The sequence below is a fragment of the Coregonus lavaretus genome (assembly GCF_964263955.1).
Source record: "Coregonus lavaretus genome assembly, chromosome: 6".
Lineage (NCBI taxonomy): Eukaryota > Metazoa > Chordata > Actinopteri > Salmoniformes > Salmonidae > Coregonus > Coregonus lavaretus.
Window position 1 is genome coordinate 49,136,806 of NC_139993.1, and position 72,089 is coordinate 49,208,894.

General features: G+C 43.6%; 1 protein-coding gene across 1 annotated transcript; it reads left to right on the forward strand.

Moving 5' to 3' along the window:
* The first annotated feature begins 21,213 nt into the window (after positions 1 to 21,213).
* On the forward strand, positions 21,214 to 39,202 carry LOC311131359 (volume-regulated anion channel subunit LRRC8C-like). Its single transcript, XM_084164319.1, has 7 exons — positions 21,214 to 21,338; positions 25,513 to 25,658; positions 29,613 to 30,002; positions 32,283 to 32,890; positions 33,139 to 33,460; positions 33,544 to 33,906; positions 34,165 to 39,202. The coding sequence occupies exons 2-7, from the start codon at positions 25,521 to 25,523 to the stop codon at positions 34,729 to 34,731; spliced, it is 2,388 nt and encodes a 795-aa protein (XP_084020445.1). The 5' UTR covers positions 21,214 to 21,338; positions 25,513 to 25,520; the 3' UTR covers positions 34,732 to 39,202.
* The last annotated feature ends 32,887 nt before the right edge of the window (positions 39,203 to 72,089 follow it).

A 72,089-nucleotide genomic window follows, 5' to 3' on the forward strand; every position in this document is an offset into this window, starting at 1 on the left:
GTCAGGAGTCGTTCCTAGAGGAGGGGGTCCTGTCAGCTTCCTGCCTCCTGTTTGTCTCCGGGCCTCTAGAGGTCATCTGTGTTCCCCTCTGCCTTAGTTCTTCCTCGTGTGTCCTTATTAGCTTGATCCAGGTCACCTGTGCCTTGTTTCCCCTGTTCCTCACTTGGTTTTTGAGTCCTGGCTATGTGTCTCCTGCTTTGTCCCACCGTGTCTTTCCAAGTAAGCTTTTCTAAGTTATCTTTAGTTTGTTTTTCTCCCCTCGTGGAGTTATTTTGTTTTGCCTCCTGTTTTGTTACTCTACCTATGTTAATATACCTCTTTCTGAGAAGAACTTTTGTTGGACTATTTTTGAAGTGCAAAGAACCTTTTTGTTACATTAAATCTACTTACCTGGAGTATTGCCTTGGGTGTTTCATTTGGGTCCAACTATACCTCCTCTGTGGCTAAGGGGTAGAACCCCCAGCTCCCCACATCTGAGACCGGAGTTCTAGCCCAGCTTGTGACAAATGTTGTGCACAAATTTGTTTACATCCCTGTTAGTGAGCATTTCTCAGTTGCCAAGATAATCCATCCACCTGACAGGTGTGGCATATCAAGAAGCTGATTAAACAGCATGATCATTACACAGGTTATATATTATATTATATTATTATATTATTATTATATTATATTATATTACAGGTGCACCTTGTGCTGGGGACAATAAAAGGCCACTCTAAAATGTGCAGTTTTGTCACACAACACAATGCCACAGATATCTCAAGTTTTGAGGGAATGTGCATTTAGCATGCTGACTGCAGGAATGTCCACCAGAGCTGTTGCCAGAGAATTGAATGTTAATTTCTCTACCATAAGCCAACATCGTTTTAGAGAATTTGGCAGTACGTCCAACCGGCCTCACAACCGCAGACCACGTGTAACTATGCCAGCCCAAGACCTCCACTTCCGGCTTCTTCACCTGCGGGATCGTCTGAAACCAGCCACCTGGACAGCTGATGAAACTGAGGAGTATTTCTGTCTGCAATAAAGCCCTTTTGTGTGGAATATATGCCTTTTAGATGTATTTTCAGCATCATTGTTTGCTTACTAGAATTATTTTAGTTTGGCCGGTCGTGTAGGAGGAGGGCGGTCTCGCCTAGGGCAGCAGAATGGCCAGGACTTGGCCTGTTTCTAGTCTACATTTATGTTATAAATGTTGGCTCCTGTGAACTGGAACTAGCCAGCTAAGTGCTAACATTAATGGTTTGCATGTGTCAGACATACTAGCCTTTGCCTCAGAAACTGCTACTTCATGGCACTATTATTCCACGAAATGTGCATTCTATCTGACACAAACTGATTACATTTTCATTCATCGATAGCTTCAAGACCGGAACCACTTTCTGACTGCATGCCAACCCAGTATTACTTTGCGCTTGCCACTAGTAGGATAAATGTGCGGTACTACACCCCCTTTTCACTCTTAAGGATATCAATAAACATTCATGAAAAATATAATTGTTGCTGAATAAACAAATGACTGAAACTGTCAAATATAATTTCATAAAAAGAGAACATACTAACTTAATGTTTCTATTCAGCGTGAAACATAAACAGATATTTCATTTAACTCTGTGTTCTTTTGTCTCGTGTAATAAATTCTTAACATTCGTTTATACTGGATTAACAGTACATTTTAGTTAACTGAAATTCCGTTAGTTATGTTCCAACATTCCCTCCATCTTGTGCCAGTATCAGTTATTTTAAAGTCTTGGTTCCAATAGTTTATATTTTTTCTAAGAGATTGTCTTGCCACTCTTGCACAGTATATGCTGCAGCGTTGTCTGGATACCTTGTGGTGTGGTATTGTATGTTGGTGGACTCTGCTGGAGCTTGGAAGAGTGCTCATAAGTACTCTGCCCATGAGGATCTGTGCTGGGGAGAGCCAGTCCATTAGATTGTGCATAGCCAAGGCTTGAATGAGTCAGTTTAATGCCCCAGGCTGTTGCAAAGCTTCTAATTGTAGTGCTTGCGAATGAAACGTGGTCGCACACAAGTTTTCTTGGTATGCCATTTCTAGCGAACACTGCTTTAATTCTGCTGATTGGCTGTGTGTGCTGTTTTGTCTTTAATTTTCATCACTTCAGGATACTTGGACATGTAATCAACAATCAACAGGTAAGACTGACCCCTGGTCTCGAAGATGTCTACAGCCACTTTCAGCCAATGGAGCTCTGGAATGTCATGAGAGTAGGGGCTCTTTCTGATTCTTGGGCTGATACTGTTGGCATGTGGTGCACGTTTCAACCATTTATTCAATGTCTCTTGTCATCCCAGGCCAATACAGGTGTTTCCTGGCATGAGCTTTTGTGCACTACATTCCTTGATGAGCGACGTGAAGCTTCTGTAGCATGACTGTTCTCATTGTTTTGGGAATGATGATTCTGACTCCTGCAAGCAGAACTCATTTTTGTACTGCCGATGTGTGTCTGAATGACCAGTATTGATGCAGTCTTGGGTCGAGCTGATTTCTCTGTTGTGGCCAACCTTTGCTGTGGACCTCTTGTAGCAGTTGTAATGTGTTGTCTTTCTGTATTGACTCACTGAGCTGTTTCAGCATGTCTTCACACAGGGTGTCTGTTACCTCCAGAGTGTAGATTATTTTATTGTCTGTGAATTCATCAGTCTCTGTATGTTGACTCTCCACGACCACTCGTGTCGGCGATCAGTGTGTCTTTCACAGGTGTATAGGATACGTTCAGGTCATACCTCTACAGCTGTAGGAGCATCCTCTGGAGTCTGGATGGTGATATACCCAGTGACGTCTTGAGTATGGACTCTAGCGGCTTGTGGTCGGATTGTACGTTCACTTTCACCCCGTACACATACTGGTGAAACCTTTTGGCAGAGAACACAATGGCTAACAGCTCCTTTTCTATTTGGGCATAGTTGTGTTCTGTTTCTGTCAGTGCTCTTGACGCGTAGGCGATCGGTCGTCCCTCTTGTAGTAGACACACCCCTACTCAATCTTTGGATGCGTCAGTCTGTATGACGAGTTGTTTCTGTGGATCGAAGAACTTCAGTGTTGGAGCATGGATCAGAGCTGTTTTGAGCTTCTTCAGAGCTTTCTGGTGCTCGTACTGCCATTGCCAGGCCATGTCTTTGCGTTGCAGCTGTCGTAGTGGTGCTGTGAGTGATGCTTCACCAGGGATGTACTGTCAGATACTTTGTCATGCCCAGCAGTCGTTGCAGTGCTGCTTTGACAGCAGGTGGCTGCATTTCAGCTATTGCTCACACCTTCCCTTCATCTGCTTTCATGCCATCTGGTGTGATCACGTGGCCCATGAACTTGACCATGCTCACCTTGTACTGTATCTTCTCCTTGTTGAACTTCACGTTGACCTGCTCAGCTCTTTCCATCACATTTTGTATTATCTTGTCATGTTCCTGCTCTGTGGCTGCAGCGATGATCTTGTCATCTGCGATGGTGTGAACACCTTCGATGTCTCTGAATGTGTCACAGTTGTGTTGCTGGAACACTTCTCTCGATGATTTGATCCTGAAGGGTAGGCATTTGACCCTGTATCTTCCCCATGGAGTGTTGCATGTACACAGCAGTGAGGACTCTTTGTCTAGCTTCACACTACCTAGCTACTTCCCTGTTAATTTCCTGCAGGACAGCAGTGCTCGGCAAGCGGGACTTGGGTGCGAAGGACACACTGTGCCCCGTGTTGTTGTGTTTCCGGCTTGCAGCGCAAATGCTCCCCTTTGAGCAGCAGTACTGTGACATCCAGATTCCAGATGGTGACCAATAGTACACTTTCTTTTACAAGTTTTAACTCGCGCCATGCCGTTGTTACCGGCTACCCAGCATAAACTAGTTAGCTGAGAAGGGCTCATCAGGACAATTGACTGAACCGAATCCATTCGACATACGTCATCAATTTGGGCACCAGGCGTGTCCCTATAGCCTCTCCCCTAGCTTGGCACCTGTTTTTATGCTAACGTTAACTCTATTGTTTGTGCTCGACAAAATGATGAAACCGGACCATGTTGTGGATTCTTATGACTGGAGGACTCATTGACTAGGTAGGTACAGTGGGGAAAAAAAGTATTTAGTCAGCCACCAATTGTGCAAGTTCTCCCACTTAAAAAGATGAGAGAGGCCTGTAATTTTCATCATATGTACACGTCAACTATGACAGACAAAATGAGAAAGAAAAATCCAGAAAATCACATTGTAGGATTTTTAATGAATTTATTTGCAAATTATGGTGGAAAATAAGTATTTGGTCAATAACAAAAGTTTCTCAATACTTTGTTATATACCCTTTGTTGGCAATAACACAGGTCAAACGTTTTCTGTAAGTCTTCACAAGGTTTTCACACACTGTTGCTGGTATTTTGGCCCATTCCTCCATGCAGATCTCCTCTAGAGCAGTGATGTTTTGGGGCTGTCGCTGGGCAACACAGACTTTCAACTCCCTCCAAAGATTTTCTATGGGGTTGAGATCTGGAGACTGGCTAGGCCACTCCAGGACCTTGAAATGCTTCTTACGAAGCCACTCCTTCATTGCCCGGGTGATGTGTTTGGGATCATTGTCATGCTGAAAGACCCAGCCACGTTTCATCTCCAATGCCCTTGCTGATGGAAGGAGGTTTTTACTCAAAATCTCACGATAAATGGCCCCATTCATTCTTTCCTTTACACGGATCAGTCGTCCTGGTCCCTTTGCAGAAAAACAGGCCCAAAGCATGATGTTTCCACCCCCATGCTTCACAGTAGGTATGGTGTTCTTTGGATGCAACTCAGCATTCTTTGTCCTCCAAACACGACGAGTTTAGTTTTTACCAGAAAGTTATATTTTGGTTTCATCTGACCATATGACATTCTCCCAATCCTCTTCTGGATCATCCAAATGCACTCTAGCAAACTTCAGACGGGCCTGGACATGTACTGGCTTAAGCAGGGGGACACGTCTGGCACTGCAGGATTTGAGTCCCTGGCGGCGTAGTGTGTTACTGATGGTTGGCTTTGTTACTTTGGTCCCAGCTCTCTGCAGGTCATTCACTAGGTCCCCCCGTGTGGTTCTGGGATTTTTGCTCACCGTTCTTGTGATCATTTTGACCCCACGGGGTCAGATCTTGCGTGGAGCCCCAGATCGAGGGAGATTATCAGTGGTCTTGTATGTCTTCCATTTCCTAATAATTGCTCCCACAGTTGATTTCTTCAAACCAATGCAGATTCAGTCTTCCCAGCCTGGTGCAGGTCTATAATTTTGTTTCTGGTGTCCTTTGACATTTCTTTGGTCTTGGCCATAGTGGAGTTTGGAGTGTGACTGTTTGAGGTTGTGGACAGGTGTCTTTTATACTGATAACAAGTTCAAACAGGTGCCATTAATACAGGTAACGAGTGGGGGACAGAGGAGCCTCTTAAAGAAGAAGTTACAGGTCTGTGAGAGCCAGAAATCTTGCTTATTTGTAGGTGACCAAATACTTATTTTCCACCACAATTTGCAAAAAAAATCATTTAAAATCCTACAATGTGATTTTCTGGATTTTTCTTTCTCATTTTGTCTGTCATAGTTGACGTGTACATATGATGAAAATTACAGGCCTTTTTTCCCCCACTGTATATAGATGACTAATGAAGCTTGACTTTAAATACAAAATAACAATATAACAAGACGCTTTTATCCAAAGTGACTTAGTCATGCTTGCATACATTTTTACGTATGGGTGGTGCCGAGAATCAAACTCACTATCCTGGCATTGCAAGCGCCAGGCTCTACCAACTGGTCCCGTGTAGCTCAGTTGGTAGAGCATGGCGATGGATTCCCATGGGGGGCCAGTATGAAAAAATGTATGCACTCACTAACTAAGTCGCGTCTGCTAAATGACTAAAATAATAATAATAATAATTTTAAAAAATGAAAAGAAACGAATAAAATAAAAAATAAAAGAAAAACGGAGCTACAGAGGACCAAATTAAGTTTATTAGTGGACCGCAGATTACATATTCATTCATCGATAGCTTCAAGACCAGAACCACTTTCCGACTGCATGACAACCCCGTTGTCACGATCGTTGGTTAGAGAGGACCAAGGCGCAGCGTGTTGAGCGAACATACTTTAATAGTAAAGTGCAAACACGAATACAAAACAATAAACGATACGTAACGTCCTCAGACAATGACTGACAAGGAACAAAAACCCACAAACACAAGGTGAAAACAGACATTATAAATATGGCTCCCAATCAGAGACAACGAGCCAAACAGCTGACACTCGTTACCTCTGATTGGGAGTCACTCATCCAAACAAAGAAATACAACCACATAGAACAACCCAACCAAACAGAACACAACGAAACGAACACACCCTGGCTCAACATACAAAGTCCCGGAGCCAGAGCGTGACAGTACCCCCCCCTAAAGGCGCGGACTGCGACCGCGCCTCAATAAGGGCTAAACAAGGGAGGGCTGGGTGGGCATACCTCCTCGGCGGTGGTTCTGGCTCCGGCCCTGATCCCCACCTCCTCTCCAACCCCCCAAAGTACCCCTGGTCCTGTCTAGCCCCGCTGGTCGGAGCCGGACTGACGACACGCGCCCCTGGCTTGGTGCGTGGAACAGGAACGGGCCTCACCGGACTGACGACTCCATTCCCTGGTTTGGTGCGAGTAGCAGGAACGAGCTGGATCAGGCTGACGACTCGCATCCCTGGTTTGGTGCGAGTAGCAGGAACGGGCTGGACCAGGCTGACGCCTCGCACCCCTGGCTTGGTGCGAGTAGCAGGAACGGGTTGGACCAGGCTGGCGACTCGCACCCCTGGTTTGGTGCGAGTGGCAGGAACAGGCCGGGTCGGGCTGGCGACGCACACCGTAGGCTTTGTGCGTGGAGCAGGGACAGGCCGGGCTGGGCTGGCGACGCACACCGTAGGCTTTGTGCGTGGAGCAGGAACAGGCCGGGCTGGGCTGGCGACGCACACCGTAGGCTTTGTGCGTGGAGCAGGGACAGGCCGGGCTGGACTGGCGACGCACCTCGTAGGCTTGGTGCGTGGAGCAGGGACAGGCCGGGCTGGGCTGTCGACGCACACCACTGACTTGGTGGGAATGGCAGGAACCGGCCGGGCTGGGCTGACGACGTGCACCACTGACTTGGTGGGAATGGCAGGAACAGGCCGGGCTGGGCTGACGACGCGCACCACTGACTTGGTGGGAATGGCAGGAACAGGCCGGGCCGGGCTGTCGACGCACACCACAGACTTGGTGGGAATGGCAGGAACAGGCCGGGCTGGGCTGACGACGCGCACCACTGCCTTGGTGGGAATGGCAGGAACAGGCCGGACCGTACTGGGGACACACACCACTGGCCCCACGCAGGGATCAGGAACGGGCCGGACCGGACTGGTAACACACCCCAGTACCTCTCGCCGTGCCTCCACACTTTCCCTCTCCTCTGTGCCCAGTGGCCCCCCTAACCTGGCAGCCTTCTCTGCCAACGCTTTGCACCGCTCTAACCCGTACACCTGCTGCCCCGACGTCGTGAGCCCCCCCCTAAAAATGTCCTGGGGGTCTCTCCTCCCCGTGGCCCAGGCCTCTCTCCCTCTTGCCAGACTCGCAATCATCTCCTCCCACGTCCATCCTCTCTCCTCGTCACGCTGCTTGATCTGGTTAAGGTGGGTTTTTCTGTCACGGTGCTGTGTATGGGTGTGGTGTGGAATCAGGCGCAGGCAGCAGAGGGTAAGTCCAACAAGACTTTACTGAGCACGAAAAGTAATCCAAAACAGCCCGGAGGCAAAAGACGCACACAGGCGTAAATACAAGCGCACACACAGGTGCGTAAATCTCTCCTCACACAACAAAGAGGAAGCTCAGGAAAAATAGCGTACCGACACGGGTAGCGCAACCACGACACGAACAATCACACACAACACAAACCTAACAACAAGGAAACTAAATAGGGTGCTAAATGAGACCTAACACAAAACAGGTGTGACTAACAGACAAAACCAAACAAACACGAAACATCGAACACACCCTGGCTCAACATACAAAGTCCCGGAGCCAGAGCGTGACACCCGTATTACTACGCGCTTGTCAATGGTGGTATAAGTGTGCGGTACTATATACTACAACAACTAACGTCAGCTAATATATTTAGATTAATCAAGAAAATGTTTTCACGTTCATAGAGCTCTGGTTGCTATTACGTGAAAATAGCACAATCAGCCATGTATTAGCTATAACTTGTGATGCATGTGAGTAAATATGAATGCATAAGCATTGATGAAAAAGTTTACGCCTATTCAACATGAATAATTGTTGTGTACAGTATGTCATAGGCAATGTCATGCATGGTAATTTCATGTGTATGTGAAAACAAAACTCATAATCAAAATAGACTACTAAGGAAGGTTTTGTAGGGCCTTCATTTATGATATAGCCATTAGCCACTGATTGTAATAGATTATGACTAGACTAGATTATGACTTTACAAACATTTGTAAATACAAAATGTATTGCATTCAACATATCTTTATAACTCCTATTTGCATGTCAGACTATCAATCCTTGTATCCAGAGCCCTTTCTGTGAATTTGAGTACGGTAACATTTCTCTAACCTACACTTTTTGTAACCTCAACTTTCTGTGGCAGGGCACTCACTTAATTGTTTTTTTTATTAAGTGTTGTACCATTTAAAAGAGTTGATCCTCTGTTTTGAAATGTAGACCCTTTATCACTCTTTCCTTAATCGTAGTCGATTCTCCAAGGTCATTTTTTTAAAAATAGATTATTGCAGTTATTGACATAATTGTCATCCATGTTTTGTTGTGTCAACATTGCTATAGAACATTCTGAAAATGTCTAACCACATTATAAACACTCCAAACCATTACTGTATCTGAACCCAAAGTGTCAGATGTCGAAACTAGCCTTCTTTGCCCCAGAAACAGCTACTTCATCATGGCACTAGTATTCCACGAAATGTGCATTCTATCTGACACAAATTGGATCATGACAATTAACATCAGCTATTATATTTGGATGGATCATGAAAATGAATTTGCGTTCAAAGAGCTCTGGTTGACATAACCTGAAGATAACACAACCAGCCATGTTATAACTTGTGAATAGCTTAGTTACGCCTATTCAACAATAACTGTTTTGTACAGTATGTCTTAGGATATGTCATGCATGATGTAATTTCATGTGTATGTGAAAACAAAACTCATAATCAAAATAGACTACTGAGGACTCTTTTTATGAAAATTTACTTCAATTAATTTCATGGCAAATGTGGACAGCAAACATACCTTTTTAGAAACCTACTCCCAAACAGAAATGCATAAAACGATGACAGCCAGGTCATCAAACCCTGGGACTTTGGGAAATGTGGAGTTTTTTTTTTACTTTGACGGCCATTACAGAAAGATCTTGCGTTAAGGTTTTTTGTTAGGCAGACTGTTAGTTTTATTTTGGCATTCCTCTTGTTTCCCACCTCAGCTGGCTACAACAACCTGGAGGTGGCAGAGTATCTCCTGGAGCAAAGGGCTGACATCAACGCACAGGACAAAGGAGGCCTCATCCCTTTTCACAATGATGCCTAATATGGGGTCAGTCACAACAAAGATTACATCAGGCCTTTGAAGACGTTTTACATGCTGTACGGTTTGCCATAAGGTTTTTAATAACATAGACAATGCACACAGAATACCTATGCTGTGACCTTGTTGCCTAAGATATATAACAGCTTAGGTGTCATCAGGCTTTAGAAGACATTGTATGATTGTTAAGTTTACAAAACCTTACAGAAAACCGTACAGCACATATAATGGAAAAACACCCACAATGTGATGAAAGTGACCTTGTGGAAAGTCTAGATATGTAACAGCTTGGATGTCATCAGTTTTTGGGCAAGTCATGATGAGGTTAAATCATGTCGTCTCTCGCTCCTTTCCTCTCTGTCACTCCTCTCCTCTGTCTTTCCAGTCCTCTCTTCTCTGTCACTTCTCCCCTGTCTTTCCAGTCCTCTCTTCTCTGTCACTTCTCCTCTGTCTCTCCTCTACAGCACGTGGGCATTGCGGCCCTCCTGATCAAGTTCAACGTGTGTGTGTGTGTGTGAAAGCCACAGACAAGTGGGCCTTCACCCCTTTCCACGAGGCGGCTCAGAAGGGCCGTACTCCGCTGTGTGCTCTACTGCTGGCCCACGGAACTGACCCTATCATGAAGAAGTAGGAGAGACAGACCGCACTTGACCTGGCCACGATACGCATCCTTCCTCTGCTAGTGCTAACAGTAGATAACATAAAGATGTCAAATGAAAAGTGTTCCCATCAGTATTCTCTGATTCTCAACATAAACAAGAGAGCTCTCATAAGTTTTTTGCTCAGAATGGTAGACATAGTGAATGTATGCATGTGTTAAATTTTTCTAGTTGCACAACTGTCTGACGATGATGTAGTCTGCTCACAATAATTCCCATCAAATATATTTTGACACACATGGCTAGGGAAAGCCCTTATCACCCAGTAACTCTCCCTCTGACCACATCCTCCTCCTTCCTCAGGCTGATGATATCCGTACACTGTTGATGTACACTATGCCCCCTGATGCAGAGAAGAGGGATCACCAGCTCATCAAACTGTCCATTCTCTGGAGGGGACAACAGAAATTGCTCAATCGGCACTTGATTGCCACCCAGCCAAACAGACTGATATTTTAATGCAGAAATTCTTGAGCTATTGTATTTTAACATTTTGTGTGTATTTCTTAGAAGCTGGCAGGCTAGTGGGGGGCTGTTCTGAGGTTCAAACAGTTTCATTGTGTTAAATATCTGCTCATAATTAGTTATCAGTTATTACATACCTAAAGATTAGCTGTGGAATATTCCACTCTATTAGGATATTATTGCTTTGTAACTCGTGTAAAGTAGAGTGCCTCCTCCACCATTCCTTCAGGGTTGCAATGTTAAATGTGAAACTCTATTCTCTTATAAGCTGAGGTGAACTGATGGACAGTGGACCAACAGCAGTCGGTATGTAACCTGACACCACTGGAGGTCTTGATGGTATTTGTTTAGAACAGGAAAGAAAACAAGTAGTCGGCCGGTAAAATTATATATTTATAGTGGCTCCAGTTCCAAATACAGTAGTTAAGTGCCACTGGAGGTCTTTACAGTGTCGAAGAACTCTTGGAGGTGGTCCAGGCTGAGCTTGTGGGTGAGCTTGTTGTTCAGGAGGTGGGGGAGCTGGGGCTATACCAGGCTGTGATTGGAGCTTGACGAGGCCCTCTCAGCGAGGACACGTAGTCGTACGCCTCGAACAGGAAGGAGTAGAGTACACAGTAATCATCATGGAAACGACTTGGGTGCCATATATAATTAACTGGGTGGAGTCTTATGCAACCGTGTTGACTCCGCAGAGCTAATGTTTCATTAAAGAAGAAAACAAGAGAGGAGAACTATGAATTGCCTAATCTCTTTACAACTTAGGCCCATAACCTATAGTTCATTCTATTGGTTTTGAGTACCACCTTGGCTCAAATATCCAGTAGGGCCCTTTCTGAAATGAGATGGGATAAAACTATTAGTTGTTTTGGAGGTGTAATGGCTCAAACTGTATTGTCCCCAGATGTTCATTTTGTTGCAGGTAGGGGTAACATAATACAGAACAACTGAGTTCTTTATGGCACCGCTCTCTGCTTGACAATGCAAAGTGGGTCGACTATCGTTTTAATCTCCTTTGACTTGATATATGAAAATGTCTCCATGTTTTTATTTGTTTAGTTTTGTCCTGTTTAGCTCAGTTGGTTGAACATGTTGTTAGCAACACCAGGGTTTTGGGTTTTAGTCCGGCCGGGACCACGCATACCAGATCACCCTGCAGCGCCAGTGGAGGACTGCCAGGGGGAGCAAGATTAACAAAACACGGCTATCGGTGAACAATGTGCTGGCCATATTTGTTTGAGGTTTGGGTGGGCACTGGGTTAGGCATCCTCACATAAAACATGATAGCCCTGGCCTATTTCTGCGTGACAAGAGTTCATTAAACCCCTTTGGGAAAGTGTGTTTTTTAGATACCATGCACCATAGTCTTAAACAGTTATTGTAGAGGGCAGCACATAATAAGGCCAGGGCTTTATGTTTTATGTGAGGAATGAATATGATTGAATCCATTCTTACTCTGATGCAGCACTCGTTGATTGTTTTGAATAGCAGGACAGAAATAAAATACCTCATGCTGTACTCATGTTGAAAAGACTGGTCTAAGTGATCTCTTCGTATGCTATGTTGGTTTGACATCACTGCAGTGAACAATGCTCCTTCCTTTAAAGCCTGAATTACTGTCTCCCCCAGTCCAGGTAATGCCAATGGCTTTTATGTGACAGTAATCTCAGTGACTCTGAAAATACATTATGTTGAGCATCTTATAGAATCCTTGAGTTGGTAGGGGAGGGATTTGGCCGGCAGGGGATGTAGCTCAGTTGGTAGAGCATGGCGTTTGCAACGCCAGGGTTGTGGGTTCGATAAAATAATGTATGCACTAACTGTAAGTCGCTCTGGATAAGAGCGTCTGCTAAATGACTAAAATGTAATGTATGTAAATGTATATTATACTACTTACATTAATATTTCTATCACTTAGAATTTTCTAAAAAGTTATACAAGGCAACTTTACTGATTAATTGGGACAAGGCTCTAATTATTAATAGTCATAAACTGCTTAACTTCTATCTGCTTTAGATTGGCATATGTTGACTTTGGAGGAAGGTGGCTAGATGGATTCAGATGCTAAACTTCTCCAATACAGTATTCAAATAAGTCAAATAAATCTGATTTGTGTTTAAATTAATTAATTCGTTTTGGGTTATAGAAGAAATATACCAAACAAGTCATGAATTACCTTGATCCATGGCAGCATGCAATAACTTTTAATTTTGAAAAATGTGCGTAGGACAGACATCATACATCTGCATCATATCTGCACACACAAGTAATTACCTTCCCTGGTGTTGGTGAATACTGAAAAGCTGTTTCACTCATGCATAAATTAGGCTCACGCCTCGATCACTACAAGTAGCCTGTGACCATTTTCCCTATAATTGTTTTTGGCACTGAGCAAATTTCAAGTCTGCTGTGCGCAAACTTCAACATTGTGAAAATTCTGTGCAACTTCCAGTGCGCGTTTACTGTGAACACTGAAGCTGTACCCACAGTTTCAGACAGTGGTCAAATAGGCTACTGTGGCTATTTGATCACAATGTAGGCCTACCAGAGTGGCCTACCATCAAAAATAATGGATAAAATGCATCCCATAACATTTTAACATGGGAATAGCTGTTGTAGCATTCAGCCTACAATAGCAGCCAATGTGTGGTGGTCAATTTTCAAACAGAAATTTGCATCCTGTAGCACTAACTCCAAAAAGTTTTGGGACACTGTAAAGTCCATGGAGAATAGGAGCACTTCCTCCCAGCTGCCCACTGCACTGAGGCTATGAAACACTATTACCACCGATAAATCTACAATAATCGAGAATTTCAACAAGCATTTTGCTACGGCTGGCCATGCGTTCCACCTGGCTACCACTACCCCGGCCAACAGCTCTGCACCCTCCGCTGCAACTTGCCCATGCCCCCTCCACTTCTCCTTCACACAAATTCAGACAGCTGATGTTCTGAAAGAGCTGCACAATCTGGACCCCTACAAATCAGCTGGGCTAGACAATCTGGACCCTTTCTTTCTAAAACTAGCCGCCGAAATTGTCGCAACCCCTATTACTAGCCTGTTCAACCTCTCTCTCGTAACGTCTGAGATCCCCAGAGATTGGAAAGCTGCCGCGGTCATCCCCCTCTTCAAAGGGGGTGACACTCTAGATCCAAACTGTTACAGACCTATATCCATCCTGCCCTGCCTTTCGAAAGTTTTTGAAAGCCAAGTTAACAAACAGATCACCGACCATTTCGAATCCCACCGTACCTTCTCCGCTATGCAATCCGGTTTCCGAGCTGGTCATGGGTGCACTTCAGCCACGCTCAAGGTCCTAAACGATATTATAACCGCGATCGATAATAGACAGTACTGTGCAGCCGTCTTCATCGACCTGGCCAAGGCTTTCGACTCTGTCAACCACCGCATTCTTATTGGCAGACTAAATAGCCTTGGTTTCTCAAATGACTGCCTCGCCTGGTTCACCAACTACTTCTCAGATAGAGTTCAATGTGTCAAATCGGAGGGCCTGTTGTCTGGACCTATGGCAGTCTCTATGGGGGTGCCACAGGGTTCAATTCTTGGGCCGACTCTTTTCTCTGTGTATATCAATGATGTCGCTCTTGCTGCTGGTGACTCTCAGATCCACCTCTACGCAGACGACACCATTTTGTATACATCTGGCCCTTCATTGGACACTGTGTTAACAAACCTCCAAACGAGCTTCAATGCCATACAACACTCCTTCAGTAGCCTCCAACTGCTCTTAAACTCTAGTAAAACTAAATGCATGCTCTTCAATCGAACGCTGCTGGCACCCGCCCACCCGACTAGAATCACTACTCTCGACGGGTCTGACCTAGAGTATGTGGACAACTACAAATACCTAGGTGTCTGGTTAGACTGTAAACTCTCCTTCCAGACTCACATTAAGAATCTCCAATCCAAAGTTAAAATCCAGAATCGGCTTCCTATTTCGCAAACAAAGCCTCCTTCACTCATGCTGCCAAACATGCCCTCGTAAAACTGACTATCCTACCGATCCTTGACTTCGGCGATGTCATTTACAAAATAGCCTCCAACACTCTACTCAGCAAATTGGATGTAGTTTATCACAGTGCCATCCGTTTTGTCTCCAAAGCCCCATACACTACCCACCACTGTGACCTGTACGCTCTTGTTGGCTGGTCCTCATTACATGTTCGTCGTCAAACCCACTGGCTCCAGGCCATCTATAAATCACTGCTAGGCAAATCCCCGCCTTATCTTAGCTCATTGGTCACCATAGCAACACCCACCCGTAGTATGCGCTCCAGCAGGTATATCTCACTGGTCATCCCCAAAGCCAACTCCTCCTTTGGCCGCCATTCCTTCCAGTTCTCTGCTGCCAATGACTGGAACGAATTGCAAAAATCTCTGAAGCTGGAGACTCGTATCTCCCTCACTAACTTTAAGCATCACTTGTGAGAGCACCTTACCGATGACTGCACCTGTACACAGCCCATCTGAAATTAGCCCACCCAACTACCTCATCCCTATATTGTTATTTATTTTGCTCATTTGCACCCCAGTATCTCTATTTGCACATAATCTCTTGCACATCTATCATTCCAGTGTTAATACTAATTGTAATTATTTTGCACTATAGCCTATTTATTGCCTTACCTCCATAACTTGCTACATTTGCACACACTGTACATATATTTTCTGTTGTATTTTTGACTTTATGTTTTGTTTTACCCCATATGTAACTCTGTGTTGTTGTTTTTATCGCACTGCTTTGCTTTATCTTGGCCAGGCCGCAGTTGTAAATGAGAACTTACAACTGGCTTACCTGGTTAAATAAAGGTGAAATACATGTTTTTTTTATGTAGCCCTACATTCCATGACTTTTGAGGAGAGAAAAAAGCATGCAGGGCTTGACATTAAACTGTTTATCCACTTGTCATTCAGACAAGGAGGTGACTGAATGTTGTGTTGTTTGATGCAAGAAACCATTATTATTCCCATACCATTATAACAGAGAATTAGACAAATTATGCTAATATGCTACCTCTGCGTATTGGCTACTTAGCTTATTCAAGCCTGTCTCAAAATACAATACTGCCCCTTTAAGACAAAAAAAAAAGCTCTTAACCAGACTCGCTTTTTAAAGATACATAGAAATGTACACGTTTTGAATTATTGTAGGAAGCAATCACTCTTCCATTACTGACTACAAATAATATATAACTTGGCTAATAACTCACTAACTAGCAAAGGATATGAACAGGATATGCGCTTTGATCTCAAACCAAGCGCCTCTTGGTTATTCTGCACGGGTCTATGTAGAGTATGGCTGAGTCGTGCATGTCAATGCAATAGAATCCTACTCCGATGCGTTCTGCTACAACAAAATATCTTGCATAGTTAGTTTCCCATACTAAATCTTGCATAGTTCGTTTTGTTTCGGTATGTTGCATTGAAAATGGCTAATATTGAATTGATTCGATCACACAGTAAAGGGAAACGTTGATATTTTTAAGTAAGTGGGAAAACTCTAGAAATTTGAGTGAAGTTTAATCTCGTGTTTCTCTTCGCTGGCTGATATTTCTGCTGCACTGCAGTCCCGGGGAGCTGCGCAAAGTTTAGAGGGAACATTGCCTATGACCATATATAATCCAGTAAATAAACTCCCCAAAAATGCCATATTGTTCGAAAATTGTCGTACTTGTATCATTTCTCACGCTGAACAAAACCTGATAGTGCCATTTCAACAAGCCTCAGGATGGCATGTAGCGCTCCCTATAGGTAAATGGTGAAAATGCATTTGCCTGCTTTTACGGATCTACATGATCCCAAAATAACTATAAAAGTATAATAAAGTATGTGGACACTTGCTCATCGAACATCTCATTCGAAAATCATTAATATGGAGTTTGTCCCCCCTTTGCTGCTATAACAGCCTCCACTCTTCTGGGAAGACTTTCCACTAGATGTTGGAACATTGCTGCGGGGACTTGGTTCCATTCAGCAACAAGAGCATTAGTGAGGTCGGGCACTGATGTTGAGCAATTCATCCAAAAGGTGTGCTATGAGGTTGAGGTCAGGGCTCTGTGCAGGCCAGTCAAGTTCTTCCACACCGATCTCGACAAACCATTTCTGTATGGATCTCGCTTCGTGCACAGGTGCATTGTCATGCTGAAACAGGAAAGGGCCTTCCCCAAACTGTTGCCACAAAGTTGGAAGCACAGAATCGTCTAGAATGTCATTGTATGCTGTAGCGTTAAGATTTCCCTTCACAGGAACTAAGGGGCCTAGCCCATTATTCTTCCTCCACCAAACTTTACAGTTGGCACTATGCATTCAGGCAGGTAGCGTTCTCCTAGTATCTGCCAAACCAAAATTTGTCTGATGGAAGTTACAATCTATCTGCAATATTAAGCTGATCTACCCCCCCAGAAAAAATTAAATAATTATAATAATTATAATTAGTCCGTCGGACTGCCAGATGGTGAAGCGTGATTCATCACTCTAGAGAACGCGTTTCCACTGCTCCAAAGTCCAATGGCGGTGAGCTTTACACCACTCCATCCGATGCTTGGCATTGCGCATGGTGATCTTAGACTTGTGTCCGGCTGCTCGGCCATGGAAACCCATTAACTCTTCAGTACAGGACATTCTAATGCCAATGTTTGTCTATGGAGATTGCTTGGCTGTATGCTCTATTGTATACACCTGTCAGCAACGGATGTGTCTGAAATAGCCGAATCCACTCATTTGAAGGGGTGTCCATATACTTTTGGCCATGTAGTGTAGCTAAATGTTTGTATTGGTTTGGGGAACAACCAAAACCACATGGTCTTTGCTTTTACCTTGATGATCGCAACAATTAAATTTACATTTTAGTCATTTAGCAGACGCTCTTATCCAGAGCGACTTACAGTTAGTGAGTGCATACATTTTCATACTGACTGCTGATAAAGACCATCAGAAATCACAGTAAAAATGTTATACTCTCACTTTCAAAGTGGTGTATTAAATACAAAATATATATATATATATATATATATATAATAATATATAATATATAAGTCATCCCTGAAGTCTACAGGTTACAATGATATATAATATGATATTATATACTGTGTCACTTTGAGGAAATGTGACAGGAAATATTTCCTGTACATGTCACTAGGTAAAATCCCTTTAGGAATGCATTATATCCAGCAGGGAGATAAGTAACCCATTTGAACAAAATGCCTTTATGATGACACAACATGTCTAGGTATAGTGTCAATGCAGATTTAATCTATTACACTGTAGGGCAGCTGTTTTCAAATATGGCCGCCAACCATCTTAGGACAGGATTCATATGGCTGTATTTCCAGAGAAAATAGCTATATAATGCCCAATGATGGCTTAAAATGTTTGAGGTTGTGTGGAGAACACAATAAAATGGCCCAAATATGCCATACCAGTCAAAAGTTTGGACACACCTACTCATTCCAGGGTTTTTCTTTATTTTTACTATTTTCCACATTGTAGAATAATAGTGAAGACATCAAAACTATGAAATAACACATATGGAATCATGTAGTAACCAGAAAAGTGTTAAACAAATCTAAAACTATTTTATATTTGAGATTCTTCAAAGTAGCCACCCTTTGCCTTGATGACAGCTTTGCACACTCTTGGCATTCTCTCAACCATCTTCATGAGGTAGTCACCTGGAATGCATTTCAATTAAAAGTTGTGCCTTGTTAAAAGTTAATTTGCGGAATTTCTTCCCTTCTTAATGCCTTTGAGCCAATCAGTTGTGTTGTGACAAGGTAGGGGTGGTATACAGAAGATAGCCCTATTTGGTAAAAGACCAAGTCCATATTATGGCAAGAACAGCTCAAATAAGCAAAGAGAAACGACAGTCCATCATTACTTTAAGGCTTGAAGGTCAGTCAATCTGGAACATTTCAAGAACATTGAAAGTTTCTTCAACTGCAGTCGCAAAAACCACCAAGCGTTATGATGAAACTGGCTCTCATGAGGACCGCCACAGGAAAGGAAGACCCAGAATTACCGCTGCTGCAGAGGATAAGTTCATTAGAGTTAACTGCACCTCAGATTCCAGCCCAAATAAATGTTTTACAAAGTTCAAGTAACAAACACATCTCAACATCAACTGTTCAGAGGAGACTGCGTGAATCAGGCTTTCATGGTTGAATTGCTGCAAAGAAACTACTACTAAAGAACACCAATAATAAGAAGAGACTTGCTTGGGCCAAGAAACATGAGCAGTGGACATTAGACTGGTGGAAATGTGTCCTTTGGTCTGATGAGTCCAAATTTGAGATTTTTGGTTCCAACCGCCATGTCTTTGTGAGACGCAGAGTAGGTAAACGGATGATCTCCGCATGTGTGGTTCTCATCGTGAAGCATGGAGGAGGTGTGATGGTGTGGGGGTGCTTTGCTGGTGACACTGTCTGTGATTTATTTAGAATTCAAGGCACACTTAACCAGCATGGTTACCACAGCATTCTGCAGCGATACGCCATCCCATCTGGTTTGCTCTTAGTGGGACTATAATTTGTTTTTCAACAGGACAATGACCCAAAACACACCTTCAGGCTGTGTAAGGGTTATTTGACCAAGAAGGAGTGTAATGAGTGCTGCATCAGATGACCTGGCCTCCACAATGACCCGACCTCAACCCAATTGAGAGGTTTGGGATGAGTTGGACCGCAGAATGAAGGAAAAGCAGCCAACAAGTGCTCAGCATATGTGGGAACTCCTTCAAGACTGTTGGAAAAGCATTCCTCATGAAGCTGGTTGAGAGAATGCCAAGAGTGTGCAAAGCTGTCATCAAGGCAAAGGGTGGCTACTTTGAAGACTCTAAAATAAAAAATAAAATTCACCTCTCACTAAAACCAATAGCCTACTATCTCCATCTACCGGCCATAGTTAATCCCTACCACATATGTGTGAACTCCTTTTCTTTCCTAGATCCCTTTCCTCCTTTTCTTTCCTTTTATCCAAGATCCCTTTGTTCCTCCTTTCCTAGCTTCCTTTCCTACTTCCTTTCATATTTTCATAGTTCCCTTTCCTCCTTTTATTTCCTAGATCCCTTTCATTTCGTCCAATGATAGCTCCCTTTCCTTTCCTCCCCTCCCCTACTGTGCTTTCCTGGCTCCCTTTCTTCCTTTCCTATCTCCCTTTCCTTTCCTTTCAAAGGTCCCTTACCTTATTTTCTTTCCTATCTTCATTCCTCCTTTCCTTTCCCCCTATCTGTTCTGAGCTTCCCTTCCATGATCCCTTTCCTTCCCTAGCTTCCTTTCCCCCTTTCCTAGCACCCTTTCATTTCCTCCTATCCTTTCTGAGATTCGTTTTCTTTCCTCGTTTTCTTTCCTAGCTCCCTTTTCTTCCCTCCTTTTCTAGATTCCTTTCCTTCTTTCATCTCTAGCTCCATTTCCGCCTTTCCTTTCCTAGCTTCCTTTCCTTCCAAATGCTAACAGTATATATTTTTTTACAAATCCTTAGTTTTTCTACATACAGATGTGACTTGTTGCAACTCATAAAATAAATAAACGTAGTTCCTATTGTACATTAATTTCCTCTCTTCCTTTTCCAATTTAATGCATGGAAAAGATCATGTATAACAACATTCAGGGAACCTTAGCGAAAATTGCTAATTATCAAGGTTCATGTTTTTATTTTAAAAGTAACTCAATTACTTTCACTCTACTTTTTAAATGAGCTAATTTCTACTTTTACTTGTAGTTTGTTTTACACCAGTAATAGTGCTTCTACTTGAGTAACATTTCATTAAAGTAACAGTACTTCTACTTGAGTAGAATATTTCAGTACTCTTTCCATCCCTGTTTACACGGTCAGTCCAAAAGTATTGGCACCCTTGATAAAGATGAGCAAAAAATAAACATAAATATAAATACTGAGCTATATTGTATGCTCCAAAAAATGGGGAAATAATATTATTTTATACTAATACTATTGCTCAGAGAAAGAGATTTTGTTTACAAAGTGATATTTATTTCTCAAAAAGATAGGGGTCAAAATTATTGGCACCCCTGTTTTCAATACCTTGCAATACCTCACCTTGCGAGGATAATGGCACTGAGCTAAACTCTTTATGAGATTGGAGAACATATTGGGGGGGATCTTAGATCGTCCCTCATACAGAATCTTTCCAGATCTTTAATATCCTTCGTCTGCGCTTATGGACTGCCCTCTTCAATTCAAACTACAGGTTTTCAATGCGGTTCAAGTCCAGAGACTGAGACGGTCAAGAATTTTAGAAAACAAATCTCTATGTTCATAACTTTATTGTCCTGGTCGGAACACGGGAACAGAACGGAAACAGTGGTTATGTTCGGAACGAAATGATTGAAAAATAATTTCGGTTCCAACCATTCGTTACAATATTCTCACGAGCCCAAAACGTAAGTAGGCTAGTCCCCGCCCTGACCGCGTCAGTCAGTCAGTAGGCTACAGTCTTCGTGCATCACAAACAGGAACATTGAACAAGCTTGCAGTCAGAAATAACGGAAATCTGAGGACCACACCAGATCCACAAGGACATGATTGCCGCCGCTGCCCTACAAAACACCCACCGACAAACCGCTATAGAATCTAGACTGCCAGACGGATATCACTAGGGTAAGGCACATTTTGTTATTGTATTCTTACATGATTGATGATGGTCCATGTTGTTACCATTGCGCATATTTCGTTACATTGTCTGTGTCTGTATTTTACTGTAAATTAGCCTACATATTGTTGCTATTGCATTGTTGCCATGTTTACATAGCGATATAGATATACATTTTAACTTTGGCTTGTCTATAGCCCATGTAACCCGAGCCTCCTGCACTAGCTGACACTGCCTCTGAATAATGCTAATATTGAGTTAGGCATATACATACTGTATCTCAATTAGATATTCTTTTGTTTAAAGAAATAGGAAAAGTGGTGGGGATTTCTCAAGTTTGGATGATGAGATCACCTATTCCCCCATCCCCTCTTCCCAAAAAGGAAAGAAGAGGAAAAATAGTTATTAAATATTATTCTGGTTAGCAGTATGAGTGCCTATTTATGCAAGGCAGAGAATTCACACCATATATTAGTCTTATACTGTATAGCCTAATAATATATTAGTCTTATACTGTATAGCCTAATACTAAACCCTTGAGTTTGTCAATATCCTGTGTAGAGGGGATGGTTTATGTTGTTCTTTAATCATATCTAGAGATGCAATGTTGTTACCTTCTATTATGTGGTTTGAAGGTGAACTAGGAGAACAGTCGGCTCTAAGGTCAGCCAATAGGCTCAGCAGTTTACAGTATGTAGTTGAATAATACTTTACCGGTAGTATAAGATATTTTGGGTTTTCATTGTACAAGTTATTGTTAAAATATGTCCCAAGTCACTTACATAAGTCTGACGTTATTGTTATCATTTAAGACCTATTGTTACAAGTTCACCCCCCTATTCTCTCAAAGTGACCCTGGAGTCTAATATTTTCTACATAGTTTTTCCATGGCCCTCCTAATTAATAAACCCATCTTGGACAGGATGTGTTATCCTGGGGACTGACTGGGGACTGGGTGTGATCTATCCAGACATTCATGTCTGTCCCAAATGCTACCCTATTCCCCATATATTGTAGCCCGACAGGGCTCTGGTCAAAAGTAGTGCACTATATAGGGTATAGGGTGCCATTTGGGACACATTCATAGTCTGTTTTGGGCACTCCCAGTAAGTCTGTGTTGGAGATTTGCAGAGTTTCCTGTCAGGAAGAGCCAGGCATAGGATAAAACCTGGGCCGCCCGGACATCCAGGCCAGCTCACTGAGTTGACAAAGCAAACAACTCATCTAGGCTAGGGAGGAACCATTTTCTAAAAATGATAAAAGGCTCTGTAGTTAAAACACCTTGTACAGTTCTTCCCGCTATAGTTGATTGGAGTCAAACTGATACAGAGTGTTTATTAATGCCTTATACCCATTGGAACTTCATATACATTTGTATTATACAATATACACTGAGTATACAAAACATTAAGAACACCTGTGCTTTCCACGATGTTGACTGACCAAGTGAAAGCTATGATCCCTTATTGATGTCACTTGTTAAATTCACTTAAATCAGTGTAGATGAAGGGGAAGTGACAGGTTAAAGAAGGAGTTTTAAGCCTTGAGACAATTGAGACATGGATTGTGTATGAGTGCCATTCAGAGGACATCCAGCCAACTTGACACAACTGTGGGAAGCATTGGAGTCAACATGGGCCAGCATTCCTGTGGAATGCTTTCGACACCTTGTAGAGTCCATGCCCCAACGAATTGAGGCTGTTCTGATTGCAAAAGGGGGGCAACTCAATATTAGGAAGGTGTTCCTAATGTTTGGTATACTCAGTGTACAGTTGCATTAATACAAGTTATGAGTCATGTAAAACTCATTTTATTGAACCTGAACTATCTTCCATCCTTCATGTCAAGTTACATAAATGCATTATTTCCATGATCTCATGAACTCCTCAAGGAAACGGTGTGTTCAATTGTATGAAGGACAATAGAGATGAAACTATAGGCCTAGTTATAGAGTGAAATCAGTATATCTGTGACTTTGAGACAAAGTGTTAAGCTTTCCGACTCTGGTTAAAGATGGTTGTTTGTTTCTGGCATGGTGGTCTATTTAAAACAGTGCAACTGTGTTATTAAAAGCCTAACATATTTAGCTGTAGCTCTCTTGAGACATGTTTTGATAGACTATACACTTGTGTGGTTGTTTAGTGCTGAAGACTGTATATACATTAATTTAGAACAAAATGAAAACCATCGCCAAACAAACACAGTCAAGTATATCTATCTAACTTCTTCTAGAATATGATATATCTATTAATTATTCAGTTGTCTCCTTATACATTCTATACATACTTATACACATACATATATTTATACATAAGTAGCCTATATACCTACTTATATCATGTAAATGTGACATTTTACAGAGTAAACTATATAGGCCAACTAATGTAAATGCTTCCCACTGGGCACAGACGTCAGTTCAATGTCTAGTTTTGGTTTACATTTGATGGAGTTGTCAACTACCGTGAAGACAAAGTGAAATCAACAAAAATGTTAACCATCTTATTGGATTTAGGGTAAAAGTTGGGTGAAAACAAGACACAAATTCCTGATATTCCTTTACCTTGAAGATTTTTTGTAAATTTAATCAGTTTTGATTTAACCGTTGGTTCCCAGTGGGTTACTATTCTGGTTGCATTGTTTTACATTTGCATTAATGTGCAAACAGAGTAGAATCATACTCATGCTGTGAGAAATAACTTTCCAAAGAAAGAGACTATCGTTGGAAAAACATTTGACATCCTTTTGTCTTAATGTTGAAGAATGTTCCTCTCTGACTCAGATGTTGAGGATCATTAGGAGGGCATCCTGTGGTTGTGGATGGTACTCCTCACAGAAATAGAATCACAATAGTGATTAGAAATAGTGATTCCATTTTTATGGTACTCCTGTCCTGTCTACTAGACCATTAGTCAGTTGTATATGGCATTTTCCACTGTTAAGCTAAAACTTAGCACACTCTGACGTAATGGACTTTATGCAGTAAATTGTGCATTATACGGTAGCCCTATTTGTGTTTGAAAAACATTGCTGTTATACTTCATCATTTGGATAGAGCTCAGAGTGAGACAACAGGAAGAGGATACCCGTAGTAAGCAGATTGCTAAAGATGACAAGAGAGCGGGGGAGGGAGAAAGAGAGAGAGACACCGAGAGAGAGAGAGAAAGAGAGAGAGACGGAGCGAGAGAGAGAGAGAGAGAAGGGTAGAAGGGAGGGAGGGAGGAAGGAAGAGAGAGAGAGAGAGAGAGAGGGAAGGAGGGAGGAAGAGAGAGCGTGACAGAGCGAGAAAGGGACAAAGAGAGAAAGGGGGAAGGAAAAGAGGAAAAGAGATAGACGAGAGAGAGAGACAGAGAGAGAGAAGAGCAACATCAGGGATAGTAAATGATGAGTCATTGTAGACATGACAGGCATACGCTTATAAGGCCTTGATGATGCTACTAGCATGGCTCTATATATTATGTTAGACTCTGTTGTGATTCAGTTATCCATCCTAACAGGCAGATTGTTTAGTGGATGTCAGCCATGAAATTGTAATCTAGACCAACTGCCAAAATCTAGGCTTCATCATGCCTCGGTTTATTGTTGTACAGTCAAATCATTAACAGTATCACCAAGGGAATTATACACCCTTACAGTTACAGTACAAATTGACACACATGTTCATGTACGGCCATATTGGGGCCTGCTATATTTTGGCAGAGCTAGTTTGTTTGACAAACAAGAGACAGACTGGTTATACGGAAGGTGATGCTTACCATGATAGATATGATTCTGGAGTGTATGATTGGGTTGTCAGTGTGAGTGTAGCCCTAATTAGTTCCAAGTATCGTCTTGTGAAGGCTAGCTATGTTTCCCTCTACAATTCCCCCTGCGTGTTTAACTAGTCTGAAAGCTGGCCATATTGAACATATACAGTAGGTCAGCATCCTCCAGGAAAGTGACAAGGCAATTTAAATGGAGGCTTAAAGGCACAATCCTTCATTCGTTTTTTCAACCAAAAGGCAGCCCTGCCACTTGGTTTGCTATAAAGCTAATGGATGGGGATGGAGAAATTTTACCACTTTTAAATTCATAAATGGAGCTATGGTCGTAATGATTGGCACATATAAGGACTAAACATATTTTGAAGCTATACATTGTTTATAAATACATTGTTTGCAAACAATCCCTAAATCTCTGTCCCAGCGGGAGCCATGATTCCTGTGACGGAGTTCCGGCAATTCTCAGAGCAGGAGCCAGCATTCCGGGTTCTGAAGCCCTGGTGGGATGTGTTCACAGACTACCTCTCTGTGGTCATGCTAATGATCGGAGTGTTCGGATGCACCCTACAGGTTAGTACACAGACTACCTCTCTGTCATCATGCTCATGATCTGAGTGTTCGGATGCACAGTACAAGGTCAGTATCTTCAAACCGCATAATCTCTGCTTTCTCTGCCTCAGAGTGTCCAAAAGGCCTGACTATCTAATGAACAAGGTGTATACACATTATAACTTTATCTTGTAGCATAGTCCTATACCTAGGGGGGCAAAAGTGGTTGAATTGGTGTCATAATGAGAAATATGTTGTAGTTCACACAGTATGCCTTGTGCGCTGTGTAGTTAGGATGTTATAGCAGATATTAGCCTTTAAAGTAACTTCCTGATTCACTGCTCCGTAGATCTAATGTGTCCTGTCCTGTAGTCACAAACAGCCCAGTGTTGGGTTCATGTAAGCTGCACAGTATAGCGGGAGTTTACCAACGGAAAGGGGAAGACATTCCTGCACTCCACACACACACAGAAACTGCACTGCGCACCAAAAATGTTCCCCCCGGCTGCCCCACCGCCTCTTCATAAACACATGGGCTTCATCCGAAATGGGACCCTATTCCCTATATACAGTACCAGTCAAAAGTTTGGACACACCTACTCATTCAAGGTTTTTTCTTAATTTTGTTTTACATTGTAGAATAACAGTGAAGACATCAAAACTATGAAATAACACATATGGAATCATGTAGATTTTAGATTCTTCAATGTAGCCACCCTTTGCCTTGATGACAGCTTTGCACACTCTTGACATTCTCTCAACCAGCTTCATGAGGTAGTTACCTGGAATGCTTTTCCAACAGTCTTGAAGGAGTTCCCACATATGCTGAGCACTTGTTGGCTGCTTTTCCTTCACTCTGCGGTCCAACACATCCCAAACCATCTCAATTGGGTTGAGGTCGGTGATTGTGGAGGCCAGGTCATCTGATGCAGCACTCTGTCACTCTCCTTCTTGGTCAAATAGCCCTTACACAGACTGGAGGTGTGTTTCAGGTCATTGTCCTGTTGAAAAACAAATGATAGTCCCACTAGGCACAAAACAGATGGGATGGCGTATCGCTGCAGAATGCTGTGGTAGCCATGCTGGTTAAGTGTGCCTTGAATTCTAAATAAATCACAGACAGTGTCACCAGCAAAGCACCATCACACCTCCTCCTCCATGCTTCACGGTGGGAACCACACATGCAGAGATCATCTGTTCACCTACTCTGCGTCTCTTCTTCTTATTGGTGTCCTTTAGTAGTAGTTTCTTTGCAGAAATTCGACCATGAAGGCCTGATTCACGCAGTCTCCTCTGAACAGTTGATGTTGAGATGTGTCTGTTACTTGAACTCTGTGAATGATTTATTTGGGCTGCAATCTTATGTGCAGTTAACTCTAATGTACTTATCCTCTGCAGCAGAGGTAACTCTGGGTCATCCTTTCCTGTGGCGGTCCTCATGAGAGCCAGTTTCATCATAGCGCTTGATGGTTTTTGCGACTGCACTTGAAGAAACTTTAAAAGTTCTTTACATTTTCCAGATTGACTGACCTTCATGTCTTAAAGTAATGATGGACTGTCATTTCTCTTTGCTTATTTGAGCTGTTCTTGCCATAATATGGACTTGTCTTTTACCAAATAGGGCGATCTTCTGTATACCACCCCTACCTTGTCACAACACAACTGATTGGCTCAAATGCATTAAGAAGGAAAGGAATTCCACAAATTAACTTTTAACAAGGCACACCTGTTAATTGAAATGCATTCCAGGTGACTACCTCATGAAGCTGATTGAGAGAATGCAAAGAGTGTGCAAAGCTGTCATCAAGGCAAAGGGTGGCTACTTTGAAGAATCTCAAATATTTTAACTTGTTTAACACTTTTCTGGTTACTACATGACTCCATATGTGTTATTTCATAGTTTCGATGTCTTTACTATTATTCTGCAATGTAGAAAATAGTAAATATAAAGAAAAAACCTTGAATGAGTAGGTGTGTCCAAACTTTTGACTGGTACTGTTCGTAGTGCACTTCTTTTGTCCAGAGCCATCTGGGACACAGCCATGATTCCAGCGACCAGTCACTTCCCTTCCCCTCATCACTCTGACTAGCTGCAGATAGAGATGGTGGAGCCCTCCCTGACAGAAAAACCACATGAATTTCACGTGTTCCAAAAACACATTTTGATGCGATCACATGTGATATTATCTGAAGTTAATGTGATAACATGTGACAACATGTGAAGTAACGTGATAATATGAAACTACACATGTGAAATCATGTGTTTTTCCACCTGTGAAACGTGTTTTTTCTGTAAGAGTTAACCCGAGCCGCTGTCTGCTCTTCTCCTATATAAACCCCTGTAGATTATAAGTAATTCTTTTTTAGAAAAACCCAAAACACCACTGACAGGAACTAGTTTATCGGGGTGGGAATATCCCATGTTGTCCCTTGAGCCAAGAGAAGGATCACTACAAAAAAAATGACTGTTTAGAAAAACTGCTTTCACAGTTTGTAAGTAGTGGGTGATTTCCAAACACGACCCATCTGATGACTCTCATAAGTTTACATTAGTAGTTTACATGGTGAACTGTACTGCAGCCTAGTCAAAGCAGACAGCACTGTGCCTAATTCATACATTTCCTGGCATTATGGAACTGTGTGTCTCAGTTTACAGTAGTGGAGGTAAACACTGTCTCTGCCAAAGGGACATTTTTAAACTGGGAGAAGCCAATGAATAGCTTTACACACAAAAGTGTAGCTACCGCATGTAGATGGAGGGTAAGGGGGGAGGGTGAGAGAGAGAGAGCGAGAGAGAGCGAGAAAGAAAGTAAAAGAAGAGAAAGATCGAGTGAGATCAGGAGAGTGAGAAAGAGAGTGTGAGATTGAGAGAGTGTGTGTGTGAGAGAGAGAGAGAGAGAGAGAGAGAGAGAGAGAGAGAGAGAGAGAGAGAGAGAGAGAGAGAGAGAGAGAGAGAGATGACCAGGGTCTGTAGAATTCTGCTGATCTTCTCTCCAGAGACTGTACTCAGCAGGTCTGACTTTTCATTTCTCCTGTCCTGCATTAAAAGAGAGAGAGGCTCCCCCTTTTCCAGCTGATCAGGCATTTTCTTTAGACACATTTTCCAGACACAGTCCTCTGCCTCAAGAATCACATGATATTTAGGCTATGTCATTGGTCTGGCTCATAAGAAAAGCACATCTTTACGCTGAAGAAAAACAACAAAAAAATCTTACTGTAAATACGTCACCACATTCATGATTCATCTATAATTGCAATAGAAAAGATATGTAATGTTGTAAGTGTTATAAAAGTGCAATGCTATGTCAAAGCATAACATATAATTTGGTGGTACAGTATTGCATTGTATTACAGCGAGTCTGTCTCCCTCTTCAGTCTATGGTGGCTAAAACACTAATTGGTCATTTCCTGTCTGAGTCACAGTCCTACCAATGTTGTCACAGCAGGAAAGGAGAAATAACATCCGATATCCGCCTCTGGTGTTTGTATTATCATTGTATCTAAGTTACTGTAATATACTTTTTTGCCAATTGTAATGAATACATTGGAAATGGTACTCACTTTCCCACTGGGCACAGACGTCAACATCTATTCCACGTTGATTCAATGTAATTGCCTAGTGGGTTAGCTGTTGTTATTAAAATATATATAAAAGACAGCACAAAAATAAATGTGCCTAATAAAATCCTATGAATATTACAATCAGTCAACTATTTCAATATTTCAGAACTGTTTACTACTCAGTTAAAGTGGTGGTGTATATTATTATTTATTTTATGTCATTTAGCAGACGCTCTTATCCAGAGCGACTTACAGGAGCAATTAGGGTTAAGTGCCTTGCTCAAGGGCACATCGACAGATTTTTCACCTAGTCGTATGCCATCATTGGGTCTCGTTTGACAGTTGTATTGTGACCTTACATTAAGGTTGCTTGCTTTATTGTGATTGTCTTTTTTCACGTTTATTTTCTTTCAGGTGGTGCAGGACAAAATAATCTGCCTTCCACAGAGAACGTCAATAGCGAACCAAACAATAGCCTTACCAAATAAAACCGAGCTGGTCTCACCTGTTGTGTCGCAGGATGTGCATGAGATGATGGGCCTGAAAACCAACCTGGACCTTCAACAGTACAGCTTCATAAACCAGATGTGCTACGAGAAAGCCCTGCACTGGTACGCCAAGTACTTCCCTTACCTGGTCCTCATACACACCCTCATCTTCATGGTGTGTAGCAACTTCTGGTTCAAGTTCCCAGGCTCCAGCTCTAAGATAGAGCATTTCATCTCCATCTTGGGAAAGTGCTTCGACTCCCCCTGGACTACCAGAGCTCTGTCTGAGGTGTCTGGAGAGAACCCAGAGGAGAAGGTATTGTTGGTATGTGTTTGTACAGTATGTACTGTATGTATGAATGTACAGTACCAGTCAAAGGTTTGGACACACCTACTCATTCCAGGGTTTTTCTTTATTTTTACTATTTTCTACATTGTAGAATAATAGTGAAGTCATCAAAACTATTAAATAACACATATGGAATCATGTAGTAACCAAAAAAGTGTTAAACAAGTCAAAATATTTGAGATTCTTCAAAGTAGCCACCCTTTGCCTTGATGACAGCTTTGCACACTCTTGGTATTCTCTCAACAAGCTTCATGAGGTAGTCACCTGGAATGCATTTCAATTAACAGGTGTGCCTTGTTAAAAGTTAATTTGTGGAATTCCTTTGCTTCTTAATGCATTTGAGCCAATCAGTTGTGTTGTGACAAGGTAGGGGTGGTATACAGAAGATACCCGGAAAATGTCAAGAACTTTGAAAGTTTCTTCAAGTGCAGTCGCAAAAACCATCAAGCGCTATGAAGAAACTGGCTCTCATGAGGACCGCCACAGGAAAGGAAGACCTAGAGTTACCTCTGCTGCAGAGGATAAGTTCATTAGAGTTAACTGTATATCAGATTGCAGCCCAAATTAATGCTTCACAGAGTTCAAGTAACAGACACATCTCAACATCAACTGTTCAGAGGAGACTGCGTGAATCAGGCCTTCATGGTCGAATTGCTGCAAAGAAACCACTACTAAAGGACACCAACAAGAAGAAGAGACTTGCTTGGGCCAAGAAACACGAGCAATGGACATTAGACCGGTGGAAATCTGTCCTTTGTCTGATGAGTCCAGATTAGAGATTTTTGGTTCTGCCGTGTCTTTGTGAGACGCAGAGTAGGTGAACAGATGATCTCTGCATGTGTGGTTCTCACCGTGAAGCATGGAGGAGGAGGTGTGATGGTGTGGGGGTTCTTTGCTGGTGACACTGTCTGTGATTTATTTAGAATTCAAGGCACACTTAACCAGCATGGCTACCACAACATTCTGCAGCGATACGCCATCCCATCTGGTTTGCGCTTAGTGGGACTATCATTTGTTTTTCAACAGGACAATGACCCAAAACACACCTCCAGGCTGTGTAAGGGCTATTTGACCAAGAAGGAGAGTCATGGAGTGCTGCATCAGATGACCTGATCTCCACAATCACCCAACCTCAACCCAATTGAGATTGTTTGGGATGAGTTGAACCACAGAGTGAAGGAAAAGCAGCCAACAAGTGCTCAGCATATGTGGGAACTCCTTCAAGACTGTTGGAAAAGCATTCTAGGTGAAGCTGGTTGAGAGAATGCCAAGAGTGTGCAAAGTTGTCATCAAGGCAAAGGGTGGCTGCTTTGAATAATCTAAAATCTAAAATCTATTTTGATTTGTTTAACAATTTTTTGGTTACTACATGATTCCATATGTGTTATTTTATAGTTTTGATGTCTTCACTATTATTCTACAATGTATAATATAGTAAAAAAATAAAGAACAACCCTTGAATGAGTAGGTGTGTCCAAACTTTTGACTGGTACTGTATGTATGTATGTTTGTATGTACACTGAGTGTACTAAACATTAAGAACACCTTCCTAATATTGAGTTGCACCCACCCCTCCACAGGAATGCTTGCCCATGTTGACTCCAATGCTTCCCACAGTTGTCTCAAGTTGGCTGGATGTCCTTTGGGTTGTGGACCATTCTTGATACACACAGGAAACTGTTGAGCGTGAAAAACCCAGCAGTGTTGCAGTTCTTGACACAAACCGGTGCGCCTGGCACCTACTACCATACCCTGTTCAAAGGCACTTAACTCTTTTGTATTGCCCATTCACCCTCTGAATGGCACACATGCACAATCCATGTCTCAATTGTCTCAAGGCTTAAAAATCCTTCTTTAATTGGTCTCCTCCCCTTCATCTACACAGATTGAAGTGGATTTAACAAGTGACATCAATAAGCGATCATAGCTTTCACCTGGATTCACCTGGTCAGTCTATGTCTTGAAAAGAGCACGTGTTTATAATGTTTTGTACACGCAGTGTATGTATGTATGTATGTATTGTTGTAGTCAAATGGCTGAGGAAACTCTATGGGGTGGTTTCATGGAGACAGATAAAGCCTAGGCCTGGACTGAACAGTAGACTCAATGGAGGATCTCCTTCCAAAATTCTTTTTTGTCCAGGACTAAGCTCAATCTGTATCTGGGAAACCGCCCTATATTGTATATATTTAAAATATTTAAAATAAAATGCATTAATTAATTCATTAATTCATTTATTCATAAAAGGACAACAAGAAGAACAGTGCCAGCAGAGCGATCCTCAACGTGTCTGTAGAGGGGAACCTGGACAACCTGGAGAAGACCCAGTCCCTCAAATCCATCCCAGAGAAGATCGTAGTGGACAAGCCCACAGCCAGCGCCCTGGATAAGAAAGAAGGAGAACAAGCCAAAGCTCTGTTTGAGAAGGTGAAGAAGTTCCGCCTGCACGTCGAGGAAGGGGACATCCTCTATGTTATGTATGTTCGCCAGACTGTTCTCAAGGTGTTCAAGTTCCTCCTCATCATCGCGTATAATAGTGCTTTAGTCTCTGAGGTGCAGATCACAGTGAAGTGCAGTGTGGACATACAGGACATGACGGGATATAAGCATTTCTCCTGTAATCACACCATGGCCCACCTGTTCTCTAAGTTGTCATACTGTTACCTGTGCTTCGTGGCTGTGTACGGATTCACCTGCCTCTACACTTCCTACTGGCTCTTCTACCGCTCTCTGAAGGAGTACTCCTTTGAATACGTGCGGCAAGAAACGGGAATCGATGACATCCCAGACGTGAAGAATGACTTTGCCTTCATGCTGCACATGATCGACCAGTACGACCCACTGTACTCCAAGAGGTGCAAAGTTATTTTTAATTAGAAAATGGTAAATTGTTTCAAGTAATTTAGCTCTTCGTTGCTGTTGATAAGTATGTAATGCCTCCAATTGTAAAACAAACCATTCGGGTGCCGTTGTATGGCTGCCCTGTGCTCCATCCGTTCGAAGGGGTTGGAATAAAGCAGAACACAAAAGCAGAAGTTGCCATGGCACATCTTTCTACATTGGACATTAAAGTATTATTCTTCTCGCTTTCTCTCTCTCTCAGGTTCGCAGTGTTCCTGTCTGAGGTCAGTGAGAACAAACTGAAACAGTTGAACCTGAACCACGAGTGGACACCAGAGAAGCTACGTCAGAGACTGCTGACCAACCACAACAACAGACTGGAGCTGCAGCTCTTCATGCTGTCTGGGCTCCCGGACACCATCTTCGAGGTGACAGAGCTCCAGTCCCTGAAGCTAGAGATCATCAACAACGTAACCATCCCAGCCTCCATCGCCCAGCTGGAAAACCTCCAGGAGCTGTCTCTGTATCAGTGTTGTTTAAAGATCCACACCACAGCCACTTCCTTCCTCAAGGAGAACCTTAAGGTATGCTATTCTGGTAGTATTTTGGTGTGGCAGTTTTTATTTGTATTTGTTATTAATAAAGTATCTATCTATCTTTATCTAAGGTGCTCAGGGTGAAGTTTGATGACAGCAGGGAGCTGCCTCATTGGCTGTACCACCTGCGGAATCTAGAGGAGCTCTACCTCATTGGCTCACTGAGTCCTGACGCTTCTAAGAATGTGGTTCTGGAGTCTCTGAGGGAGCTGAAGAATCTGAAGACCCTGTCGCTCAAAAGTAACTTTACAAAGATCCCCCAGTCCATCGTGGACGTGTCCAGCCACCTGCAGAGGCTGTACGTTTACAACGATGGCACTAAGCTGGTGATGCTCAACAACCTGAAGAAGATGGTGAACCTGACTGAACTGGAACTGGTTCACTGTGACCTGGAACGCATCCCACATGCTGTCTTCAGCCTCACGAACCTACAGGTATGATATGCCGTACTTTGAATGCCTGCTATGATTGCCTACAGTGTCTCCACACTGAGTGGTCCACAATGTGGTTTTTAAATATGTAATGACTTATTCTTTTCAGCTCCTAGTTGAGCAAAGGGCCTTAAAGGTGTATCTCCAGCTAACTCTGTTCTGGGTGGTTTTCTTGACCTCAAATATGTCTTATGTATTGCCAATTGCTGTAATATTGTGGAGTGACACTTAAAACACATTTGTATAACTCTAACTCTGCAGGAGTTGGACCTGAAGGAAAACAACCTGCACTCCATTGAGGAGATAGTCAGCTGCCAACACCTCCACAAGCTGACGTGCCTGAAACTCTGGCACAATAGTATCTGCTACATCCCCGAGCACATCAAAAAGCTGGGCAGCCTGGAGCGCCTATACTTTAGCCACAACAAGATAGAGATCTTGCCCTCGCACCTGTTCTTATGCAACAAGCTTCGTTACCTGGACCTGTCAAACAACGACATCCGGTTCATTCCGCCGGAGATCGGCGTCCTACAGAGTCTTCAGTACTTCTCTGTTACGTGCAACAAGATCGAGAACCTCCCAGACGAGCTCTTCTTTTGCAAGAAGCTCAAAACCCTCAAGCTGGGCAAGAATACGCTGTCATTGCTCTCACCAAAGATCTCATACCTGGTTCTATTGACACACCTGGAACTGAAGGGCAACCATTTTGAGCTCCTGCCTCCAGAGCTACGGTTCTGCCGGGCGTTGAAGCGTGGCGGCCTAGTGGTGGAGGACGTCCTGTTTGAAACCTTGCCTTCTGATATCAGAGACAAAATGAAGGCTGAGTGAAATGCCTTACAGTATCTGTGCAAAAGGCCCTGCGATACATTAGCGTCCTGTCCAGGGGGTGTACTTGTACATCAAACTGCCTCACACTACATAAACAGGAGATTGGCTCCTGCCCTATGGGCCATTCTGGCTCAGACAAGGCAAATTACTTATATGTGCAAAAAGCAAATGCCAATTTTGTCTCAATCTGACAATCATAGTGTATACTTAGTTTATCATGATCAAACTCTAAGCACTCTACTGTTCTGGGGGGGAAATTGTGATATTCATGCACAGCAAATTCTCCAGTGTTAAATCAACACTGACAGTGACAATGTTTTCTATAAGGGACCACACGATTAACACTTTTAGTGTTATGCAATAACACTTCATATAGTATTTTTAACACTAGGAAGTGTATATAGTTTACACTAATGGTGTTATGCAATTACACCTCATATAGTATTTTTAACCATTACGCATAGAGGTCCGTATCTGTTGACAAGGTCGCTGGTGTTGGATTAAGGACGTTACAATAATAATAACTATTTAATGCTACATGCACTTATGTAAGCATTTACAAAGACTTCAGGACTGGCAGCAGACATATTTAAACTTCAATAAGTATAACCATAGACCACTTACACTGGTACAACACTTCCACTCATGGGTGGCCAAAAACAACTAATTTAAAGCCACGCCTCAACTAAGCCTACTAAACCTCCAATATAATTTCCCAGTGCCTTGCCTTTTCGAGTGAATTGTAGATTTACCACCCATGACTGTATTTGTTAGTGACAGAGACATGGTTGTTGAATTCATTCATTTTCAGTCCTGTGGACTTCACCGAGTGAGTTACCACTGGAGGTGAATGTTATCATTAAAATGTAACTCTTTAGGGCAATACATTAAATATATAAGGCCTTACTTTGATGGCCAAGTTTCACCCTAACACAGTGGTGTTAGGAACATCCTGGTGTACAGGCCACATCTGCAAGTCACATTATGCAGGCTTGCAAAGTGATGTGTAATTCCTATAGGAAACCAGCCAGAGTTTTAATCATTCAGAATGACTGTCAGGGTTAGGAACATTGTGAGGAGACTACCTAAACCAGGGATGGGAAACTCCAGTCCTCAGGGGCCAAAGTGGTGTCACACTTTTTCCCCATCCCTAGCAAACACAGCTGATTAAACTAATTAAAAAAATTCTAAATTAGCTGGGGCAAAATTGTGACACCAATCAGGCCCCCTGGGACCAGAGTTGCCCATCCCTGACCTAAACCATTTAAACTGGAACAGCCATTTCAGTAATGGATGCAATAAATTTAACTATCTGATTGGATTAGTTGAGAAAAATGTATGTTATTTAAAAATGTTATTTGTGTACCATAACATTAATCAATCAATCAATCAATCAATGTACATGCGAAAACACAGATATTAAAAACAATCCTAAAAGTGACTAACTGCAGTAGAGCATGCTGGGAAATCTGATGGCCGTGGTTTTGATGGGAATGTTTTCCTCTCCACATAGTAAAACTGACACTATTACATTCTCAGACTTAACACTGGTTATTAATACCAACACTGGGGTTATTTTACACTACTGAGTGTTAATTTCACTCTTACAGAGTTCATTTAACTCTTGAATCAACACTAGAAATGTTACACTGAAAAATCAACACTAGATAACACTGGCCAATTTGCTGTGTGGGTGTATGTTTTGAGTAATATGTCTAAGTGTTACTTCATGTCAGAAGGGAATATGGCTTTGTGATGTAATGAAATGGTTCTTAACAATATAATTAGTCACAGGAAATGTATATTTTGTAGTGGTGCGCGGGTCAGCTGTTTGTTCACCCGCGTCTGCCCGCAATTGCTAATAACCCATCCACAACCGCCCGTCTATATGTGATAAAGTGAAAATCTGGCCCTAACTTGCTAATATAGAAAATGTGCTGTAGGATAGTGAGAGACGGCAGAACGATTTGACAGGGGGTGCAGGAATCTTTTTTGCCCGATTTAGATATGTTTCTGCTTATAATTTCCAACATTTTGGTAGGCTATTTGTTAGTCAACTTATCTATAATTAGATACATGAAGCTTCTCTTATGTCACTAGGCCAAATGTTGCCCTAGAAGACTAAGTAAACCCTTGCTCACCAGAATAATGTCATACATCGATAGAATGAATGCTTCAATCTAGTTGACATCGGTAAAGTTTTCCCTGTCTCTGCTTCTTTCTTGGAGCAAAGGTGTTTAGGAGTGGGAGGGGATAGAAAGATTTTCTGTGCAAAATTTCCAAATGACATCAGTTTGACCGGTTGTAAGGAAATAGGAAGGTGTGAAATCGACCCAACATGTTTCTGATAGGATTTCAGTTCAGCTTGGATGCATATTTTATGTGGTTGAAATAGCTTACTATAAGCTTTTATGATGCTGATAAAGATAGCACCTCTACAGACGGTATCTAACTGCGCATTCGCATTCTGTCAAGATGCTGAAAGAAAGAAATCGAATTTCTCCACTCCTGTTCCCGAGTCAAAATGTAGCTTACATTTGGTGTATCATTTTACTTAAAGAAATGCTTAATTCTGCAGGAGTTCATATTAAGGCTGTGTGAGAGGTTATAGACTTACAATCAGTGTCCAGATTTCAGTTTCCATTTAACTCATTTGAACAGTAGGCTACAGTTCCCTTGACATGCCATAGGCCTATTTGAAGTCCGTCTTGTGACTGTCTAATTGGTATAGCGCCTCACAATCATCACACACAACACTGCTATCATCCTCTTTTACCACTTCACCAAATCTTTCCCAAACATTACTTTTCTGGCCCTCTCTTCTCTTTATTTTCAATTCTCCATTTCGCAGCTTTTCTCTTATCGAATTAAAGTCCGACATTGTCCTTTTTGCCTCCATGGATAGACGTTCACTTTTTTCTGCCCATTCCCAAATGCATTTTGGAGTTTGGCGTGTAGGCTATTTGGAGCATGTACAGTTAGGCCCTAAAGATAAAGCTTACGCACTAATGCCAGATAGCCTAAAATAATGAAAGAAAACGTCAATGTAGCCTACAGATATATATTTCACAAGAATGATAGGCTACATTTATGGATTTTCTAAGGTATTGTTTTTTAAGGTATTCAACCCGCCTGTCACCCACCTGCCCTTCATCCGCACAATATTGAATAACCCTAAACCTGCCCGCCCGCGGATATAACCGCGGGGACTGCGGGTTATGATTCAACCCGCGCATCACTAATACTTAGCCTGGGTACCAGTCCATTTGTGCTAATATTTGACTCCTTGTACTCTGTGTCATATGGCAAACATAATGTTTGTCATGGGGTGGCAAGGAGTGGAATGATAGTACAAACAGATCTGGGGCCAGGCTAAGGTATACGGTCTATCAGAGGAAATCAACAACAGGATTACTTGTTCTTGTATTGTTGATATTGTTATTTATTACACTGTTATACTGTATTATGCAGTGTCTAGCACAAGCTTCAATCAACATACACTGGATAGAATGTAGGCCTATAATCAGAAAGATTGAATATATACTAGAGTGGAAATATTGAATGTATTATCCTGAAGCGCCTCATATTTGGACTTAATTTACTGTCCAAATATATATTCTAAATAGGTTTTTGAAATAACAATGAAGGCAACCAATCACATTTTGCACCACATACTTTTTACAATATTCATTATATTACCATCACAAATTGTATACTCCATACACTAGAAACTTGTGAACATTCCATTGTATTATCTTAAGCTCAAAGCTTCATCAATATTATTTGATCATGTCAATTACCACAAGTTTGATCATTTCAACCCATCTGTTACTTTTTGAGATTACAGAAACACTATAAAGGGAAATATTGAATCTGATCCACTACTGTTACTTCTCTACTCAGCTAGTCTCTATATTATGTTGTACTTGGATAATGAAAGTGCTTTATATAACAGTGTAGTTGGCTACAAGTGAAATGTGGACTCAGCTGTAACTGTTCGTCAATAGCCTGTGGCAAGACCATATTTATCAGGAGGGCTAGCTTGTTTTAGTTAGTCCACAGCTTACACAAACAAAAAAAAGACCAGCCAAGTTGTAATTAACATATCCTTATACAATCCACAAAGACCTTGCACACGCCTTATAGATAGATTGATACTTTATTGTCCTCAGAGCGGACAATAAAGTCCACGCCTTAGACATTACAGTGTATCATAATCAGAGCTGTAGATCACTGCAAAGGTGCCATGGTCAGCTGCTATCTTTATGTATAAAAACAGTACCGCTACAGTATTTAGGGCGTTAAATTCTAATGCTAAATATTCCAACTAAATTAATACAGATGGTGATGAGAGAAAGATAATAAAAAGGCATATCTTTTGTACATGTTTTTTTAACAGATCATCTTTGCTCTGTTTGGTTCTTCATGTTGATGAATAAAAACGACCAGATGGCAGCTGCTTTAAATGAGACATACTGTATGTGGCACAAATATTTTGTAGTCTCTGTGTTATCCTATCCCTATAGACCATGTTGCATCCCATTTCATGTATAGCTGCAGTCCTGGTTTCCCTCAGAGAAAGTAAACCCAAGTGTATTGTTGTGTGTGGAATCAAAGTGGCACCCTAGATGGCAGTGTTGTGCTTTGAATACTGCCATCTTCAAGTGTCTTGAGGGAAATTCTCTACTACAGGGGTACTCAACTACTATTTGAGAAGGTCCGGTCACACAAACTTCCTAGGTGGCAAAGGTTCGGATTAATATTGTCATTTTTCAGTGTAGTAACAAACCCCCACCTCACAACATATGCAACCCCAAACTGTTCAAACTGTTTTAAAGCTAATTTCCTGCAATTCTACACATTTACATAAGTATTCAGACCCTTTGCTATGAGACTCGAAATTGAGTTCAGGTGCATCCTGTTTCCATTGATCATCCTTCAGATGTTTCTACAACTTGATTGGGGTCCACCTGTGGTACATTAAATTGATTGAGCATGATCTGGAAAGGCACACACCTGTCCAGATAAGGTCCCACAGTTGACAGTGCATGTCAGAGCAGAAACCAAGCCAAGAGGTCAAAGGAATTGTGCATAGAGCTCAGAGACAGGATTGTGTTGAGGCACAGATCTGGGAAGGGTACCAAAAAATTTCTGTAGCATTGAAGGTCCCCAAGAACACAGTGGCCTCCATCATTCTTAAATGGAAGAAGTTTGGAAGCACCAAGACTCTTCCTAGAGCTGGCCGCCCGGCCAAACTAAGCAATCGGGGGAGAAGGACCTTGGTCAGGGAGGTGATCAAGAACCCGGTGGTCACTCTGACAGAGCTCCAGAGTTCCTCTGTGGAGATAGGAGAACCTTCCAGAAGGAAAACCATCTTTGCAGCACTCCACCAATCAGGCCTTTATGGTAGAGTGGCCAGACGGAAGCCACTCCTCAGTAAAAGGCACATGACAGCCTGCTTGGAGTTTGCCAAAAGGCACCTAAAGGACTCTCAGACCATGAGAAACAAGATTCTCTAGTCTGATGAAACCAAGATTGAACTCATTGGCCTGAATGCCAAGCGTCACACTTGGAGGAAACCAGGCACCACTCATCACCTGGCCATACCATCCCTACGGTGAAGCATGGTGGTGGCAGCATCATGCTGTGGGGATGTTTTTCAGAGGCAGGGACTAGGAGACTAATCAGGATCGAGGGAAAGCTGAACGGAGCAAAGTACAGAGAGATCTTTGATGAAAACCTGCTCCAGAGCGCTCAGGACCTCAGACTGGGGCAAAGGTTCACTTTCTAACAGGACAACGACCCTAAGCACACAGCCAAGACAACACAGGAGTCTCTGAATGTCCTTGAGTGGCCCAGCCAGAGCCCGGATTTGAACCCGATCGAACATCTCTGGAGAGACCTGAAAATAGCTCTGCAGCGACGCTCCCCATCAAACCTGACAGAGCTTGAGAGGATATGCAGAGAATAATGGGAGAAACTCCCCAAATACAGGTGTGCCAAGCTTGTAGCGTCATACCCAATAAGACGCGAGGCTGTAATCGCTGCCAAAGGTGCTTCAACAAAGTATTGAGTAAAGGGTCTGAATACTTATGTAAATGTGATATTTCAGTGTTTTATTTTTAATACATTTCGAAAGATTTATAAAACCTGTTTTTGCTTTGTCATTATGGGGTATTGTGTGTAGATTGATGAGAGGAAAAAACAATTTAATCCATTTTAGAATAAGGCTGTAATGTAAAAAAATGTGGAAAAAGTCAAGGGGTCTGAATACTTTCCGAATGCACTGTATAATCTCTCGTGGACATTTTTAACTTGTAGTGTATTTTGACTTTTTGAAGTTTGTAATTTCCACTTTGAAATTTCAGACTTGAATTTCACTTACGAAAAATGTATCACATCCTACATAAATGTCCATTAATTATAATGCACATAATAATTCACATTTCCTGTTGCTGTAGGATTATTTTCCTGCTGCAGCAAACTGGCTCAAATTAAGATCCTACATCTGTACTGAATACTCTTAATGATCATCCAACATAAAATAATAATTCATAACTTTGGCCTTTGTTCATTCAACAGAAGTGCTCCAACCTCTCTTTGTTTCATGTTCCTGGCAAGCTGCCTAGTCCAAGACAATGGCTATATTTGTGCTATGCAGCATTTGTTTGGCCCACAAACACGGTTTGTTCTATGAAGGGCATGTTACAGAGAACATAGTGCCATTCTGAATGGCACATAGGCACAGTATTGAGAATATAATCATCCACAGGATAGATAGCTACTTTATTTTCCATTTTATTAGAAAGGGAAATCTGTCTTCTAAACACCACCCCCTCCTCCCACATGTTGAGAGACACAGAATTTAAATCCCCAAACATATACTTCAAAACGCTTTGAATGTATGGTTTTCAAAATTACAAGTTAAATGTTGAAGCCAACATGATGTGCTGATGATGCAATGTCAGTAATGTTGATGATGCCAGAAATCTTGGCACCAGAAACCAAATGTTTTGTCTGTCATCAGGTCACAAGAAACTACACAGCAAGTAAAGCAAAGCTGCAGTGGTACAGTGGGGGAAAAAAAGTATTTAGTCAGCCACCAATTGTGCAAGTTCTCCCACTTAAAAAGATGAGAGAGGCCTGTAATTTTCATCATAGGTACACGTCAACTATGACAGACAAAACGAGAAATTTTTTCTCCAGAAAATCACATTGTAGGATTTTTAATGAATTTATTTGCAAATGATGGTGGAAAATAAGTATTTGGTCAATAACAAAAGTTTCTCAATACTTTGTTATATACCCTTTGTTGGCAATGACACAGGTCAAACGTTTTCTGTAAGTCTTCACAAGGTTTTCACACACTGTTGCTGGTATTTTGGCCCATTCCTCCATGCAGATCTCCTCTAGAGCAGTGATGTTTTGGGGCTGTCGCTGGGCAACACGGACTTTCAACTCCCTCCAAAGATTTTCTATGGGGTTGAGATCTGGAGACTGGCTAGGCCACTCCAGGACCATGAAATGCTTCTTACGAAGCCACTCCTTCGTTGCCCGGGCGGTGTGTTTGGGATCATTGTCATGCTGAAAGACCCAGCCACGTTTCATCTTCAATGCCCTTGCTGATGGAAGGAGGTTTTCACTCAAAATCTCACGATACATGGACCCATTCATTCTTTCCTTTACACGGATCAGTCGTCCTGGTCCCTTTGCAGAAAAACAGCCCCAAAGCATGATGTTTCCACCCCCATGCTTCACAGTAGGTATGGTGTTCTTTGGATGCAACTCAGCATTATTTGTCCTCCAAACACGACGAGTTGAGTTTTTACCAAAAAGTTATATTTTGGTTTCATCTGACCATATGACATTCTCCCAATCCTCTTCTGGATCATCCAAATGCACTCTAGCAAACTTCAGACGGGCCTGGACATGTACTGGCTTAAGCAGGGGGACACGTCTGGCACTGCAGGATTTGAGTCCCTGGCGGCGTAGTGTGTTACTTTGGTCCCAGCTCTCTGCAGGTCATTCACTAGGTCCCCCCGTGTGGTTCTGGGATTTTTGCTCACCGTTCTTGTGATCATTTTGACCCCACGGGGTGAGATCTTGCGTGGAGCCCCAGATCGAGGGAGATTATCAGTGGTCTTGTATGTCTTCCATTTCCTAATAATTGCTCCCACAGTTGATTTCTTCAAACCAAGCTGCTTACTTATTGCAGATTCAGTCTTCCCAGCCTGGTGCAGGTCTACAATTTTGTTTCTGGTGTCCTTTGACAGCTCTTTGGTCTTGGCCATAGTGGAGTTTGGAGTGTGTCTGTTTGAGGTTGTGGACAGGTGTCTTTTATACTGATAACAAGTTCAAACAGGTGCCATTAATAAAGGTAACGAGTGGAGGACAGAGGAGCCTCTTAAAGAAGAAGTTACAGGTCTGTGAGAGCCAGAAATCTTGCTTGTTTGTAGGTGACCAAATACTTATTTTCCACCATAATTTGCAAATAAATTCATTAAAAATCCTACAATGTGATTTTCTGGATTTTTTTTCTCAATTTGTCTGTCATAGTTGACGTGTACCTATGATGAAAATTACAGGCCTCTCTCATCTTTTTAAATGGGAGAACTTGCACAATTGGTGGCTGACTAAATACTTTCTTTCCCCACTTTATGTTACAGCAGTGGTTCCCAAACTGTCGGTCTCGGGATGACATTTTTTTTGCATTGTAACTGTCAAAAGTTTGGAAACACCTACTCATTCAAGGGTTTTTCTTTATTTTTTACTATTTTCTACATTGTAGAATAATAGTGAAGACATCAAAACTATGAAATAACACATATGGAATCATGTAGTAACAAAAAAAGTGTTAAACAAATCAAAATATATTCTATATTTGAGATTCTTAATTCAAAAGGCACTCGCACATCTGAGCTTTCTTTTTTTCAGGTGCATTGTAACAGTTGAATAAGATGAGAAAAAAAGAAGAAACCCGCACACTGCTCTTGAATAAGCTTTATGTATAGGCCTCATGGCCTTCGTCAGAGCTTTTGTGAGTTTTTTTTAATTAGCACCCTTATGTAGACATAGCCCCACCCACATCTGTTCCACGCATCGAATGGAGTTGGAGTCGAGGGAAAACAAGTAAGTGCTACCAAATATAACAATGTGCATTTCATAAATATTCTAATACAGTCTGTACATGAAACGTATTAAAAACGTTTGTAAAACCACACTGAGGACATCGACCCACTATGCAAGTTTTCATAAATCATTGGGTACTGTGCAAGAAAAACATCAGAGTAATCTGAAATTGGTTCCAACCGCTGTGTCTTTGTGAGACGCAGAGTAGGTGAAAGGATGATCTCCGCATGTGTGGTTCCCACCGTGAAGCATGGAGGAGGAGGTGTGATGGTGTGGGGGTGCTTTGCTGGTGACAATGTGATTTATTTAGAATTCAAGGCACACTTAACCAGCATGGCTACCACAGCATTCTGCAGCGATACGCCATCCCATCTGGTTTGCGCTTAGTGGGACTATCATTTGTTTTTCAACAGGACAATGACCCGAAACACACCCCCAGGCTGTGTAAGGGCTATTTGACCAAGAAGGAGAGTGATGGAGTGCTGCATCAGATAACCTGGCCTCCACAATCACCCGACCTCAACCCAATTGAGATGGTTTGGGATGAGTTGGACCGCAGAGTGAATGAAAAGCAGCCAACAAGTGCTCAGCATACAGTGCTATGAAAACGTTTTTGCCCCCTTTCTAATTTTCTCCAGTTTTGCATATTTGTGATACTGAATGTTATCAGATCTTCAACCAAAACCTAATATTAGATAAAGGGAACATAAATGAACAAATAACACAACAATTACATATGTATTTTATTTATTTCATAAACAAAAGTTATGCAACACCCTATTCCCCTGTGTGAAAAAGTAATTGCCCCCCTTACACTCAATAACTGGTTTTGCCACCTTTAGCTGCAATGACTCCAACCAAATGCTTCCTGTAGTTGTTGATCAGTCTCTCACGTCACTGTGGAGGAATTTTGGCCCATGCTTCCATGCAGAACTGCTTTAACTCAGTGACGTGTGGGTTTTCAAGCATGAACTGCTCGTTTCAAGTCCTGCCACAACATCTCAATTGGGATTAGGTCTGGACTTTGACTAGGCCATTCCAAAACTTCCAATTTGTTGCTTTTTTAGCAATTTTCATGTAGACTTGATTGTGTGTTTTGGATCATTGTCTTGCTGCATGACCCAGCTGCGCTTCAGCATCAGCTCACAGACGGATGGTCTGACATTCTCCTGTAGAATTCTCTGATACAGAGCAGAATTCATGGTTCCTTCTATTAAGGCAAGTCGTCCAGGTCCTGAGGCAGCAAAGCATCCCCAAACCATCACACCACCACCACCATGCTTGACCTTTGGTATGATGTTCTTACTGTGGAATGCAGTGTTTGGTTTTCGCCAGGCATAATGGGACCCATCTCGTCCAAAAAGTTGACTCAGGTTTGCCAAAAAGCACCTGGATGATCATCAAGACTCTTGGAAGAACGTTCTATGGACAGATGATTCAAAAGTATAACTTTTTGGACGACATGGTTCCAGTAATGCCTGGCGAAAACCAAACTCTGCATTCCACAGTAAGAACATCATACCAAAGGTCAAGCATGGTGGTGGTGGTGTGATGGTTTGGGGATGCTTTGCTGCCTCAGGACCTGGACGACTTGCCTTAATAGAAGGAACCATGAATTCTGCTCTGTATCAGAGAATTCTACAGGAGAATGTCAGACCATCCGTCTGTGAGCTGAAGCTGAAGCGCAGCTGGGTCATGCAGCAAGACAATGATCCAAAACACACAATCAAGTCTACATGAAAATTGCTAAAAAGCAACAAATTGGAAGTTTTGGAATGGCCTAGTCAAAGTCCAGACCTAATCCCAATTGAGATGAAACGAGCAGTTCATGCTTGAAAACCCACACGTCACTGAGTTAAAGCAGTTCTGCATGGAAGAGTGGGCCAAAATTCCTCCACAGTGACATGAGAGACTGATCAACAACTACAGGAAGCATTTGGTTGGAGTCATTGCAGCTAAAGGTGGCACAACCAGTTATTGAGTGTAAGGGGGCAATTTCTTTTTCACACAGGGGAATTGGGTGTTGCATAACTTTGTTTATGAAATAAATGAAATAAATATGTAATTGTTGTGTTATTTGTTCACTTATGTTCCCTTTATCTAATATTAGGTTTTGGTTGAAGATCTCATAACATTCAGTATCACAAATATGCAAAAGTAGAGAAAATTAGAAAGGGGGCAAATACTTTTTCATAGCACTGTATGTGGGAACTCCTTCAAGGCTGTTGGAAATGCAATCCAGGTGACTACTTCATGAAGCTGGTTGAGAGAATGCCAAGAGTGTGCAAAGCTGTCATCAAGGTAAAGGGTGGCTACTTTGAAGAATATAACATATATTTTGATTTGTTTAACACTTTTTTGGTTACTACATGATTCCATATGTGTTATTTCATAGTTTATGTGTTCACTATTATTCTATAATGTAGAAAATATTTAAAATAAAGAAAAACCCTGGAATGAGTAGGTGTGTCCAAACTTTTGTCTGGTACTGTATATACAGTGCCTTCGGAAAGTTTTCAGACCCCTTGACTTTTTCCACATTTTGTTACGATATAGCCTTATTCTAAAATGGATGAAATTGTTTTTTTCTTCTCATCAATCTAGCCAAGACAACGCAGGAGTGGCTTCGGGACAAGTCTCTGAATGTCTTTGAGTGGCCAAGCCAGAGCCCGGACTTGAACCCGATCGAACATCTCTGGAGAGACCTAAAAATAGCTGTGCACCGATGCTCCCCATCCAACCTGACAGAGCTTGAGAGGATCTGCAGAGAAGAATGGGTGAAACTCCCCAAATACAGGTGTGCCAAGCTTGTAGCATCATACCCAAGAAGACTCAAGGCTGTACTCGCTGCCAAAGATGCTTCTACAAAGTACTGTGTAAATGGTCTGAATACTTATGTAAATGTGATATTTCAGTTGTTGTTTTTTATATAAGTTTGCAAACATTTCTAAAAACCTGTTTTTGCTTTGTCATTATGGGGTATTGTGTATCAATTGATGAGGGATTATTTATTTTTTAATCCATTTTAGAATATGGCTGTAACATAACAAAATGTAGAAAAAGTCAAGGGGTCTGAATACTTTCCGAATGCACTGTATGTTTATTTATAATATATTTTCGGGATGGGAAGACGCTTTCAGTGTAAACTTAAACAACTAAAACCAAATAAAAAGTATGTTGAAAAGATAATAGCCTATAATCTTTGAGAATTTACAATCAACCAAATAAAATTAAAATGTTCAGCGTAAGAACACCGCATCAGCCATACCAAAATGCGTAGAATTGCAGGAAATTAGCTTAAAAACTGCAACATTTTATTTCAGCGCCATGGCAAAATTTGTAGAATTGCAGGAAATTGCAGAAACCTTTCTCTCTGCTGCCAAGTTTATATTTTATATTTATTATTTGGTCTGTGTATGTTTTTTTTTAACCGATCAACCGTTATGGTGGGTCGCGACTCAAAAGACACCTCAATTGGTTGGTCAAGATGCAAAAAAGTCAAGAACCAAAACGGTCATTGATTGTGACATGAGACTGATGTAAGAAAATAATGCCTTGAAATGTCACGGCTTGTCATGGACTGATTGTAGCTAATTAGGCTACCTGGCCAGTCATTTTCAAGGCTAAACTTGTGAAAACATACAGCTGCATAATGTTTTGGCACCATACCCTAGTAGTCTACAATCTTGAAATTCCTCTTTGCTTGTCAAAACATGTACCAACCATAACACTACCTGCTGCAGGTGTTTTAAGAATAGCTCTATATTTACATATCTGTGCCTTTTCTGAGTCTGTCTACTGTGGAGTCCTTGGGGTTTGTGCATTATTTAATGTGTTTAACGGCTTGGTAAGCACGGCAGCAGTAAACCAGGTCCTCTGTAGATAGGGTAAAAGGCAGATGCCATAGCTCCTAGGGACAGTGCATTTGATCTTGAGGAATCGACCTACCCTGCAGCACGGTGGAGCATCTGTGTGTATAAGAGCTGCCTGAAGTGCACATTTTATTTTGAGTGGTGTACCAAAATAATCCTGTGGAGAAGGCTACTTTACCGACACTACCGTTGAAAAGTTTGGGGTCACTTAGAAATGTCTTTGTTTTCGAAAGAAAAGCAAATTTTTTTGTCCATTAAAATAACATCAAATTGATCAGAAAGACATTGTTAATGTTGTAAATGGCTATTGTAGCTGGAAACAGCTGATTTTTTTATGGAATATCTACATAGGCGTACAGAGGCCCATTATCAGCAACCATCAGTCCTGTGTTCCAATGGCACGTTGTGTTTGCTAATCCAAGTTTATCATTTTAAAAGGCTAATTGATCATTAGAAAACCCTTTTGCAATTATGTTAGCACAGCTGAAAACTGTTGTGCTGATTAAAGAAGCAATAAAACTGGCCTTTTTGAGACTAGTTGAGTATCTGGAGCATCAGCAATTGTGGGTTCGATTACAGGCTCAAAATGTTTGAGGTGTTCGGATCACAAAGAAAAACATTTGTGAGACACAGACCAAATGAAAAGATGCTGGAGGAGTGCTTGATGCCATCTGTCAAGCATGGTGGAGGCAATGTGATGGTCTGGGGGTGCTTTGGAGGTGGTAAAGTGGGAGATTTGTACAGGGTAAAATGGATCTTGAAGAAGGAAGGCTATCACTCCATTTTGCAACGCCATGCCATACCCTGTGGATGGCGCTTGATTGGAGCCAATTTCCTCCTACAACAGGACAATGACCCAAAGCACAGCTCCAAACTCTGCAAGAACTAGTTAGGGAAGAAGCAGTCAGCTGGTATTCTGTCTATAATAGAGTGGCCAGCACAGTCACCGGATCTCAACCCTATTGAGCTGTTGTGGGAGCAGCTTGACCGTATGGTACGTAAGAAGTGCCCATCAAGCCAATCCAACTTGTGGGAGGTGCTTCAGGAAGCATGGGGTGAAATCTCTTCAGATTACCTCAACAAATTGACAACTAGAATGCCAAAGGTCTGCAAGGCTGTAATTGCTGCAAATGGAGGATTCTTTGACGAAAGCAATGTTTGAAGGACACAATTATTATTTCAATTAAAAATAATAATTTCTAACCTTTTCAATGACTACATTTCCTATTCATTTTGCTATATTTCCTATTCAAACTCATTTCATGTATGTTTTCATGGAAAACAAGGACATTTCTAAGTGACCCCAAACTTTTGAAAGGTAGTGTATATAGGCCTAAAATAATGTTTTGTTTACAAAGTCTCCTATGAAGACCAAACAATGCAACATTAGCTTTTCTGTTAAAAAAATGTTTGACAATGTTTATAAGTCGTCTACAATCAAGGGATGGATTTGCAGCAGGGCATTTTATGGATTGCACCTTTAACTGTGTGTGTGTGTTTGTGTGTGTGTGTGTGTGTGTGTGTGTGTGTGTGTGTGTGTGTGTGTGTGTGTGTGTGTGTGTGTGTGTGTGTGTGTGTGTGTGTGTGTGTGTGTGTATGTGTGTGTGTATGTGTGTTTGTGTTTGTGTGTATGTGTGCCAAAATAGTATTTGGACAAATTCACTAAAAGTAGTCAAAAGTGTAATTTGTAAGTCGCTCTGGATAAGAGTGTCTGCTAAATGACGTAAATGTAAATGTAGTATTTGGTTCCATATTCCTAGCACCAAATGACTACATCAAGCCTGTGACTCTCCAATTCTTTGGGGGGTATGATTTTTATGTCTCTGTAACTTTCTCACTCATCATTATTCACAATTAATTAATGATTATCCTTAATCATGGTAGCATCCACATTAATGTAGAAGTGATTACAAAACATATTCTATTCTTATTTACAATAACATTATTTACCATTTTTCTCTAACGTCAACTCCGCCAGAGTGCTAAAAGATATGATAGAATGGTTGTTATTATTGCCGATTTTCAAATGAATCATTTTCCATATTCCATGTTTTTATTGAACTTTTATTTTTAGAGGCAAAAATGTGTCTGTTTTGAGTATCTGTTGTCAACTCCGTCAGTGGCTTGCCAACTCCGTCACAGATGGCGTCATTATTTTTTGGTCAATATTCTGAAAAAATATTTGAATCACTGTTCTGCAACATGTGCTTAAACAATTGAAGTATTTGCTGTGGTAGACCTAAGGGATAATGTTGCTTTATACATGTTGTTTTATGTTCTAAATATATAAGGAAAAAAAACATAACAAAATGCTAATGAAATTTGCCCTGGAGCATTTAATAGTACTATAAAACAAACCCAAAAAAAGTTTGGAGGGAAAAAAAATAGGAGGATGTTTCTTCACATGGTGTGATAGCTGATACTTTGGTCTATCAAAATGTACATTTTGAAATTAGATCAAATTAAGACAAATATTTTTTGGGAAAAAGTTGAGATTGCCTGTCTTTCAAGAATCCCTGAGCTCTAAAACAGCAACATTTTCTCTCAGCCTCATGGCAAAATGTGTAAAACAGCATGAGATTAGAAAAAAAATCATATTGGGGGGGCTTTGCTCGGACCTTTTACTAAATGTGAAGCATGTCCTTTTTGTTTACCTTGGGACTTAGCTAGAGAGAATCAGCATTTTTCAGCTGAAGTATCGAGGCAGCGGGACCCATAAACAATTGAAGGTGTGTATGCGAGTCTCCCTTACACAACGGTGCCAATAATTTTATTTGACGCCTTATCTAACATTAAATATAAAACTGGTTGTTTGGATCCTGGATGCTGATTAGACGAGACGCGTTCCAAGCCGTGCTGTATTGGCCGTCAAAGACACACCTATACCTGCTAACAGTTCCATCTGAAAATGATCACTGCTCCTCCATAAGAATATCATGTTCATGTTGCTCTCCGAATCATCTAGTGTATTTATCTCAACTAGAACATTATTTCCCATTGCTTCCAGCCTAGTATTTAGTTTGATACAGCTGGGGTTAATATAAGCATCGCTGTCTGCCTGTCCGACCTCGAAACAATGTTTCACTTTTGAATTTCGATCTCTGTAGTACCATACATAGAGTTAACTGTGCCCAGACTAGACAAGATGGGCTTCCTTAACAATAACAGCCTAGTGCGCAGACTGTCAATGTCAGACAAAGGTAGAGGGGAGAGTCGGAAATGGCGACGAGTAGTGCGGATGAAATGGAGGAAATTGAGAAAAGGTTGGTGAAGCAATAGCTGTGCTTGAATGCGAACAACATGGGTGTCAGTTCTGATGGTATGGAGCGGGAGGATGAGGGTCAAGGACCGGAATGGTCGGTAGTGGAAAGACAATGGAAGAAGAGAGATCATGATACAGAAAGCAGTGGAGTGTCTAGTAAAGAAGGCATTAAGAGGGCCAAGGTAGGAAGCAATAGTAATAATGTGATGGAGTGGAAAGTGGTGATGGTGTTTCATGAGACCACAGTGCCTCATTTACACCCTATCCGACTAACTAATGCAATAGAGAAAGAGGTAGGTGAAGTCAAATTAGCTCTTTTCATTGGAAATGGTAGATTGTTACTATTTTGTGGCAGCCAGGCTCAGCAAGAGAAGATTCTGAAAATGGAAAAGCTTAATTGGAAGAAGATTAAAAGCCATGTCCCTGGTGCTTATGCTAGATTGAGGGGAGTCATCACTGGGGTCCCAAGAAGAAAATAAGAAAATGTGAAGGGAGGTAGCTTAGTGGTTAAGAGCGTTGTGCCAGTAACCGAAAGGTCGCTGGTTCTAATCCCCGAGCCGACTAGGTGAAAAATCTGTCGATGTGCCCTTGAGCAAGGCACTTAACTCTAGATGCTCTGGATAAGAGCGTCTGCTAAAATGTAAGAGAGATTGAGGCCAAAAGGTTAATCAGTAGGAAAGAGGGTAAAAGAAGTGAAAGCCTATCAGTGCTGCTGAGGTTTGAGAAGGTTTTGCTTGGAAAAGTACAAATAGGATTCCTTAGTTTCAATGTCAGAGAATTTGTCCCATCCCCATTGCGGTGTTTTAAATGCCAAAGAATGGGACATGTAGCTGTTCAATGTAAAGGAAGGAAAAGATGTGCCATGATTCACCATTGCAATGAAGGCTATGCTTTACTTGCTGAACATATGGAGCTGGGAGGAGGTCGTCGGGTAAGTTTGGCTTTATACATAGCTTGGGCTTTGTCGAGTAAGGCTTAAACTATGTATTTAGATTGTAGTTAGGTATTGTAGGTAGGTATCGTGGGTTGTTGTAGGTAGTTGTTGTATGTAATTATTGTAGGTTAGTTTTGTATTCGGCAGTGCCGGGTGTAGCACGAAGCTAGCTAGCTAGCTAACTCGCCACCTGGACTAGCTGGCGAGTAGCTATTAGCAACGGTATAGTTGTTTCACGCCTGAGAGTGCCTGTAGTTACGCCAGCTGGCTGCCTACAATAATTACATACAATAACTGCCTACCATTCAGCTGTTTTCTAACCTCATTGTCTGAACCGTTAACGTTAGGTAGCAAGTGGCTACTGTGCTTGAAAATTAGCAAGCTTGTTGCAACCTGGATAGCTACTTGTAAACAATAGCTGGAACGACCGAGCGAACAGACGCGAACTGGCTGAGTCAATTCAGTGGCTAGCTTTGCACTTGGCTAGCTAACAAGGGGTAAGTCATAACCTACACTTGTGTTTTGTTTTTTACATTTTGATAGCCCGAGTCGCTCAAGGAATTCGGGACATGGGTGACTAGTTAACGTTAGTTTGGCTCTCTCTGTGTGTTCGTGCCGTGAAAGGAGGGGTTCTTCTTTGTCTGAAAGCAATGGCTAGCTAGTATGCTAACTATTCTAGCTAACTAACTGGCTGAATAAGTTGACGACGGACTCGCTCAAGCTGTCGGGACTAACCCACAACGTTAGACACGGACACGAACGATCTGCTTGTGTGTTGATACACTGGTGGCTGTTGTGGCTGAGTATTGGCGCTAAACCCTGCTGCTGGAGACCGGCATGCTAGCTGGCTGTGGCGTCTTATGACGAGGTGCCCGGACGTTTTTCACGGAATAATACTGCACCTAGTTAGCTAGCTGAATAAACTAGGTTAGTCTATTCCTAGAAAACATTGAACCGCTGTAGTTTACAACAATTATAGTTTCTGAGGTGGAAGTTGGGAGAGTTATATTTGGGAGTTGTGGTGAGGGAGGCCCCGCTCTCTCCTTTCCCAGATGTTTAGTTCATTTTATTCCGATCTCCTCTGCATTATTGTAGCCATCTGCTGCAGCCTGTCAACTATGCCTCTGCCTATCCCTGTTCTCTCCTCTCCGCACAGGCTACACAAAGGCCTCACACCGCGTGGCTGCTGCCTCTCTAACCTGGTGGTCCCTGCACGCACGACCCACGTGGAGTTCCAGGTCTCAGGCAGCCTCTGGAACTGCCGTTCTGCTGCCAACAAGGCAGACTTTATCCCAGCCTATGCTACCCTCCAGTCCCTCGACTTCTTGGCGCTGACGGAAACATGGATTACCACTGAAAACACTGCTACTCCTGCTGCTCTCTCCTCGTCTGACCATGTGTTCTCGCATACCCCGAGAGCATCTGGTCAGCGGGGTGGTGGCACAGGAATCCTCATCTCTCCTAAGTGGACATTCTCAATTTTTCCCCTGACCCATCTGTCTATCTCCTCATTTGAATTCCATGCTGTCACAGTCACTAGCCCATTTAAGCTTAATATCCTTGTCATCTATCGCCCTCCAGGTTCCCTTGGAGAGTTCATCAATGAGCTTGACGCCTTGATAAGTTCCTTTCTTGAGGATGGCTCACCCCTCACAGTTCTGGGGGATTTCAACCTCCCTACGTCTACATTTGACTCATTTCTCTCTGCCTCCTTCTTTTCACTCCTCTCCTCTTTTGACCTCACCCTCTCACCGTCCCCCCCTACTCACAAGGCAGGCAATACGCTTGACATCATCTTTACTAGATGCTGTTCTTCTACTAATCTCACTGCAACTCCCCTCCAAGTCTCCGACCACTACTTTGTATCCTTTTCTCTCTCCCTCTCCTCCAACACGACTCACTCTGCCCCTACACAGATGGTAATGCGCCGTCGCAACCTTCGCTCTCTCTCTCCCGCTACTCTCTCCTCTTCCATCCTATCATCTCTTCCCTCTGCTCAATCCTTCTCCCTCCAATCTCCTGATTCTGCCTCCTCAACCCTCCTCTCCTCCCTTTCTGCATCCTTTGACTCTCTATGTCCCCTATCCTCCCGGCCGGCTCGGTCCTCCCCTCCAGCTCCGTGGCTTGATGACTCATTGCGAGCTCACAGAACAGAGCTCCGGGCAGCTGAGCGGAAATGGAAGAAAACTAGACTCCCTGCAGACCTGGCATCTTTTCACTCCCTCCTCTCTACATTTTCTTCATCTGTTTCTGCTGCTAAGGCCACTTTCTACCACTCTAAATTCCAAGCATCCGCCTCTAACCCTAGGAAGCTCTTTGCCCCCCCCCCTCCCTCCTCCCTCTCTGTGGATGACTTCGTCAACCATTTTGAAAAGAAGGTTGACGACATCCGATCCTCGTTTGTTAAGTCAAATGACACTGCTGGTCCTGCTCACACTGCCCTACCCTATGCTTTGACTTCTTTCTCCCCTCTCTCTCCAGATAAAATCTTGCGACTTGTGACGGCAGGCCGCCCAACAACCTGCCCGCTTGACCCTATCCCCTCCTCTCTTCTCCAGACCATCTCCGGTGACCTTCTCCCTTACCTCACCTCGCTGATCAACTCATCCTTGACCGCTGGCTATGTCCCTTCCGTCTTCAAGAGAGCGAGAGTTGCACCCCTTCTCAAAAAACCAACACTCGATCCCTCCGATGTCAACAACTACAGACCAGTATCCCTTCTTTCTTTTCTCTCCAAAACTATTGAGCGTGCCGTCTTTAGCCAACTCTCTTGCTATCTCTCTCAGAATGACCTTCTTGATCCAAACCAGTCAGGTTTCAAGACTGGTCATTCAACTGAGACTGCTCTTCTCTGTGTCACAGAGGCTCTCCGCACTGCTAAAGCTAACTCTCTCTCCTCTGCTCTTGTCCTTCTAGACCTGTCTGCTGCCTTTGATACTGTGAACCATCAGATCCTCCTCTCCACCCTCTCCGAGCTGGGCATCTCCGGCGCGGCTCACTCTTGGATTGCGTCCTACCTGACCGGTCGCTCCTACCAAGTGGCGTGGCAAGAAGCTGTCTCCGCACCACGTGCTCTCACCACTGGTGTCCCCCAGGGCTCAGTTCTAGGCCCTCTCCTATTCTCGCTATACACCAACTCACTTGGCTCTGTCATATCCTCACATGGCCTCTCCTATCATTGCTACGCTGACGACACACAACTAATCTTCTCCTTTCCCCCTTCTGATAACCAGGTGGCGAATCGCATCTCTGCATGTCTGGCAGACATATCAGTATGGATGACGGATCACCACCTCAAGCTGAACCTCGGCAAGACGGAGCTGCTCTTCCTCCCGGGGAAGGACTGCCTGTTCCATGATCTCGCCATCACGGTTGACAACTCCGTTGTGTCCTCCTCCCAGAGTTCGAAGAGCCTTGGCGTGACCCTGGACAACACCCTGTCGTTCTCCGCTAACATCAAGGCGGTGACCCGATCCTGTAGGTTCATGCTCTACAACATTCGGAGAGTACGACCCTGCCTTACACAGGAAGCGGCACAGGTCCTAATCCAGGCACTTGTCATCTCCCGTCTGGATTACTGCAACTCGCTGTTGGCCGGGCTCCCTGCCTGTGCCATTAAACCCCTACAACTCATCCAGAATGCCGCAGCCCGTCTGGTGTTAAACCTTCCCAAGTTCTCTCACGTCACCCCGCTCCTCCGCACACTCCACTGGCTTCCAGTTGAAGCTCGCATCTGCTACAAGACCATGGTGCTTGCCTATGGAGCTGTGAGGGGAACGGCACCTCTGTACCTTCAGGCTCTGATCAGTCCCTACACCCAAACGAGGGCATTGCGTTCATCCACCTCTGGCCTGCTGGCTCCCCTACCTCTGCGGAAGCATAGTTCCCGCTCAGCCCAGTCAAAACTGTTCGCTGCTCTGGCACCCCAATGGTGGAACAAGCTCCCTCACGACGCCAGGACAGCGGAGTCACTCACCACCTTCCGGAGACATTTGAAACCCCACATCTTTAAGGAATAACTGGGATAGGATAAAGTAATCCTTCTACCCCCCCCCCCCCCCCCCTTACTCCAACCCCCCCCCCCCCCAAAAAAAAAAAAAAAAAAAAAAAAAACATTGTAAAGTGGTTATCCCACTGGCTATAAGGTGAATGCACCTATTTGTAAGTCGCTCTGGATAAGAGCGTCTGCTAAATGACGTAAATGTAAATGTAAATGATTACGTGAATGTGGGAGCAATGTGAAGGTTAAGTGTTGTAATTGTGGGGAGGAACATAGTGCAGCATTTGGTGGATGCCAGGTGCAGAGAGAGGCTAGAGAGCCTCAGAGATGTATAATTAGTCATGATGTATCGTATGCAGAGGCTGTAAGAGAAATTGGTGGAACTACAGTGTATAATTATGGAGCTTCCATGGCTGATGTAGCTCAGTTGGTAGAGCATGGCGTTTGCAATGCCAGGGTTGTGGGTTCGATTCCCACGGGGGGCCAGTATGAACAATTAAAATAATGTATGCACTCACTAACTGTAAGTCCCTCTGGATAAGAGCGTCTGCTAAATTACTAAAATGTAAAAGCTCCTGTACTGGTGTTTCTGCTGGTCCTGGCATGGTTTCGAGGCCTGTTCAGAAATGTTGCGCTCATGAATGTGCGGTGTCATAGGACACTTTGATAATGAATAAAGTTGACTTCATAGCTTTTATTGGTAAGGTCATCAATACGACTCGGGTTGTGGAAAGCAGAAATGCCAGGTTGAAGGTTATTGTGGAGACGGCAAAAGAGATATTGGGGGTGACAGATGTTACTGTTGAAATGGTTGTTGACATGCTGAACAATCCTAAGGGTGGAGTGTTTCAGCATGATATAAAGTTGAATGGATTAGGGGGATTGGTGAGGGTTTTTTGGGGGAGGGTGTGGTAGAAGTTAGTAGGGATTTATTTAATTTTTATTTGATTTCCATGTTAGTACAGAATTGGGCAGATCATGATTGATCGTACATTCCAGCACAGAACCTGGCGGCATTCACTTAAACGACTGTTTGCGGACCGCCATGATATCATAGAAGAAGAAGAAGACAACTTTTTCTTCATGGACATATCCAAGTAAATGCCAATAGAAAAAAAAGCTCAACAAACCAAAATGCAGCCAGTCATTCCAGGTTCAATGTTTGATGTGACTGAGTTAGCTGAAGTTGGCTAGCTAGTTAGCAAGTGACAAGAACGTTATGTGGTCCTCTGTAGCTCAGCTGGTAGAGCACGGCGCTTGTAACGCCAAGGTAGTGGGTTCGATCCCCGGGACCACACATACACAAAAAATTTTTTTATGCACGCATGACTGTAAGTCGCTTTGGATAAAAGCGTCTGCTAAATGGCATATTATTTTTATTTATTATTATTCAGCCTGCATAGCAACAATTTTGTTTAGAACAGACGACCAGTCCTTTTGCATAGCAACTAGGCAAAAATAATTAACGACTAGGTCGGGTCTGTAGGGACAGGACCAAAAGAACTAACAACCACATTTTTGTCCGGGCCATATTTTCTGGTGGAATGATAAAATTGTATGAATTTACTTATCTAAATAACGTTTCAATGGAAAAATGTAATTCATTGTTATTTGAATGTTGTTTTCCCGGGCTATCACGCGGGGCCGAACAACGCCATTTACCTATGACTGTATTCATGATACAGCACTGCCTATTGTGCCTTATTGATGAAAACGTTTGAGAAGGTTTATCTAATGTTCCCTAGTTAGATTTTGATCTTGTTGTTGATGTGCATAACTGAGGGAGAGAGAGCCTACCTTTTCACGGTTGTTTGATCAATAGGACTGTAAAGTCCCAAATGTAAGAGGACTCCCGTGGTATTTACATGTTTACAGAAATCCATTCATGTGGCTTTTGGTGAATACTTTCTAATGATCTAAAGTCGCGCTGTGGCTACTGCCTGTAAACAACACACAGTCCAGTTCAAAGTGAATGATTGCAGGCCCATGTGACAAAATTAATTATTTGCGTAAAGGCCTACTGTAGCTCTGATTGGCAATGGCGCTCCGGTCTGCGTAGACTCCGGTAATCTTCTTCTTCTTCAGTGGGGTTTATTGGCGGTTGGCATCCAACATTATGGTGCATTACCGCCACCTACCGTACTGGAATGTGGGCCAGAGACAGGGAGAAACTAAATCCTACCTGCCAACCCCGTTTCTCTTAAAAAATAAAACAAAATATTTGAGACTATATCTAATGACATTCTGCTCAATATACTCTTTAAACTAATTTACTGTATCCCCTTCTCCCTCATACTAAATCTCATCCTCTCTCTTTTCCTCTTATACTGCCCACACTGTAGCAATACATGCTCCACAGTCTCTATTTCCTGAGAATAATCACACTTTCCTGATGGATGCTTTCCTATCACGTTTAATGTCTTATTCAACTGGCTGTGTCCCACCCTTAATCTTGTAAAAATAGCCTCCTCTCTTCTGTCCCTTCCTGCCGTCCTCCCCTCCCCGACTTTCGTCTGTACCTGAAATAAATGCCTTCCCTTATTATTTATATTCCACTGCTCCTGCCATCTCTGCACCATCACTGTATATATCAGTCTTTTTGCCTCTGCCTTGCTCATTGACACTTCAACATCAACATCCCCACTACTAAGTGCTTGTTTAGCCTGTTCATCTACTGCCTCGTTCCCCTCCACCCCCATATGGGCTGGAACCCAAGTAAATCTTATCTGAATACCCATATGTTTAATCCTGCCATGGGTTTGTAGCACCTCATAAAGCAGGTCTTGTCTGCTACATGAGCTAAAGGACTGGAGACTCATTAACACTCACTGCACTTGAGTCAGAGCAAATAACTATTCTGTCTGGCTTAACTTCCTCCACCCACTGCAAGGCCAACAGTATGGCCATCAGCTCCACCGTATATACAGCCAGATGATCTGTAATACGTTTCCTGACTTCCACCCCACACTACTACACTACAAATGCTGACCCAGTACGTCCTGTCCTTGGATCTTTTGAACCATCTGTGTAAATGGCCACAAAATCCTGATACACAGTTTCCAGATGTCTCTTAAAGAAACCAGCTGGATCAATCCCCTCCCTATCTTTCTGTAGTCTCTCCAACACTTCTAGATCAACTACTGGAGGCGGGAGTAGCCATGGTGGATTTACAGGAATAACTACGGTTGAACTAAACTCTGTTCCATACAGTCCCATCTCCTTCGCCTGGGTATTACCCATCCACCCAAAGCTTGTGTCCGGTCTTCGCTCATGTTCCCAGCATGCCTGTAAAATCCCTTTCGCAGGATGAGACACCCCATGTCCTTGTAGGTTGACCCAATAATTCATTGCCAGCTGCTGTCTCCTAATCTGCAGTGGCATATCCCCCATCTCCACCTGTAATGCAGCCACTGGGGACGTCCGAAACGCCCCACTACATATTCTGAGTCCTTGCCCCTGTATGACATCTAGCCTTTCCAGTGAGGTCCGGTCTGCCGAACCATATGCTATACTTCCATAGTCTATTACAGATCGGATCAATGCAACACACATGGTCTTTAATGAGGAACGCCCAGCCCCCCTCTCCTTCCCTGTCAGACAGCGCATCACATTTAGCACCTTCTTACACTTTCCCACCACTCTCTCAATGTGTTCTGCCCAGGTCAGTCTAGTATCAAAGTATACCCCAAGGAACCTGAAGGCCCCCACCCTCTCCAAGTTTCTCCCATATAACCTCAAGCATACCTCATCTCCCACCTTCCTCCTGGTAAAGAACACTGTTTGAGTTTTCTCTACAGAGAACCTGAATCCCCACATGAATGTCCACCGCTCTACCTCATCAATTGCTTCCTGTACCTTCCTGACTATGTATGGCACATTTCTTCCCCTTTTCCATAAGTCACCATCATCTGCAAATAACGACCTCCCTATATCCGGCTGTACCTGAGAGTAAACATCATTGATCATGATTGAGAACAACAGAGGACTAATCACGCTCCCCTGCGGTGTACCATTATCCACCAAGTAGCTGCCTGATAAAGACTTCCCCACCCTCACCTGGATAGACCTTCCAAACAGGAAGTCCTTTATCCAGTTGTACATTCTTCCTCCTACCCCCATAATATCAAGCTTGATTAACAACCGCTCCTTCCACATCATATCATACGCCTTCTCCACATCAAAAACGACAGCTACAACAGTTTCCTTGTTCACCTGAGCCTTCCTGACCTCTGCTTCTAAGCAGAGCACTGGATCCATAGTTCCCCTACCCTTCCTGAACCCACTCTGATATGGTGTTACTAGCCCTCTGCTCTCCAGGAAGTAAATTAGCCTCTCCATAATCATAAGTTTCATAATCTTACATACATGTGATGTTAAAGCTATTGGCCGATAGCTTGTTGGCTTCGTTGGATCCTTCCCGGGCTTCCAGATTGGTACCACTACTGCCTCCTTCCAACTGCCTGGTAGTTACCCCTCCTTCCACACTCTGTTGTACAACACCAATACCTTATCCAGTGCCTCATCACTAAGATGGGCCAACATAACATAGCACACCTCATCTTTCCCAGGTGAAGTTAACCCACCCTTACTTATTGCTCTTTTCACCTCTGCCCTGGTAAATGGTGCACTCAACGCTCATTTACATCATCCCTCCTTTCTAGCACTCCAGGATGCTCCTCTCTCGTGTTCTCTCTCCCCATCTGCCCCTCCTCTGACAGATTTGCGGAGCTATGCACTTGGACAAATGCTTTGGCCATCATCTCAGCTTTTTCCTCATCCGTTACTGCCACATCCTCCCCACTCGTCAACACTGGATAATCCCACTCCCTTCTGATCCCACTCATCCTCTTAATCATCCCCCACACTTCTCCCACAGGTGTCGCCCTTCCAATGGTGTCACAGAAACGATGCCAACATGACCTCTTTGCCTGACGGATAGTTCTCCTCACCATGGCCTGGGCCTGCTTATACTGAATCAGATGTTGGAAGTTATGCATCCTTTTCAGTACTCTAAATGCCCTGTTCCTAATCCTCACCATTGCCCCACATTCCTCCGTCCACCATGGGACTGCTTTCCTCCTCCTCCTCCCTGAACTCTTAGGTATAGCCTCAGTAGCTGCCCCCACTAACGCTGTTCTCACCCAGTTATTCATACTATCTACATCCCCTCTCATATCCACCCGAGCCACCACCTGCCCACTCAGCTCCTGAAACTGATCCCACTTTGCCCTTCCAAACACCCACCTGCCTTCTCCATCCACTAACACATCCTCCTCCCTCCGGCCTACTGTACATACAATGGGGTAATGATCACTCCCTACTGTCGACTCCTCCCATATCTCCCACTCACATATTCCTGCCATCGCACTAGATACCAGAGTGAAGTCCAAGGCAGACTCTTTCCCTGTGGCTACATCAAACCTGGTCCCTCCGCCATCATTCAGGCACACCAGATCTTTATGTTCTATCACATGTCCATCACTTGGCCATTTCCATCCATCCGTCCCCCACCAAAGCGTATTGTGGGCGTTAAAATCCCCATACCACATTACCTTACTTCTTTCCTGGCCCTCCACCCTCTCCAGCACTTCCATTTCCAATATCTGACACGGATTATAGTAATTCACTACCACTAGCACTCCTCCTCTCATCCACACCTCCAACACCACATACTCCTGTTCAATACCTTTGCCTATCATCCCCCCCCTATATCTCTGTCCCTACGAACCACTACATATCCCTGTATGATAAACTCCACATTTGGTTTGAGCCATGTTTCCTGCACACAAATCACATCAGGCTTAGCTATCATATCAACAATGAACTGCTTGAATTCCTGCCCATTAGCCAACAGGCTTCGAGCATTCCATTGTAGTACTACCACCATAACTAAGATCCAGTAATACATGACTCCACCATCGGCTGATTGAGGTAATCTCGAACCTCTTCCCCTGTCAACCCTGTCATACTCAAATGTCTCCCAGCAGCTTTCACTATTAGTTTAATCCTCTCCGTTTTAGACTCTACTTTATCAGTGCTATTGATATCTCCTGCTATGAACGTCACCAGCTTTCTCTTTTCTATGTATACCATATCGCTGCCCACCTGCCCCACAATCCCCGTTCTAGATGCTCCTACCCATCTCTCCCTTGAACCTGTATCTCCCTGGACCTGGACCACCCTTGCTGCCTCAGCATATGACACCCTTCTCTCCTGGACCACCCTCACTGCCTCAGCATATGACACCCTTCTCTCCGCTCTCACTTGTTGCACCTCCACTGCCTTCTTCATAGCCTCACACCAACTATATGCCACACAATGAGCACCCCCACAGTTGCAGCACTTTGGTTGTACACCATCTCCACACTTCCCATACTCATGCTCTCCTCCACACCTGGCACACCTCTTTTTCTCTTTACAGACTGTTGCCACATGCCCAAACCTCTGGCATTTATAACATCTTAAAGGCTTCGGTACATAAGCCCTCACATAATAACTAATATATGCTATTGTTACCTTATTTGGCAGTACCCGGTCCTTAAAATGTAACAGAATAGACGTGCTATCTACCCTATCACCACCCCTTGTTGCTTGCAATCTGTGTACATTCACTAGAACGCCCCCTCTCAAATGTCCCTTACCTCTTTAGTGCTAACACTCACAGGCACTCCTGTTATCACCCCTTTACTCCACTGCTTCCCTGCTTGATCAGTCCAGCTGCTCGACTCCACCTTACACTTCCCTATTTGCTTCACTCCGATAGCTTTTTCCCTCTGCGCCATGTCCTTACAGCACACCAACAATCTCCCATCTCTTAACACTTTAGCATTAACAACTTCCCCAATCAACTCTTTTATCACAGCCGTCAACCTTATCGGACTCATCGCCCCAACTCCCCCTTCCTCCCTAAACTTTATAATCACTTTATGCTCCTCCTCACCTCCATGTTCCTCTCGTGTCTTATCTTGCCCTTCCTCTGCACTTTCTACCTCCAAATATCCGCTAGCGTTGGAAGCTAGGTTGCTCTCCTCAAACTTCCTTTTCTGCCTCCTCTCTACCTCCGTAGACCTCTCGCTCCCCTTCATACCCCTACTCCCTTTCTCTCCCGCTTTCTTTTTCTCTTTCTTACTCCCTCCTTTATTTGTACCACTATGTTCCATACTTGCTTCACTTTCCTCACTATCACTATCTCCTACCATCTCTGACCCATTCACAGCAGTTTGTTTGTTTTTCAACAATTTCAAAGATCCAGCAGTGCTGGCATTAGCTGACACTGCTGTTGGGTTCCTGGAATCATAATGAGTTAACACTGGAGCAGTGGTTAGTGAGTGTTTAAGTCTCTGAAATACTGCCTCCTGTGTGTGTCCTCAGTCCCACTCTACCTTTGTTTTGAGGAGCTTGTAGAGTGGCTGCCCCACAGTGGATAGCTCCGGAATGTATTTCCTTAGATACTGTACCATCCCGAGGAAATGCTTCAGCTCGCTGACGTTCTGGGGTTGGGGAAGTTGCTTATCCCATGACCTTTTCCGGATCTGGCCTGACAACGTTTGCATCAATGATGTGCCCCAGGAAGCGAAGCGGGCTTTGTTTGAACTTACACTTGTCCTTGTTGAGCTTGAGGCCTGTTGCTTCAATGACGTTGAGCACGTTTACCAGGCGCTTGCCATGTTCCTGCTCAGAGTTGGCATAGATCAGTACACCATCCATGTATATAGCCACACCCTTGAGCCCTTGCAGAGTTTCCATCATTTTCCTGAAAAATCTCAGGGGCACTGGTTATCCGGAACGGGAGACATTTGAAGCGGTATCTCCCAAAAGGGGTGATGAAAGTAGTAGAGGGATTTGGTAGAACCCACTAGCTGCATCTAGCGAGGTGAACACTTTGGCTCCTGACAGTTTCGACACAATTTCCTCCATCATGGGAGGAATGTACTTTTCCCTTTTCACTACTTTGTTCAGTGGTTATAGATCGACACAAATTCGGACGTTACCATTTGGCTTTAGCACTGGCACCATAGCTGCACACCATTCTGTCGGCTCTGTTACTTTTACCGCTATGTCCTCGTTTTCCATGTGATGTAGCTCCATTTTCACTTTAGCCATTAGCGGCAGCGGTACTCGCCTGGCTGCATGTACTGCGTATGGCTGGGCATCCTCTTATAGGACTATTTTCACTGGTTCAGTTTTTAGCTACCCGTAGGACACAAAAACATCACTGACCTCGTTTATGCGCTTAACCAGGCCCATATCTGCAGCAGTTACACGGCTAAGCAGATTGTTGACACCCCCTCCTGGTATCACGTACACAAGAAAACTGTGCTGTTGTCCCTTGTTCTCTTCACTAATAATGCTTGCGTCTGCGCCTGTGTCTATTTTAAAGCTTGTAGGGGAGTCCACTATGTTGAGCAGTACAGTCCAGTATTTAATCGCTAGCCTCCTTGCTAACTGCGCCCAGAAATTTGATTTGATCTATCCATCTCCCTCACTGATTGTGGTTTACTTTTACACACACGTTCCCAATGTCCTTTCTTATTACACTTGTTGCAAGTGCTTTTGAATGCTGGGCATCTTTCCTCGTTAGCATGCCTGCTTTACCACATCTTTCACAGTTCCTTGCATTGCGGCTTGTTTTAGCGCCGCCATTTCCTTGACTCGTATCCTTTTTCTCCCCATAGCCCTCTCTCGTCCTAGCAGAACTGCTGCTATCTACATACTGTATTAGCCCGTACTGCGGTTCCCCCGTCTGCAAGCTAATCTGCCTAACAACATCCTCAGACTGCCACACTTGTTGAATAGCCTGTGCTAATGTCAATGTCTGCAACTTTTGAGAGAGTTCTTTGACTGTGATGCCCACTACTAAACGGTCTCGGATATGTTCGGCCCTTTTAGGAACAAAATCACAGTTCTCAGCTCTCATAAAGAGCTCTGATGTACATTTCTGCCTTTTCTCTCTCTCTTTGGCTGCGTTGGTAAAAACATGCCCGCTCGTGAATGAGATTCCGTTGTAGAATAAAGTAGTCGTCAAACTTTTCCAGCACTATATCAAAGTTTGTTTTATCCTCTTGAGCTAATTGAAATGAGCAGAGTATTTTCTATGCCTTATTGCCCAACGCGTAGATTAGCGAACTGACCTGGACGACTCGATCATCTTTGTCCAGTTTTGTAGCAGTCCTGAAACGGCGGAATCTCTGTCTCCACTCCGGCCATTCTGCGGGGCTTTCAAACTTGAAATGCTTTGGCGGGTTGAACTTGGGCATTTCGTTGTCCTCGTCGTTAGATTTGATGGTCGGCTACAGAAAGTCTACTTCTGACACCATGTAATGACCTTGGTTATATTTAAGTATAAGATACTTTTATCCGTAGGTTCTTTTCAATGTGTTACCACATTTAATAACATAAATGCCAAGTAACAAATGACATGTGACTGAATGCTAAGAAGCAATGTTCCCAACTGCCCTCATGCTCTAGCGCATGCGCACAAGTAACAATATGAATGAACCCATTCATCACAGAGTAGAAAAGAGAAGAGGGTAATGTTCTGTTTGTGTGTGCGTGTATATATATATATATATATATATATATATATATATATATATATATATTGTGACGTCACGAGAGTCTACACAGCTTTCAGCGGGATTGCTCAAGTAGTGCAAGGAGACAAGGTTCAAACAAAACAAGGATTTTATTAAAGGTCTTGGGAAATTAACGAAAATATAACAAAATTCTGTTCTCTTGTGGCTCTTTAAGGGTTAACAGTTCAGGGATGTCTCTTCCACATCCAAAATCATAATTCTCACTCGCTCAGATAACTTTTCCCCAGCCTTACTGTAGTCCACGTTGCAGCTAGTGGCCAACCCAGCAAAAAGTCCTTCCAAATGTCTCTCCCGTATTTCCACAGGCGAATATATCCAAAGGTGAGTATTTCCCAAAGGTAAGTATCTCCAAATCCTTATATTCCTCATGGAAGTGGACGTGCAGCACTCTTGTCCTCCAGAGAGCCCAGGTTGGAGACTGTGTTTCTTCCCAACCCACACACTCCCTCTCAGTGTGTCTCTTCCCTTCCAAAAACCCTTCAGCTCATCAGCTCCTGATTTGTTTCAGCTGCGTGGGAAGATTGGCCATAGAGGGGTGGAGTTCCCGACCATACCAGCAGATGGAGCCATAGCTGTCTGGGTTTGCAGCCATCTCAGGGGGATGTAACGTCCCTCCAGGACACAGCCTCTCGTGACATCACACATCCCCCTCCTCGGGACCGACGTCCTCGTCGGGGTAAAGGCAGCGAAGAAGGCATCACGCCGGGAGAGGGCGTCCGCATTGCCGTGGTGCTTGCCAGCCCTGTGGACAACAGAAAAGTTAAACGGTTGCAAGCTCAAAAACCATCTGGTTACTCTACTGTTTGATTCCTTGTTCTTGGCCATCCACTGCAGAGGGGCGTGATCAGATACCACCATGAAACGTCGGCCCAGGAGATAGAACCGAAGGGACTCCAGGGCCCAGACTACAGCCAGACATTCTTTCTCCACCGTTGAATAGTTCTTCTCTCTTGGAAGTAACTTTCTGCTTAGGTAGAGAATGGGATGTTCTTCACCGTCATGTGCCTGGGTGAGGACAGCACCCAGCCCCACCTCCGAAGCATCCGCTTGGACAATGAATTCCTTCTTGAAGTCTGGTGCCACCAGGATCGGACTGGAGCAGAGTGCTCGCTTCAGGTTGAGGAAAGCCGCCTCCGCCGCAGGGTTCCACTTCACCATTCGTGAGTGGCGTTTGGTCGTCAGCTCCGTCAACGGTGCAGCTATGGTAGCAAAGTCTGCAATAAAGCGTCTATAGTAGCCAGCGAGGCCCAAAAATGACCTTACTTGCTTCTTGGTGATGGGCTGCGGCCAGTCCTGTATGGCCCGCAGTTTGGCTTCCTGTGGTTTGACCAACCCCCGCCCAATGGTGTACCCCAGGTAGTTTGTCTCACTGAAGGCCAGCTTGCACTTCTTCGGGTTTGCCGTGAGCCCTGCTTCCCTGAGCGAATCCAGCACCGCTTGTACCCGGGGTATGTGGCTGGCCCAATCCGGACTTTGTATAACAACATCATCCAAATAAGCCGCTGCGTACCTCTTGTGGGGCGCAAGGACTCGATCCATCAGGCGTTGGAACGTGGCAGGTGCCCCGTGGAGACCAAACGGAAGTCGGGTATACTGGTAGAGCCCCTCCGGGGTGGCAAAGGCTGTCTTCTCCTTGGACGCCGGGGTCAGGGGCACCTGCCAGTAGCCTTTTGTGAGATCAAGAGTGGTTAGGAAACGAGCATGCCCCAAGGAGTCTATTAAATCATCGACACGAGGCATTGGGTATGCATCAAATTCAGACACTTCATTCAACTTTCGATAGTCATTACAAAATCGTACTGAATCGTCTGGCTTGGGAACTAGTATGATGGGACTTGCCCAGGCACTGTGGGACTCTTCGATTACTCCCAACTCCAGCATCTTCCTTACCTCCTTCTGTATAACCACTTTACGAGCCTCTGGCACGCGGTACGGGCGCTGGTTTACCGTTCGGCCAGGCATGGTGCGGATCTCATGTTGGACCACCTCTGTGTGACCGGGAAGGGAGGAGAAGACATCCTGGTTCTGCTCCACGAGTTCCAGGGCCATCTGTCGTTGATGTGGGGACAGATTTGGACCCAGCTGAACCTCTTCTCGCGCCGGTTCCTTGGTCTCTGTGGGGGGTAGACAGCTGAACATCGCCTCTCTGGCGTGCCACTTCTTTAAAAGGTTAACATGATAAATCTGCTCAGTTTTTCTTTTATCTGGTTGCCTCACCTTGTAGTTTACTTCTCCCATGCGTTCAATGACCTCATATGGTCCTTGCCAGGTTGCCAGGAATTTACACTCAACGGTTGGCACCAGGACCAGCACTCTGTCCCCCGGCTTAAACTCCCTGGGTTGAGCAGATCTGTTGTAGGAGGCTTGCTGTTGCCGCTGACTGGCCTCCAGGTGTTCCCGCATCATGGGATAGATGGCCTTCATTCTCTCCCTCATAGCCCCGACATGGTCGATCAGTGTCCGCTGTTGGCATAGCTGCTCCTCCCAGGCCTCCTTGGCGATGTCGAGCAGTCCTCTGGGTCTGTAGGAAAGCAAGAGCTCAAAGGGTGAAAAACCAGTAGAAGACTGAGGTACCTCTCTCACCGCAAATAATATGTATGGTAACAGCTGATCCCAGTTGCGCCCATCTTCCCCTACCGCTTTCCGCAGCATGGATTTTAGTGTTTTGTTAAAACGTTCGACTAGGCCATCTGTCTGGGGGTGGTAGACCGAGGTTCTCAGCTGTTTGATTTTCAGTAAAGCACAGAGTTCTTTCATCACCCTGGACATGAATGGAGTCCCTTGGTCCGTCAATATCTCTTTTGGGATTCCCAGACTAGTTGAAAGAAGGAACAGCTCCTTGGCGATTTGTCTGGATGTAGCCTTCCTCAGCGGAATGGCCTCCGGGTACCGGGATGCATAGTCCAGAATGACCAGAATGTATTGATGTCCCCTGGAACTTTTCGGTAAGGGCCCGACTATGTCTAATCCAATCCTCTCAAAAGGAGTTTCGATAATGGGCAAGGGAATGAGCGGGTTTCTATATGTGGGCTTTGGCGCAACCTGCTGACACTCAGGGCAACTACGGCAGTAGTTCTCTATCTCTTTGTGTACTCCTGGCCAAAAGAAACGTTGCATGATTCTTTCCTTAGTCTTCTCTACCCCCAAGTGGGCCCCTAGCGGGTGTGTGTGTGCTAGGTTGAGTACTGTGGCCCGATAGGGCTGTGGCACGAGGAGCTGTTCATGCACTTCCTCATTTTTCTTGACTATCTGATATACTAACCCCCGGTTTACTGCAAAATGGGGGTAAGTAGGGTTTGTCTTATCACCTAACACTACACCTTCTAATACCTGCACATTTCTTAAGGCATTTGCAAGAGTAGGATCTTGTAATTGAGCCGTACCATACTGGCCTGTGAGAGGGGGAAGCTCTTGGGTGCCTGGGACGTCTTCTTCACTGGAGAACGGAGCACTTTCCTGGGCTGCGTTCTCTTCTCCCGTATCCGGACCAGTCTCTGTGTCGGTCTGGGCACCTGCCATCCCTATCAGAGCCCGGGCGGGAGTGAGTAATTCGGAGGATTGCACCGGAGCCTTCCCAGGATGAGTCTTGCCTCTCCGTTTCCGAGGTACTCGGGTTATCCTCTCCTGAGACTCTCTCCAGAGTGGGTAAAAGGCTGGGCAGTCTCGTCCAATTAGGACAGGGACGGGGAGGGAATCAACCACCCCCGCCGTCGTGTGTATGGTTCCCCGTGTGCTGGTCATTGTAAGTTCAGTAATGGGGTATTCTCTGGTGTCTCCATGGACACAGGAAACTGGGAGGACTTTCCCCGGGGTCAGACACGTTGGGCCCACCAAATCCTTACGCACCAGGGTGGCCCGGCTACCAGAATCTAGTAAGGCCTCCACATCATGGTGATTCACAGTTACCGGGCAGGTGGGGGGTCGATCTGGGCCGCCATCTACGACTCCCAAGAGTCAAAACGGTGTGTGGGTGCTGAGCTGGAGGACTCCGCAGTGGGCATAGGTTCATCGGCTGGTTTCCCACACTGCCAGGAGATATGTCCCATCTCCCCACACCGGTAACACTGTCGAGTTTCCCCCTCCTGGTGTACTCTTCTTGGACCCGCCTGGTTTCTGGCTCCCCCTGGAGCCGGGATAAGTCCTGACGTGGCTGGGTTCGAGACCTTGGGGTCCTTTGGACGGGTTCTTCCCATTTGTGGTGGGGGCGCACTCCTGGGGTCTTTTCGGGAAGCATTCAGCATCTCCGCTGTGGCCTGGTACTTTTCCACAGCTTCCACGGTCAGATCAGCCGTGGTCAAGGCCTGTTGACTGATAAACCGTTTTGCCTCATAAGGCAGGGCGCGTAGGTAACGATCCACCACAACGGCCTCCACCACCGCCGCTGCTGTATTCCTCTGCGGATCCAGCCATTTCCTTGCGATTCGGACAAGTTCATGCATCTGCGCCCGAGGAGGTTGGTCTGGTTGGAAGGTCCAGCTGTGAAAGCGCTGGGCCATACCAAACTTTGTGAGTCCATATCTGCTGAGGATCTCAGACTTCAGGGCATCATAGTCAGTAACCTGGTCAGGGCCCAGGTCCCGGACAGCATTCAGCGATTCCCCGGTTAGGAAGGGGGCTAACAGACCAACCCACTGTTGCTTGGGCCAGGCTTCCCTAGTGGCCGTGGCCTCAAATGCATGTAGGTATGCCTCAATGTCGTCGGTAGCTCCCATCTTAGATATAAAGTCACTTGCCTTTATTGGGCGGGTATTTTGGACAACCATCTGTCTCTGCAACTGCAATTCCTCTGCCTTCAGAAGGTTGGCTTTCTTTTGCTCCTCCAAGAGAGCCACGTTTGCTTGCATCTGGGCTTGCTGGCCAGCAACAAGGGCTTTCAATATGTCCTCCATTTCAGTCGGCGGGGAGCCTACGGCCAACTTGGAAAACTGGGTGATCAAACCTTCGGTATCCTCCTCTGACATGCACTATTAACGCTTGAGCTTGCCCGTATTCTCCACCATCTGTGACGTCACGAGAGGCTACACAGCTTTCAGCGGGATTGCTCAAGTAGTGCAAGGAGACAAGGTTCAAACAAAACAAGGATTTTATTAAAGGTCTTGGGAAATTAACGAAAATATAACAAAATTCTGTTCTCTTGTGGCTCTTTAAGGGTTAACAGTTCAGGGATGTCTCTTCCACATCCAAAATCATAATTCTCACTCGCTCAGATAACTTTTCCCCAGCCTTACTGTAGTCCACGTTGCAGCTAGTGGCCAACCCAGCAAAAAGTCCTTCCAAATGTCTCTCCCGTATTTCCACAGGCGAATATATCCAAAGGTGAGTATTTCCCAAAGGTAAGTATCTCCAAATCCTTATATTCCTCATGGAAGTGGACGTGCAGCACTCTTGTCCTCCAGAGAGCCCAGGTTGGAGACTGTGTTTCTTCCCAACCCACACACTCCCTCTCAGTGTGTCTCTTCCCTTCCAAAAACCCTTCAGCTCATCAGCTCCTGATTTGTTTCAGCTGCGTGGGAAGATTGGCCATAGAGGGGTGGAGTTCCCGACCATACCAGCAGATGGAGCCATAGCTGTCTGGGTTTGCAGCCATCTCAGGGGGATGTAACGTCCCTCCAGGACACAGCCTCTCGTGACATCACAATATATATATATATATATATATATACATATATTGTTAGGTTCTATTTTCTAATAATTGGATTGATGGGATGACTAACTTAGAAATAATGCATTCTTGACTGGGCTAATGTAGGCTGTGACACCTGGCAAGCTGTGATTGATGTGAAGAGCTGTTTTAGGGGGTAAAGTGAGATAAGGATTTGTGTCTCCAAATGCTAGACTATACTGGTTCTTTGTGATCTGTGAGCCTTCCTTGGACGTAGGAATGGTGTCTAAGGGAGCTGGCTCTTCTCACTATGACAGGTTGTTATGATATGGACATATGCCTGGTAACAGAGATGCATCAACGGATTGACTGAGTAAGTCTAAACCACGCTCAAGTCTCTACTCTAATTGGTCAGCAGAGAGGTGGGAAACTCCCTCTGTCAGAGTATTTGAGCAAGAACCCAGAACAATGGGTTAGTTCTCTGGGGTGCCCTGCGAGGTATCTCAGAGAGCCCGTATATACGAAACATCATATTTACCATTGAAGGTTTTTGCATTAATTAAAATAACTGGTATATCTTAGAAGTCGTGTTGACCTCTTTTGTTCCTAATACCAGATTTGAATTGACGCGACTTTGACAATTGGTGACACTCCGACGCGATCTGGTAGAAGGGACTTCGCTGTAATGTCCGGCCCATTGGTCATCTCTTTCATTGGACTCTGTTTCACAAAAAGTCCGGACAAACTTAAAGAAGGTAAGCAGATACCTATTGTTAAATAACTAAAGATCTGCACATTGGCTTTATTCAAATTAATTTTGTGAAACACCTGTCTGATGTAAGTGAACTAAATTATGAAACTATTAGGAGTAGATAAGCACAATATTGTGACATGCAAACCTGTGATAAATGTGATGTTAAACCATGGTACCAGAGAGTATTGATCTACCGGCAAGGTCCGTAA

What these genes read in the sequence shown, in the direction of transcription:
- LOC311131359 (XM_084164319.1), top strand. Translation starts at nt 25,521, where the DNA reads ATGATTCCTGTGACGGAGTTCCGGCAATTCTCAGAGCAGGAGCCAGCA. An exon ending in TGTTCGGATGCACCCTACAG is followed by an intron (nt 25,659 to 29,612) that starts GTTAGTACACAG and finishes ATTTTCTTTCAG; the next exon opens with GTGGTGCAGGACAAAATAAT. An exon ending in GAGAGAACCCAGAGGAGAAG is followed by an intron (nt 30,003 to 32,282) that starts GTATTGTTGGTA and finishes TATTCATAAAAG; the next exon opens with GACAACAAGAAGAACAGTGC.